Source organism: Manis javanica, chromosome 3, assembly GCF_040802235.1.
Source record: "Manis javanica isolate MJ-LG chromosome 3, MJ_LKY, whole genome shotgun sequence".
In the NCBI taxonomy this organism is placed as follows: domain Eukaryota; kingdom Metazoa; phylum Chordata; class Mammalia; order Pholidota; family Manidae; genus Manis; species Manis javanica.
The window spans coordinates 210630890-210684211 of record NC_133158.1 but is presented as its reverse complement, the minus strand read 5'-3'; the positions used below and the strand labels follow the sequence as shown (position 1 = coordinate 210684211).

Below are 53322 nucleotides of genomic sequence, written 5' to 3'. Positions count from 1 at the left end.
ACAATAAACATTTATTTCTCAATTTTCCATACAGTGGGCAGAAAGAAATTTTAAAAACATAAATCTAGTCTTTTAATTTCCTTGATGAAAACCTTCCAACAAACTCCCATCACCCTTTGGATGAAATTTAGAATCCACATGGCCTGGCTCTTGCCTCCCACTCCAGCTTCATTGGGTGCCTCCATTCCCCTCTCCCACTGTGTTCTAGCCTGCTGGCATTGCTCGTCATCAGAAGCATCAAACATCAAGCTCCATCATGCCTCAGAGGGTCTATATGTGTGTTGAGAAATACCTTCAATGCCCTGGCATGCAGTTTGCAACACTGTTTTGGACTTTATTTCCTGCTTGCATGGACTTTCAAGATCAGCTGGTGGTGAGAGATTAAGGCCTTCTCATGATTTTCCTGGGCACGTTCACAACTCTGCTTGGCATGTGGCCTTCTAGATTCCCAGGAATATGTCAGAACTTTTTGAAGAATGCTCTCACCATCTCATTCCCCAGTTTTTCCTTTTCTATGTATTGGTTCAGCTTCTTGTTTACCCCAACTGTTAGCGCTGCCTCCAGCAGCTGTGATATTAAACAATTGCCACTAATTGTTTTCAACAAATGCCCCAGGGGAAATGCTATTCACCCTGAGCAAACTCTGAGTAAGATGAAATAAAGACAAGCCCTGCAAGTGGCTGTTTTCAGGAAACTGCCAGTCAAGTCAAATAGTGATAATTCCCTGAAAATGAGGCTTTTAGGGGAGCTGAAACATATTTTACCCCTTCAGTGGTTGCTAGCCTGCTGATTCATGGCTACTGTCCACGTGAGGTTGTTGGTTTTCAAGGCTACCATGGAGCTGAGAATAGGGGATGGAATAGGGAATGTTAAAATGCCACAATGTTCACACTTTTTACTGAGATTCAGCTGCTTTTTAAAAAAAATGTTCCTTGTGTTGTTGCAAATTTTTAATATCCAGAGTTAAAACAAAATAGATTTTGACAGTATTGGCATTGTTCTCATTGCTTTTATGGAAAAATAGATTTTTGTGGGTCTCTCTGTATCATTCTGGAAGTTGAACCCTCCAAACATTTTTTTTTTTTTTTTTTTTTTTTTGAGAGGGCATCTCTCATATTTATTGATCAAATGGTTGTTAACAACAATAAAATTCAGTATAGGGGGGTCAATGCTCAATGTACAATCATTAATCCATCTCAAGCCTAATTCTCGTCAGTCTCCAATCTTCTGAAGCATAACGAACAAGTTCTTACATGGTGAACGAATTCTTACAGAGTGAATAAATTCTTACATGGTGAACAGTACAAGGGCAGTCATCACAGAAACTTTCGGTTTTGATCATGCAATATGACCTATAAACCATCAGGTCAAATATGAATATTCATTTGATTTTTGTACTTGATTTATATGTTGATCCCACATTTCTCCTATTATTATTATTATTTTTATTTTTAATAAAATGCTGAAGTGGTAGGTAGATGCAAGATAAAGGTAGAAAACATAGTTTAGTGCTGTAAGAAGGCAAATGTAGATGATCAGATGATCAGGTGTGTGCCTATGGACTAAGTATTAATCCAGGCTAGACAAGGGCAGCAAGACATCCACGGATGCAGAAGATTTCTCTCAAAGCAGGGGGGGTGAGGTTCTGAGCCTCACCTCTGTTGATCCCCAAATTCTCACCTGATGGCCCCCCTGCGACTGTGCCTGTCTTAGGTTGTTCCTCCCTTGAGGAATCTTACCCGTCTCTGGCTAACCAGTCATCTTCCGGGGCCATACAGGGAAATGTAAAGTTGGTAAGTGAGAGAGAAGCCATATTGTTTGCAAAGGTTAGCTTTTTACTTCTTTGCAGATTTATGCCCTGTGGCTTCTATGCCCAGCACTTGTCTCGAGGTATCTTTACCACCTGGAGGAATTATGATACTCGGTAAATTCGATATGAGGCACGAATTCTATTTAAAGTTTGTAATTAGGAAGGAAGAAGAAAAGCTATAGATGTAGCATATGAAGGAAACTTGGGAGGATTGATTATTTCTTTGACATATCTTCTTGTATAGTACCTTAAGTATGTATAGGTTTTAAACTACTAACTAATTTGCACACACATATTGACATAATAGGAATACGGTGACATAAACAAAGCAAATCTATAATTACCAGCCATCTCCAGTGAAGCCAAGAAAACCATTTAGGCACCCTAGGCATTTGTGAAAATTTATCTATGATATGATGGATATTTTCCAACTGTACTTGAACCATCAGACAAATTAAAGCAGCCCATTTCTGGGATCTGTTCACATCCCATATGTTCTTTTAACCATAGATAGTCTATAGTCATGAGATTTTGGGGTGCTACAACTTGCACCCCTCCCAACTCCTGGTTGAGTTCCAACAGTACAGATCCAGTCAAATTCGTTGTCTCACTGTATGCACATGCCAGCCTAGACATCTCCCTCCTCCTTCTTATGGCAAGTCCAGGAGACGGTGGGCTGGATGCAGCCACAACCGCAGCATTGTCCGGATCCCTGTGGAGGCTTTTTGATGATCATCCCCCGGCACGAGTCCTCCAGAGAGTGCTGATGCCGGAAGCTCCTCCTCATATCGTATCTTAGTTCATTTTCTGGGTATCCAAGCTAGGCCTTGATCTTCTGCGTAGAAACAAACAGACCCTTTGCCCACACTTTGACATGCCCTCTATACCACTGTGCAGAACTCATTGGAGGTCAGCACACAGTAACTGCTTTTTTTTTTTTTTTTTAATTAAGAGAAAGGAATATTATCAGAAAAGAGTACCTCCATAGCTGATCATCTGACACCCTTTAAGTGATCAACATTAAGGATATTTAAAGCATGCGTTGATCTTTGATTTACCAATAGTTTTATCCTGTTAAGGAGTAATCCCCCTTTTCTTTCTTTCTTTCTTTTTTTTTTTTTTTAAATTTTTAATCTACACTTACCTGAAGAATACTATGTTTACTATGCTCTCCCCTATATCAGGTCCCCCCTAACAACCACATTACGGTTACTGTCCATCAGCTTAGCAAAATGTTGTAGAGTCACTACTTGTCCTCTCTGTGTTGTGCAGCCCACCCTCCCCTTTCTCCCTCCCCCCCATGCATGCTAATCTTAATACCCCCCTTCTTCTTCCCCCCCCTTATCCCTCCCTGCCCACCCATCCTCCCCAGTTCCTTTCCCTTTGGTACCTGTTAGTCCATTTTTGGGTTCTGTAATTCTGCTGCTGTTTTGTTCCTTCAGTTTTTCCTTTGTTCCTATACTCCTCAGATGAGTGAAATCATTTGGTATTTCTCTTTCTCCGCTTGGCTTATTTCACTGAGCATAATACTCTCCAGCTCCATCCATGTTGCTGCAAATGGTTGGATTTTTCCACTTCTTATGGCTGAGTAGTATTCCATTGTGTATATGTACCACATCTTCTTTATCCATTCATCTACAGATGGACATTTAGGTTGCTTCCAAATCTTGGCTATTGTAAATAGTGCTGCGATAAACATAGGAGTGCATCTGTCTTTCTCAAACTTGATTGCTGCGTTCTTAGGGTAAATTCCTAGGAGTGGAATTCCTGGGTCAAATGGTAGGTCTGTTTTGAGCATTTTGATGCACCTCCATACTGCTTTCCACAATGGTTGAACTAATTTACATTCCCACCAGCAGTGTAGGAGGGTTCCCCTTTCTCCACAGCCTCGCCAACATTTGTTGTTGTTTGTCTTTTGGATGGCAGCTATCCTTACTGGTGTGAGGTGATACCTCATTGTAGTTTTAATTTGCATTTCTCTGATAATTAGCGATGTGGAGCATCTTTTCATGTGTCTCTTGGCCATCTGTATTTCTTTTTTGGAGAACTGTCTGTTCAGTTCCTCTGCCCATTTTTTAATTGGGTTATTTGTTTTTTGTTTGTTGAGGCGTGTGAGCTCTTTATATATTCTGGACGTCAAGCCTTTATCAGATCTGTCATTTTCAAATATATTCTCCCATACTGTAGGGTTCCTTTTTGTTCTATTGATGGTGTCTTTCGCTGTACAGAAGCTTTTCAGCTTAATGTAGTCCCACTTGCTCATTTTTGCTGTTGTTTTCCTTGCCCGGGGAGATATGTTCAAGAAGAGATCACTCATGTTTATGTCTAAGAGGTTTTTGCCTATGTTTTTTTCCAAGAGTTTAATGGTTTCGTGACTTACATTCAGGTCTTTGATCCATTTTGAGTTTACCTTTGTATATGGGGTTAGACAATGGTCCAGTTTCATTCTCCTACATGTAGCTGTCCAGTTTTGCCAGCACCATCTGTTGAAGAGACTGTCATTTTGCCATTGTATGTCCATGGCTCCTTTATCAAATATTAATTGACCATATATGTTTGGGTTAATTTCTGGGGTCTCTAATCTGTTCCACTGGTCTGTGGCTCTGTTCTTGTGCCAGTACCAAATTGTCTTGATTACTATGGCTTTGTAGTAGAGCTTGAAGTTGGGGAGTGAGATCCCCCCTACTTTATTCTTCTTTTTCAGGATTGCTTTGGCTATTCGGGGTCTTTGGTGTTTCCATATGAATTTTTGAATTATTTGTTCCAATTCATTGAAGAATGTTGCTGGTAATTTGAGAGGGATTGCATCAAATTTGTATATTGCTTTCGGCAGGATGGCCATTTTGACGATATTAATTCTTCCTAGCCATGAGCATGGGATGAGTTTCCATTTATTAGTGTCCCCTTTAATTTCTCTTAAGAGTGACTTGTAGTTTTCAGAGTATAAGTCTTTCACTTCCTTGGTTAGGTTTATTCCTAGGTATTTTATTCTTTTTGATGCAATGGTGAATGGAATTGTTTTCCTGATTTCTCTTTCTATTGATTCGTTGTTAGTGTATAGGAAAGCTACAGATTTCTGTGTGTTGATTTTGTATCCTGCAACTTTGCTGTATTCCGATATCAGTTCTAGTAGTTTTGGAGTGGAGTCTTTAGGGTTTTTTATGTACAGTATCATATCATCTGCAAATAGTGACAGTTTAACTTCTTCTTTACCAATCTGGATTCCTTGTATTTCTTTGTTTTGTCTGATTGCCGTGGCTAGGACCTCCAGTACTATGTTAAATAACAGTGGGGAGAGTGGGCATCCCTGTCTGGTTCCCGATCTCAGTGGAAATGCTTTCAGCTTCTCGCTGTTCAGTATAATGCTGGCTGTGGGTTTATCATATATGGCCTTTATTATGTTGAGGTACTTGCCCTCTATTCCCATTTTGCTGAGAGTTTTTATCATGAATGGATGTTGAATTTTGTCAAATGCTTTTTCAGCATCTATGGAGATGATCATGTGGTTTTTGTCTTTCTTTTTGTTGATGTGGTGGATGATGTTGATGGATTTTCGAATGTTGTACCATCCTTGCATCCCTGGGATGAACCCCACTTGGTCATGGTGTATGATCCTTTTGATATACTGTTGAATTCTGTTTGCTAATATTTTATTGAGTATTTTTGCATCTACGTTCATCAGGGATATTGGTCTGTAATTTTCTTTTTTGGTGGGGTCTTTGCCTGGTTTTGGTATTAGGGTGATGTTGGCTTCATAGAATGAGTTTGGGAGTATTCCCTCTTCTTCTATTTTGTGGAACACTTTAAGGAGAATGGGTATTATGTCTTCTCTGTGTGTCTGATAAAATTCTGAGGTAAATCCGTCCGGCCCCGGAGTTTTGTTCTTGGGTAGTTTTTTGATTACTGTTTCAATTTCTTTGCTTGTAATTGGTTTGTTTAACTTTTGTGTTTCTTCCTTGGTCAGTCTTGGGAGGTTGTATTTTTCTAGGAAGTTGTCCATTTCTTCTAGGTTTTCCAGCTTGTTGGCATATAGGTTTTCATAGTAGTCTTTAATAATTCTTTGTATTTCTGTGGAGTCTGTCGTGATTTTTCCATTCTCATTTCTGATTATGTTGATTTGTGTTGACTCTCTTTTTCTCTTAATAAGTTGGGCTAGAGGCTTATCTATTTTGTTTATTTTCTCAAAGAACCAGCTCTTGGTTTCGTTGATTTTTGCTATTGTTTTATTCTTCTCAATTTTGTTTATTTCTTCTCTGATCTTTATTATGTCCCTCCTTCTGCTGACTTTAGGCCTCATTTGTTCTTCTTTTTCCAGTTTTAATAATTGTGATGTTAGACTATTCATTTGGGATTGTTCTTCCTTCTTCAAGTGTGCCTGGATTGCTATATACTTTCCTCTTAAGACTGCTTTCGCTGCATCCCACAGAAGTTGGGGCTTAGTGTTGTTGTTGTCATTTGTTTCTATATATTCCTTGATCTCTATTTTGATTTGTTCATTGATCCATTGATTATTTAGTAGCATGTTGTTAAGCCTCCATGTGTTTGTGAGCCTTTTTGTTTTCTTTGTAGAATTTATTTCTACTTTCATACCTTTGTGGTCTGAAAAATTGGTTGGTAGAATTTCAATATTGTGGAATTTACTGAGGCTCTTTTTGTGAGCTAGTATGTGGTCTATTCTGGAGAATGTTCCATGTGCACTTGAGAAGAATGTATATCCTGTTGCTTTTGGATGTAAAGTTCTATAGATGTCTATTAGGTCCATCTGTTCTAGTGTGTTGTTCAGTGCCTGTGTGTCTTTACTTATTTTCTGCCCGGTGGATCTATCCTTTGGGGTGAGTGGTGTGTTGAAGTCTCCTACAATGAATGCATTGCAGTCTATTTCCCTCTTTAGTTCTGTTAGTATTTGCTTCACATATGCTGGTGCTCCTGTATTGGGTGCATATATATTTAGAATGGTTATATCCTCTTGTTGGACTAAGCCCTTTATCATTATGTAGTGGCCTTCTTTATCTCTTGTTACTTTCTTTGTTTTGAAGTCTATTTTGTCTGATATTAGTACTGCAACCCCTGCTTTCTTCTCACTGTTGTTTGCCTGAAATATGTTTTTCCATCCCTTGACTTTTAGTCTATGCTTATCTTTGGGTTTAAGGTGAGTTTCTTGTAAGCAGCATATAGATGGGTCTTGCTTTTTTATCCATTCTATTACTCTATGTCTTTTGATTGGTGCATTAAGTCCATTTACATTTAGGGTGACTATTGAAAGATATGTACTTATTGCCATTGCAGGCTTTAGATTCGTGGTTACCAAAGGTTCAAGGTTAGCTTCTTTAGTATCTTACTGCCTAACTTAGCTCGCTTATTGAGCTGTTATATACACTGTCTGGAGAGTCTTTTCTTCTCTCCCTTCTTATTCCTCCTCCTCCCTTCTTCATATGTTGTGTGTTTTGTTCTGTGCTCTTTTTAGGGGTGCTCCCATCTAGAGCAGTCCCTGTAGGATGCCCTGTAGAGGTGGTTTGTGGGAAGCAAATTCCCTCAGCTTTTGCTTGTCTGGGAATTGTTTGATCCCACCATCATATTTAAATGATAGTCGTGCTGGATACAGTATCCTTGGTTCAAGGCCCTTCTGTTTCATTGCATTAAGTATATCATGCCATTCTCTTCTGGCCTGTAGGGTTTCTGTCAAGAAGTCTGATGTTAGCCTGATTGGTTTTCCTTTATAGGTGACCTTTTTCTCTCTAGATGCCTTTAAAACTCTTTCCTTGTCCTTGATCCTTGCCATTTTAATTACTATGTGTCTTGTTGTTGTCCTCCTTGGATCCTTTCTGTTGGGGGTTCTGTGTATTTCCGTGGTCTGTTCGATTATTTCCTCCCCCAGTTTGGGGAAGTTTTCAGCAATTATTTCTTCAAAGACACTTTCTATCCCTTTTCCTCTTTCTTCCTCTTCTGGTATCCCTATAATACGAATGTTTTTCCTTTTGTATTGGTCACATATTTCTCTTAGTGTTGTTTCATTCCTGGAGATCCTTTTATCTCTCTCTATGTCAGCTTCTATACGTTCCTGTTCTCTGGCTTCTATTCCTTCAATGGCCTCTTGCATCTTATCCATTCTGCTTATAAATCCTTCCAGGGATTGTTTCACTTCTGTGATCTCTTTCCTGACATCTGTGATCTCCTTCCGGACTTCATCCCACTGCTCTTGCATTTTTCTCTGCATCTCATCCCACTGCTCTTGCATTTTTCTCTGCATCTCATCCCAGTGCTCTTGCATTTTTTTCTGCATCTCTGTCAGCATGTTCATGATTTTTATTTTGAATTCTTTTTCAGGAGGACTAGTTAGGTCTGTCTCCTTCTCAGGTGTTGTCTCTGTGATCTTTGTCTGCCTGTAGTTTTGCCTTTTCATGGTGATAGAGATAGTCTGCAGAGCTGGTACAAGTGACTGCTGGAAGAGCTTCCCTTCTTGTTGGTTTGTAGCCTTTTCCTGGGAGAATAGCGACCTCTAGTGGCTTGTGCTGGGCAGCTGTGCGCAGACAGGGCTTCTGCTTCCTGCCCAGTTGCTTTGGGGTTTATCTCCACTGTTGCTGTGGGCTTGGCCTGGCTGGGGCTGTTCCTCCAAAATGGTGGAGCCCCGTTAGAGGGGGAGCAGCCAGGAGACTATTTATCTCCGTAAGGGGCCTCTGTGCTCCCTGCTGCCCAGGGGGTTAGAGTGCCCAGAGATCCCCAGATTCCCTGCTTCTGGTCTAAGTGACCTGTCCTGCCCCTTTAAGATTTCCAAAAAGCACTCTCCAAACCAAAACAACAACAGCAACAATGAGAGAGGGAACAGAAAGGAAAAAAAAAAGAAAAAACACGCGATTTTTTTTTTTTTCCTCAGGTGCCCGTCCCAGGCACCCGCGCACTGGTCCTGCTGCCCTGTCTCCCTAGCACCAGGGTCCCTGTCCTTTCAAGGCTTCCAAAAAGCACCCACCCACCGGTCCCGCAGGGAAGGAACGCTCAATATTCTTGGTCCTCAGGCACTGGTCCCACGCACCCGCTCACCAGTCCCGCCGCCCTGCCTCCCTAGCACCGGGGTCCCTGTCCCTTCAAGGCTTCCAAAAAGCACTTGGCAAAAAGAGAGAAAAAAAAGGGGAAAAACGCGCGATTTCTTCCGTCCTCAGGTGCTGGTCTCAGGCACCCACCCACCGGTCCCACAGGGAAAAATGCGGGATATTCTTTGTCCTCAGGTGCCGGTCCCAGGCACCCGCTTACCAGTCCCGCCGCCCTGCCTCCCTAGCACCGGGGTCCCTGTCCCTTTTAGGCTTCCAAAAAGCACTCGCAGAAAAGAGAAAAAAAAAAGGGGAAAAACGCGCGATTTCCTCTGTCCTCAAGTGCCGGTCTCAGGCACCCGCCCACCGGTCCCGCAGGGAAAAACGGGGGATATTCTTTGTCCTCAGGCGCCGGTCCCAGCCACCCGCTCACCAGTCCCGCCACCGTGCCTCCCTAGCACTGGGGTCCCCGTCCCTTCAAGGCTTCCAAAAAGCGCTTGCCAAAAAGAGAAAAAAAAAAAAAGGGGAAAAACGCGCGACCTCCTCCGTCCTCAGGCACCGGTCTCAGGCACCCGCCCCCAGGTCTCGCAGGGAGAAACGCGGGATATTCTTTGTCCTCCGGCGCCGTTCCCAGGCACCTCCTCACCGGTCCCGCCACCCTACCTCCCCAGCAACGGGGGCCCGTCCCTCTAAGGCTTCCAAAAAGCGCTCGCCAAAAAAAAAAACTGCTCCGGTTTCTCTCCACCCGCCGGGAGCCGGGGGGAGGGGCGTTCGGGTCCCGCCGGGCTGGGGCTTGTATCTTACCCCCTTCACAAGGCGCTGGGTTCTTGCAGGTGTGGATGTGGTCTGGATGTTGTCCTGTGTCCTGTGGTCTCTATTTTAGGAAGATTTTTCTTTGTTATATTTTCATAGCTCTATGTGTTTTTGGGAGGAGATTTCCACTGCTCTACTCACGCCGCCATCTTGGCTCCCCTAACCCCTCCAAACATTTTTGTAAACATTTTTGAAACCATAAAACTCTTTATGCAACATCTGTTAATATCCTATGTCTATTCATAGTAATATCACATAATATTTGTTGATTAGATGTGAGAAACCAGGCAGATATACACTATCTTATTTGATCTCTAAAACAACCATTATTAGCAGATCTATCTATCATCTATCTATCTATCTATCTATCTATCTATCTATCTATCTATCTATCTACCTACCTATCTATACACACACACACACACACACTTATCCCAATCATAGCATTGTGAAACCATTACCACAATTTTATAATATTTCTAGCCCCCCCCAAATGAAAATCCCTATCTTTTAGGAGTCACCTATCATTTTTCCTTTCCCTCAGCCCTTGGCAACCACTATTTACCTTCTGCCTCTATAAATTTGCCTATTCTAGACATTTCATATAAATGGGATCATACAATATGTGGTCTCTTGTGACTGGCTTATAACGTTTTCAAGGTTTATCCATGTTATGGCATGTATGAGTACTTTATTTTTTGAGTTGCTGTATAATATTCCATTGTATGGATATACCACTTTTAGTTCTCAATTCATCAGTTGATGGATGTGTGTTTCCACCTTTTGGCTATTATGACTAATGCTGCTATGTATATTTGTGTAAAAGTTTTCATGTGGACATATGTCATCATTTCTCTTGGGTGTACATACATGAGTAGAAATTTTGGGTCATTTGGTAACTCTATGGTTAAACTTTTGAGGAATTGCCAAACTGTTTTCCAAGGCAGCCGTCCTATTTTACATATCTACCAGCAGTGTATGAGGTTTCCAGTTTCTCCAAATACTCCTGCCCATATGTAGCTGGGACTGATGAAAAATTCTGGTAGCCTGCCCTTCCCAGGAAGATACAATATCCTGTAAAGTGAAAGCTGGGAGAAGGGGGAGCTCTGTGTTCTTGGCTTCACCTGCCTGGAGTAGAGTTTCTGTCACATTGAGCTGGAAATAGGGACGGAGGTAATGAGTCATAGTTCAAATGCCACAGACTGTCACTGTTCTTAACAAGTCTTACTAGATTTTCTTGAATAAATATTTCTTTATTTGCTATGCCATTGGACAATTTCCAGAGTATTTAAATAGGAGGATTTTAAAAATAATTTTCACTAGTTGTGTTTGTTTTGCTGGAGACTGTGGAGCTCCTCATGCTGTCATTACTTAAGTGAAAATCTAAATGTTTGCTGTTTAAGACCACTAAGATTGTGGCAATTTATTATGCAGCACGGGAAACTATTACATAGGAAAGTAGAGTTCTACATAATTTACTTTGAAAACACTGATGTGGGCTAATCAAGCACTGGAATAAATTGAGAATCAGGGTACATTGAAAGTGATAATATTTAATGGTTAACAGAAAATATATTGACTGTACCTATTTCAACAGTGAAATATTTTTGTATGTGATTTCAAAAGGAAGAGCATATTTATCTCCTTTGATAAATTATGCCTGCCAAAAAGCCATCAGCACCTTGTGCCAGGATATATTATTTATGGGCAAATACATTTTAGAAGGTTAAGTAAGCCAGTGGATACCACACTTTTGAGTTTCACTGACCAGTTAATTTCCAAGAAATATTGAGTCTGTTTTAAGGTTGCCTACTTGTAATACTGGCCGTAAAAGGACATCACTGCAAAAACATTTGTGTAAAACCATCACCATTTCAGAAATGAGGGGACATTTAAGAATCAAGAAAGAAAGGTCATAATCTCAGGATTATGAAGGATGATCTAAATTGAATGCACTTAGCCTTCTAAAATGTCATTTAATTCCCTTACTTTACTCTTTTTATGGTAGACCCAGGGAAACTTGGTTACAGACTGATTGGAAAAGTGGCATTTTGGAACCATCAAAATTCGTAACCTAAACTAAATAAAAATAGCAAACTTTATGGGTTCCCTTGTTTTGCTGAGGCACCCTCCCCTTACTTTTACATTTTGGGTGAAGACAAGATCTAATTCATGTCAATATATAAAAATCAAAATACTGAAGTGAATTTTCACTCCAAACTATTTAATAAACAGTTCTTTAAATACATAGCTATAATAGTATAGTAACACTTTGATACTCAAGCAATTGTCAGAGAAACTTGGAGTAGAAGAAGTGAAAAACACCAGTACGTGCATTGACAGTTAGCAGTAAATGGAGATTAAGCATTGAAATGATAATGTATTGAATGGGGAATGAGATGTCAGATTGACACCATTTTCAGGAATACAGCCCTTTTGTAAAACTGAGGAAAATTTATGTTCACTATTAACACAACTTAGGGTTAAGTCATAGAATTCTTTACCGTTCGCATATTCTATCTCTGAGAAAGTCTCCTGCACTTAGGAGCAGTACAGCTGCTCTGGGCTTCATCCGACTTAGGCTAATATCTCTATAATTTTTTATACAGCTAATAAAGTCTCTGGAGCCTTTTTACTGTGGTTAAAATGCTAGCAAACGCTTTGCCAGAGCCACTTAGCAAAGAACTGGCATTGTAGGTTTCCAGTAACTGAGTGGCCACAAGCAGTCACAGCAAAGATGAGAATCAAATACTGTGGAACATATGTCGCATTTGAAAAAAGGAGTCGGCATTCATTCCTCACATTGTGGATTCTGTGGTCGACGTGTCCCCCGCCCAGTGTTTGCTGGAGGTGAATGGAACGTATCACTGGTGCCTCCTTTTCCATTTTTAATTCCATGTTGCTTCTCCAGAGAATTGTAAGTTATTTTTCTCTTCCTTTTTTTCCTTTTCACAAAAATCAGGTAATTTACTCATTCCATAATTTATTTGGAAGATGCGGAATAACTGGGACAAAACAAAATATCTTTCAAAACAGATAACATAAGCATCTTTTTTCTCTTCCCTAGGATATAAAATGTTTGGAAATAAATAATGAGCCTGGCCAAAGGTCTCCTATCTGGACTTAGGGTGGGGAGTAAAGCTCAGATTCCACCAACGGATGGAGGTCGGGGTTGGTGACATTCCGTGCCTCACAGACAGATCAGAATGGTCCTTTCCAAAAGTCTTTGTGTCTCAGAAGGCCTAATGCCTTACAAGCCAGCATATTCAGGGCTTGCTCAGCTTTAAGGGTTTCTCGTGCAGCTTATCGCTGATCAGTAACATCACCTGGCAATCAGAGCTCCAAACCAAGTTTTATGATCCGTCAGTCACTAGCAAGATTAATAACCCAGAAAGGACTCAAACTCACAGAATCAGAAGGTCCAGATCAACCAGACATGTGTTGAAACTAGGGGTCCTCAGGGGAGCAAAATACAGGATCTAAAAAAACCTAAACAATGAGGCCATTACCAGGGAATATGCTAGGCAAAGTCAGGGACTGAGGACAGTGAAAACATTTAGGCTAAACTCATCCCAGCATGTCCCGGACTGACCTGTCTTGTCACAGCAAGCCTGAGAGTAGGTTTCTTCTACACATACTTACTAAGGAGTAATGAAGCCTACACTTGGACCAGGAATACAAAGACGCAGGAGAGACTTTCAGAGCACAAAATGGAATATTGGACACATGTACCTTCTTTCATTCCCTTCTAAAACCTAGTATAACAAGAATAAAGCTATTTTGTCTTTCACATGGAATAACCTACAAGAATGGGCTCACAAGAGGGGAGACAAAAGCATCATTTTGAAACCAGAAATCTGATGGATGAATGTGAATCACTTATCAGACTTGAAAAGGATGGACGTGCAGCAAGAAGTGGAGAAGGCTACAGAATTCCCAAAAAGCGTAGGATTCAGTGTCAGTAGTGTGTTTTGGAATTGGGAAGAAAGGTATGGCTAAAACTAAAGGATTGGTTTTGAAGGTCTATTTAGGAAGCAGTGAGATATAGAAACAGTGACCAAACCGAAAGCAATGATCATTCCTAGCACTCAGATGGTGGTATTGAAAATATCATTTCCCCCTTTCTAAAAAGTAAAACATAAGAGCTTTTTGATGAAATGGTGGATACCGAGTCTGGGGCCAGAAATGTACAAAATGAGTCTGAAACATCTTGTCATATCAATTAAAAATGAAGGTATCAAAACCTATTAAGGTCAATTTGAAGAGGCTCCCACAGGCCAAAGATGTTACAGTATGTGTGCCAGTAAGGGCAATAGTTGCAATGAATTACTATCCACCAAATTTGCTCAAATCCATGTATTTATAATGGCATTTTTAAAAAACCATAAATGGTTACCTTACAAGGATGATCAGCCACTGATTCGTTATTTTGTAAACTGATAAATAAATGGAAATGAAGAAGCATTTATATAAATGGGTAACAGAAGTAGCTAGAAGGATCTGCTATATGAAAAAGAATTGATAGAAATTAAAATATCACCATTCTGTAAGTTCCAATAAATTAATGCATCTGCAGACTGAACGTCAACAACTACTAGCACATGACGAAAAGAGAGACAACCAGACATGTGCCTCCTGGTGAAACAACATTCCACAACTTAGGGTTTAAAACACATGAAGCAAAAAATGACAGAACTAAAAGAAGAAAGGGACAAATCTATAATCATAATTCAAGATTTTAGCATCCTTCTCTAAATAACTGATAGCTTAACTAGAAAATCAGTGAAGATACAGAAGAAACTGTATTCATGTACAATATATAGCTCTATATACAAAACAACTCTATCAACTAACTTGATCTAACTGATATTTATAGGGTAATCCACCCCAAACTGCAGAATATACTGTTTATACATGCACATGTAAATTTCTCTAATATAGGCCAAGAGTTGAGACATAAAAATAAGACTCATAAGTTTCAAAAATAAATCTTACAGAGTATGTTCTCTGGCCAAATAAAACTAAATTAGAAATCAATAATGCTAAAACATTTTTAAAACCTTCAAAGGTTTGGAAGTTAAAATCATGCTTCTAAATAACCATGCATTATAAATCATTAGGATATTAGCAAACATTTTGAGCTAAAATATAATGAAAATGCCATATGTCAAAATCTATGTGATGCAGCTCAAGCAATGCTTAGAGGGAATGTATAGCTTTAAATAGTTATATTATAAAAGGAAAAAATGTCTAAACTTAATTATTTAAATCTCCACCTTAAGATGCTGGGGAAAAAATAAAATAAAAATTAAATTAAATCCAAAGAAACTAGAAGGAAGGAAATAAAGAAGAAAAGAGTGACAATTAGTGAGACAGAAGATAGGCAAACAACAGAAAAAATGAAAAAAGTCAAAAATTTATTCTTTGAAAAAACTAATAAAATTGATTATCTTTTAGCAAGACTTAACCAAAGAAAGAGAGAAGAAGAGAGAAAAGGGAAAAACACAAAATCAAGAATGAAAGGGGGACATCATTACAGATCCTACAGATAATAAAATGATGATAAGGGAATATTACGAACAACTTTATGTCAGTAAATTTGAGGACTTAAATGAAATAGACAAATTCCTTACAAGATACACTTATCAAATCTAATTAAATATTTAAGAAAAAATAGTATTAATGTTAAATTCTTTTGGAAAATAGAGGAGGGATGACTTCCCCAATATTTCACAAAGTCAGGGTAACCTGGATATCAAAACCTAACAGGGAAGTTAGGAGAAAAGAAAGCTACAGGACAATATTCTTCATGAATGTAAATAGAAAAATCTTTAATAAAACACTGGCAAATTAAATTCAGAAATACATGTGTATGATTACATGGATTCTAAAAAACTCCAAAAACTCCTACCAGAACTAATAAATAAATTAAGTAAATGGCAATATATAAGCTTCTATTGTTTATACCAGCAACAAAAAATGGAAAGTGGGAAACAAGATAATTTACAAAAGCATCAAAAAAGGTAAAATATTCAGGAATACATTTAACAAAAGACATGCAAAACCTCTACAGAAAAAACCATAAAGCCTTGCTAAGAAGACCTAAAAAAAATGGAGAGATATGCTTCATTCATGAATGTGGAGACTTAGTATTACAAGATCAAGTTGATTTGCAGATTCAACGCAATCCCAATCAAAATACCAAAAGACTTCTTCTGTTTAAATTGATAATGACAATTCTGAAATTTATATGGAAAATCGAAGAACTTAGTGTAGTCAAAATGATACTGAAAAAAAAAAACAAGGTATAAGATTTCCAGTGCCTGATTTAATTGAAGACTTGCTATTATATTATAATAATCAAGAAAATATGATTTTGGCATAAGGACAAATAGATCAATGGAACATATTAGAAATTTCAGAAATATACCCCATATTTATACTATCAATTGATTTTTAACAAAGTCACTCAATAATTCAGTGGGGAAGTCTTTTCAATAAACAGTACTAGAGAAAATGGATACGTATGCAGTAAAAATGAATCTTAACCCCTCAAGCCATAACACAAAAATTCAGATGACCATAACTTAAATTAAAAGCAGAAACTATAAAACTTCTAGAAGAAATTTAGAAGAATGTCTTAGCCATCTTGGGTTAGGTTAGAAAGGATAAAAAAACAATATTGTTAAATTGGATTTAAAAATTAAAAATCTCTTCATCCAAAGAGGTCAAGAAAATCAAAAGGCAAGTCAAAGACCAGTTCAAAAATATGTGATACATTGAGCCAATGAAGGATTTGAGTTCAGCACAGATAAACAACTTGTACAAACTGAAATAATAAAAGACAAATAACCCAACAGAAAAATGGTCTATATAAACACTTATAAAAGAAGTAACATGAATCATCAATACGTACAATTACTACGTCATCTACACTGTGTTCTTTCTCTTCGAAAACAGTAATAGTATTATACACAGCAGCAATAATAGTGTAACTCCATATAGGTTCCTGGACCAATTCCAATGTGTGTAAGTATGTGGGAGGGGGTCTTCCCACATTAACACCAAGCAATTCTTGAACACCAGCAGGGTGCTGGAGAACTCAACCCAATTCTGATGCTGTCTGCCTGGAGACTGCACCAGATTCCCAGGTTAAGGGCTCTGTCCTTTAAGACTGCCCTCCACTCCCCATTCTGGATGCCAGGCAGTTCCCTGTGCTTCTGACCTACTGGCTACAGATTGGAGGTTCCCATGACCTCCCTCTTAGGTTCGATTAATTTGCTAGAACTGCTCACAGAACTCAGGACGACACTTACATTTACCAGTTTAATAAAGGATACAAGTTACCAGCCAGATGAGGAGACACACGGGCAAGGTCCCAAATAAAGGAGCTCCTATCCCCGCGGAGCTTGGGGCCTGGTGCGGGGGCACACGGAGGCGTCGGGCTCCTCAAGCATAAAAACTCGTTCCGGCAGAGAAGCAGGATCCCAGAGAGCTAGAAGCTCTTCTCAGGGGTTTTAGCGAGGGCTTCATTGCATAGTCATGATTGATTAAATGATTGGCCACGCGCTGTTTCACCTCCAGCCCCTGCCCTTGGGTGGGGTCCTAAAGTCTCTATTAACATAACTAAACACCCATTTCACCTTTAAGACTGAAGTGTTTTCAGAAACTGTGAATGAAGACCAAATATACCTGGGAAATATGTATTTGATTATATGAATAACCAAATATGTATTTCTTATGACTCATTATATCACAACATCTGAAACCATATATATCAACTATACTTCAATAAAAAAAAATAGGTACATGAAAGGATGCTCAACATCGTTAGTCATCAAGGAAATAAAAATTAACCCGGAATAAGATTCCACTTCGCACTGCAAATTAAGTCAGATGTTGTTAATGGAAGTGTAAAATGGCACAATTTTGGGAAAACAGGTTGGTGGTATAGGTCTGGGAGAAGCGCATTCCTGGCCCTACGGCCCTAAGGCTATGCATCTTTGCTTTAAAATGTACTTACTATTTCAAACAGTATTGCTTCTCCCTCACTTACCAACTTTACATTTCCCTGTATGGCACGGGAAGATGACTGGTTAGCCACAGACGGGTAAGATTCCTCAAGGGAGGAACAACCTAAGACAGGCACAGTCGCAGGGGGGCCATCGGTGAGAAATTGCGGATCAACAGAGGTGAGGCTTAGAACCTCACCCCCCCTGTTTTGAGAGAAATCTTCTGCATCCATGGATGTTTTGTTGCCCTTGTCTAGCTTGGATTAACACATAGTCTACAGGCACACACCTGATCATCTACATTTGCTTTCTTAGAGCACTGAACTGTTTTCTACCTTTATCTTGCATCTACCAACCACTTCAGCATTTTATTAAAAAATAAAAAAAATAATAATAATAAAAAATAATAATAATAAGGGAGAAATGTGGGATTCACATATAAATCAAATATAGAATCAAACGAATATTCATATTTGACCTGATTGTTTATAGTTCATAATGCTTGATCAAAACCGAAAGTTTCTGTGATGAATGCCCTTGTACTGTTCACCATGTAAGAATTTATTCACTATGTAAGATTGGTTCACCATGTAAGACCTTGTTTGTTATGCTTCAGAAGATCGGAGACTGATGAGAATTAGGCTTGGGGTGGATTCATGATTTTGCATTGAGTCCCCTATACAGAATTTTATTGTTGTCAACAACCATTTGATCAATAAATATGAGAGATGCCCTCTCAAAAAAAATAGATAAAATAAATAAAATGAAATAAAATAAAATGTACTTACTACTCTAAGGCTATGCATCCTGTCTCCTGCCTGTCCTCATTCTGTGCTCTACCTGGAGAGCCCCACTGACCACCTTCTGCCCAGGGGCAGGATGGCCCTGCAAATTTCCATCCTTCAAGACCCACATGGTCAGTGAAATGTCCCCCACACCTCAGGCTCTCTCAGGCTCTCCGAATCTACTTACTACACTGTACTGCTTTGATTTTTTAGCTAGTCTGTATGCTCCCTGAAGGCAGGGTGGTTTACATTTCATTGTTTTAATTTCTATCACCTGGTGCAGGATCATTTATGAATAAATGAATGAATAAGATGGAGGGAATTAATGAGTTCAGCCCCTTCTGGAGTTTTCATGAGCAATTTTTAAAGTGCAACCCTTCCTCCCACACATGAAGAGCCTCATCAAAGTCCACCTAGTCCCAGATGACAATTTAAATAAATAAATGAACAGCTCCTGCTCACTGTGGCAGTCACTTCTGATAGGCTATACACCTAGATTAGGAATGCTCTCTGATTCAGGACTGCTGAATTTGTGCTGAGACTATTCACAGGTATGTGAAGGGACATAGGTATTGGGGCCCTGGGAGGGCCTTCCCTTCTGATAGCCACCTCGCTCTTCACAGCGCCTGAGGTGCAATTATTTTTAAAACTCTGGGTATCCAATATAGATAGGTCACGGGGAAGGCAGTACAGCACGGAGAAGACAAGCAATGACTCTATAGCATCTTACTACACTGATGGACAGTGACTGTAACCATGTGGGGGAGGACTTGATAATATGAGTGAATGATGAAACCACAATGCTGTTCAGGTGAAACCTTCATAAGATCGTATATCATGATACTTTAATTAAAAAAAACTGGGTGTATCATGTTGCTGGAAAAGTGATCTCTGGTTCAAGGTGGTCTGGTGGTAAAACCCTCTGGGCTTGTTTTTTGTTTTTGAATGTGGCAAAAAAGTTAGATTATCATCTATCTATCTATCTATCACCTATATATATATTTTTGGTATCATTAATATAAAATTATGTAAGCAACATTGTGGTTACTAAATTTCTGGGCTTGTTTTTATGACTCTGCCTCACAGGCTTTAATGTGAGATATACGTGTGCACATCCTGACCAGCTTCTCCACTGAGCTTCTTTGCTGAAGAAAGGGTCTGAACCTATGAATTTCATGTCCTGAGAACACTGGTTTATTTCTCTTCATATGACCTGTTCGGTAGCTGCTGCCTTTGAAGCAGGGTCTTTACCAGCAGCAGGCAGTGAACTTCCATTCCCTCTGAGCTCCCTGCACATCCGAGGTGGGTTGTCGGACTGTAAACCAAAGGTTCTGTTGTATTACTCACTGTGTTGATTCACCCTAAGCTGAGAATCAAGGAACCGTTTTCTGGCTGATTTAGAAAGCAAATAACATCATGGAGCAAAAGCAATGTCAGGGTGCCGAAGTTGGGGCCAGATGTGAGACCGGCCCAGAAGTCTTACACAATCACAGAGGATGGAAGGCTCCTCTTTGTTAGGCATTGAGGACGTGTCTTCCCTGAGGGAGGTTTAGAATTCCCTGTCTCATCTTCCCAGTTTGCTGGACCACAGCGGAGGAAGGAACTCATCAATTACAGGCCACTCCGACCCCAGCACATGTTCCAAAGCACTTCTTGTTTTTTCAAGCCCCATATTCCCAGAACCAGGAAAATTTCACTTCTCATGGGGAGGTAGAAAAAGTCAGGGAGCTGCAAGTGGAAATCTTTAGCCATCGAGGATGAGTAAAGGCTGGTGGAGTCCAGCCTTCCTAACAGGCAGCTGCATGGCAGGCTTCCAGCTCCCGCTTTGCTCCGAGGTTGCAGCTGTAGCCCTTCCCGAGACCCCAGCGTTAGGAAGCTGCCCTGGCAAGCAGATCACCTCTGTTCACCTGCATTCCCACTCCCGTTCTCTCTTTTCTATTCAAACATTTCCATCTCATGATCACATCCTCTGAGCTGACACACCCTTTTACTGTCCTTAGCAGAAGTGGGCACAGTATGAAGCCAAAAACAATTAAACTGTAATAGGATGTTATATTCACCCAGTGTTTCGCCCAGTTCCCTACTTCACACAGGTGCACCCACGAAGCAGGTGACAAAAATCAGGCGAAAGGTGGTTTCTTTGTGAGATCAGGTGGAAAGGGCAAACAGGATGGAAACACCGTCTAAGAGGCAGCAGCAGGCTTTGGACGACATTGGGATCCTCATGGAACGAAGAATGTGAGTGAGGTGACCGGAGGATAACCTGTCCTTTGCTTCGTCCAGCTTCTGCCGACAGTCCTTGGATTTGTGGCCACAAGGCCACGTCTTCAAGGCCAGCATCTTCAAATCTCTGCTGCATCTTCACGTTGCCTTCTTTGTGCATCTGTGTCAAATCTCCTCTGCCTCCTTTCATTAGGACACATGTGATTGCCTGAAGGGCTCACTGGATAATCCAGGATGAGCTCCCCATTTAAGCATCCTTTAATTTCATCCCATCTCTAAAGACTATTTCCAAATGAGCTAACGTTTACGCATTCCAGAGATTACAGCCTGATATCTTCGGAGGCCGTTATTCAGCCTGTTGTAATGTCTTGCCCATTTTCTGTCTGGATTGTTTGTTTTCTCTGTTAAATTTTGAGACTTCTTTATATAATAGTCTAGATACAAATCCTTTGCAGATATGTGGCTCACAAATATTTCCTCCCATTCTGTAGCTTGTCTTTTCACCCTCTTCACAGGGTCTTTGGCAGAGCAAATCTTTTCCATTGTGATGAGGTTCAATTTATCTGTTTCTCTTCTTTTAGAGCCTACTTTTCATGTCAGGTCTGTGCACTCTTACCTAGCCCTTGGTTCTGAAGATTTTTCCCAAGTGATGCCAGTCTGTTTCTAAAAGTGTTAGGGTTTTATGTTTTACATTTTCGCTAAAAGTGTCATAGTTTTATATTTAATGTTTTATGTATGAGTCCATGCTGTCTGTGCTGTTTGCCATGGTGAACTTTATCACAAGGTTATGAAGATGGCTAGGTTCTGTGGTAGTAGACTGTTTTACCGTTTGCATATTTTCTCTCCCTCATCCCTATATGAGGATTATACATCTGTGCCCATTGCCAGGCAGGAGACTGACACCCGGAATGTCAGGTTCAAGGATACCCACTGCAGCTGTGATGCCAGGGTCAAGAGACCACCACTGCCACTGCAGAGGTCTTTCCATGCCCATGGAGGGAGTGACTGGACACCGGAACACAGCTGTTGGGACACCAACAGCTTGCCAGGGAAACACAGCTGCAGGGGCAAGAAAGGGGGTTCCATCCCATCCCTGCCTTCCAGATCGCACGGAGTGCATCTGATTGGCAGCACCAGACCCACACCCAGAGCCCATTTGCTGTGTCTACTGAACAGGCTTCTAACCGCTCCAGGCTCACCTTCCATCGTACACTTTCTTCTCCTTCCCTTCCTTTGTTTGAAGTCTCCTTTATTGTAAAATATAACAAAAGTACAGAAAGCACTCAAACCAAAGTGTCCAGCTCAATGACTGATCGAAGCAACCCTCATGCACATCGGCCAGTGCGGAGCCAGAATGTCAGCGCCCAGACCCCTCTCTTTCTCCCGCCAGCACTTCCTCCTAAGTGACAGTAAACCTGACCTTTATGGTCATCACTTGGTGGTTTATAAAAATTTTTTTTGCCAGTTTAACATGTATCCCTAAATACTATGGTTTAATTTTGCCTATTTTTGAGCTTTATATAAAGGGACTTATGCAGTATTATATTTTTGCTTCTTTGCTCAGCCTTGTGAGGTTAAACACCCCAGCTGGCCCACACAGGGACGTTGCTGCATACTACACCACTGCATGAGTTACAGCGCCATTTACTTAGGCTTCCTGCTGCTGACAGGCATGGAATGGTTTCCCAGTTTCGCTGTTCCAGGTAATGCTGCTATGAACAATTACATATATGTCTTTTGACATGCATAAATGCGTTTCAGTTGGGTATACATGCAGGTGACGTTAATTTTTTTTTAGGTGAGGTTTAGGTAAAGATGGTGAAAATTCTTCTTTTTCTTTTTTTTTCTTTCTTTTGTCTATGGATGTCCAATTGCTCCAGCATCTTTTGTTGAAAAGGCATGAGAGGTTTTTTGTTTTGTTCTGTTTTGATGTTCCAGCCAGAGTGAGCCTCCTAGACTAAAACTCGGGCCATTCCATCCTCCCATTTAAATAGTTCATTGGCTTCTTACTGCATTAAGAGGACATCTACCTCTCCAGCCTCATCCTGGGCCACTTACACCTGCCTCCCACTACATCCCAGCCACCCTACCTTCTTCTTAGTCCCCCAAACAATCCAACGCCTTGTGACTGTCTTTCCCTTTGCCTGGAAGGCTCACCTCCTGGATCCCCAGGAGACTGGCTCCTCCTCACCACTGAAGTCTCAGTTTAAAATCACCTTCTCAGATAAAGCTGCTCTGACCACCCACAAGAGCAGAACCCTGCACACCACTGCCCATCCTGCTGTATCACAGCAGCTTGCATATGCCTTCCACAGCCTTGGGCACCATCTGGAACTGCCTTAATTACTTATTTATTGTGTACCTTCCGCAGTAGGTGGTAAGGTGTAGGAAAAAGGGGCCAAGTTGTTGATGTTGTCCACCATCCGTTCCCCAGTATGCAGCCCCCTGCCTGGCATACAGTAGTTGCATCAAAAACATCAGTCAGATGTTGTCATCAGATTAGAGTTTGTAATGATATGTCCAATTTTGTCCCAGTATAAGGGGGAATGTCCTAGAAACTAGAGCTGTGTGAAAGGGCATGGGCTGTTTGGCATATCCGAAGTCCTTGCCCCGGGATGAGATGACACAAAAGGTGTTTCCATATCTTGGGAAGGCTGAAAGCAATGTTGCTGGTTCCTCTCAACTCTGAAATGGTGGCGCTGGAAGGAAGTGGGGAGGAGAAGCGGGGATTCCCTTACAGACAAGTTCAGAGTTCAGTCAGGTCCGCTGAAGACGGGAGCTGTGGGGTCCAGTTTGGAGAGTCATATGTTTTTATTAATCAAAAGAGAAGGTCTATATTATGCTTCCACACAAAAAAATTAGAATGAGAATACAGGGAAGGTGCAATGAAATCATTATGCTTAGAGTATGTTGGCCAAAAATGGGAGGACCCTGGAGGTGGATGGGTATATGTGTAGGTGTGTATGTGTGTGTGTATGTATACTATGGAGAAGATCTCGAGCACATTTGTCAATAAGGAAGTCTCAGCTCTGCATTGGTTTAAATTCCAGTCCTCCCATCTATTATCTCTGTGACTTTGGGCAAATTGCTTCTATCTGTGTGCTATGTTTTCCTCATTTGAAAAACTGGGAAAAAATTGGGTTTACAGTCATAATAACCTACATGACAGAGTCTTTTTTGTATTCTGTTGTGTGTGTGTGTTCTTTTTTTAGGGCAATTCCCCATCTCTCCCCACTTCCCCCAACCCCAGATATTATAAACTGCTCCTGAGCAGGTCATTCTGTGACTTTATCATCTGTGTGTCTTGTACCAACTACTGTAGTATATCCCATGCAGTGGACATTCAATGCACACCTGGCATATAGCAGCTGCTCTATACATATTTGTTGAATAAATGAACAAGTGTTGAACTGCATGTGGTAATTATAGAAGTTGGCACAATTTCTAAAAACCTATTTTTCTTCTCAGCCCAAAATGATTGTCGCTGTAGGCGAATGCACGTTTTAGTATTTCAAGGTCAAATAAATCTGCAATAAAAATTTATCTAACAATCACTACACATTCAGAGCACAGGGTGATTGGGGAAGAATTTCAGCCTCAAATACAGGCATATACATTCTTTGGAACCAGTTGGTCCTCTGAAGGGCTGACAGTGGTTATAAAAGTCGGTTTGTCCTTTCCTGCGCTTATCTTTCTTTTATTTGTCTTCACAGCCTTCCTGTTTGGGAGTAAAATGGAACCGGTAATTAAACGGCAAAGACCCAAAAGAACGGGAACGGCGAATCTGGCTTGTTGTGACCCTCGCGCCACCCCGTAGTGTGCGGCCGACGCAACGGCGGCGCGCGCTTTTGAAAACGGAAGGGATTCAAAACGCAAAGACCGCGCGAGGTGCTGTATTGCCCGGTGGGACGCCGAGGCAGCTGCGGAGCCCTGTCGGGGGCGCTCGGAACCGGTTTCCAGGCCTGGACCTCCCGTCCTCCCGCCCTGCGGCTCCGGTAAGGAGAGCGGGTCGCGGGCGCTGGCCGCGCGTGGGCCTGGGGCGGGCCGAGGCCGCAGCGTCCGCTCGGGGACCCCGGGGGCCTGGAGGGAAAGTCGCAGCGTCGGGACCGTTAAACTGGCAACGACCGTAGGGATCATCTTTGCAACCCAAACCTGCGTGCGCGTCTCAATCAAGGGGTAGGGTGGGGATTTCGAGAGAGAAAGCGCCCCTTTTTTCGAAGCTAAACCTGAACTTCTTATTGCAGCCGCGTAGTAGACAGCGACAGCTTTGGGAGCCGCCGGCCTCGCAAGCTGACATTGTTTTACCGGTGGTTTTGCAGATGATCACGGTGAGGCCGGGTCTCTGGCCTGAGGCGAAACCTAGTCTTGAGGGATGTGTTCGTTATGCAGCAGATCCCAGCACTGGGTACCTGGTGGAAACAGTTCATGACCTCCGCCGAGTGCGCCCCCCTCTCGGCTCTAGGGGAGGCCAGCACTGGTGAAGGGCTGCTGGCGGGAATGGAGGCGGGAGGGGTTGACGAAGAGTAGGAACCACAGTTCCCTCCGTAGACCCTCAACTCCTGTTGCTTCCAAGTTTCAAGTGACCTTAGTGAGCAGGTGAAAGGATTTTAACCAACCAGCCCTCTGTAACCAGCCTGATCCCGGATCAGGGGATCAATGGTCTGTAGCTCTACCTCCCGGAATCCTACCCATAGTGTATGTGAGGTGTAAAGGACCTTAGACAGAGTCTGATCAGAACTTTCCCTTTTCTTTTTCATTCTACTTCTCCCCTCTATTTTGCCTTTCTTCGCAATGATCTCCTTTTTTCCCCTGTTCTTTTTTTCAATTTTTCTGCTGCCTCTCTACACTTCAGCTTTGCCAGTAGTGTCTGTGTATTTGTTCAGCTATAGGGTGGCCTAGGATCCAGAAGTTATTGACATATCTGGTGATTAGCTTACTGAGCCCTGTTAACTTTTTAATACTGTGTCCTAAACAGTACTCGATTTTTTAAAACTATCCTAAATAGTCCACAGACTATGAAATTCTGCCCGCAGTTATTACTGTCATTTCTAATGTATCTTCATCTAAAATAATTACAATTTTATGCTGTTGTTTTCACAAGAATCTTGTGATTTAGATTAGTATGGTTATTTAGCAATTAATTTATAGGGAATGTGTATATAATATATAGAGAGTCTGAGATGGTTTGGGCTAGTGGCTAGAAGCCATCTATCAGACTAAGGGCCTAAACTGTGTTTAGCCATGAAAAAAGTTGCCCCGGACAGCTGCGAAATGGATAGGATATGGTATATGCAGATGCGAGTAGCTTGGAGTGGAAGGTGGTCCTAGAGTGTCCTAGAATGCAATGACATTTTAAAAGATTTGTATTTAAACTAGGTGTTTTTAATTGGAGGAAGATTTTTTTTTTAAACACATTCCTTTTGAATATCAAATCCTCTTTATGCTGAGAGGGGAAAAAGGGGAATGAAACTTACAAGGCAGTAAGATTTCCAGGACGCGATATTTACCGGGCCTCTTTTATATCCTCCTTTTCTGGCTCCTCCTCCAGCTGCTTTTTTTCTTCATTCAGAGTTGTCTTTTTTCTATCTGCACTTACTTCCTACGTGATCTTATCTAGTCTCTTGGCTCTCATACCATATATATGCTGATATGCCACAGATTTATAGCTTTAGCTTGGATCCAGACTTAAATCCAACTGCCTATCTCACATTTCTACTTGGATATCAAATAAGGCATTCACAATTGAGTTCCTGGTCTCAGTCAGGCCACCTCTATTGTATCTTTGACTTTTATCTCATTCCTAACAAAAATACAAACATTAGGAAGTCCTATTGGTTCCAGATTCAAAATATATCCAGAACCCAACCATTTCTCACCACCTCTGCTGCTGCCATCCGGATCCAAGCTACCGTTCTCTCTCCTGGATTATTGCGGGGGCTCCCTTATTGGTCTGATTGCCTCCACCCTTGTTGGTCTTTCAGTTAACAAACCCAAGCCTGAGTGATCCTGTTGAAACGTAAGATGGAGTGTATCACTCCTCCGTGCAGAACCCTCCAATAGCTTCCCATTTCTCAGTAAAAGTTAAAATCCTTACTGTTACTAGAGCTCTTTGAATAAGTCATTGTCCTTACGGCTGAAGCACTCTCTCCCCAACTCTGATTTCATTTCCATCTCCCTCATGCTAGCTCTGTGGACTTTGCTTATCCTTGGACGTTTCTGCCTCAAGGTCTTTGTACAGTTGACCCTTAAGCAACATGGGTTTGAACTGCGTGGGTCTACTTTTTTTTTTTCTTTCTCCCTTCTTTTTCATCCTCCTCCACTCTTTCTATGTTAGGTGTCATATGCTGTTCTCTTTGTATACCCCTTGACTGACTTTGTGGGTAGCTGATTTAATTTTGTATTTGGTTAGCAGTTGATTGGTCTACTTCTTTTACTGTGGTTTTATTTTCTCTGGTGACGGTCTTAGGAGAACTTCCATCTAGAGCATTCCCTTTAAAATACACTGTAGGGATGGTTTGTGGGATATAAATTCCCTTAACTTTTGCTTATCTGGAAATTGTTTAATTCTTCCTTCAAATTTAAATGATAATCTTTCTGAGTAGAGTATTCTTGGTTGGAGGCCCTTCTATTTCATTGCATTGAATACATCATGCTACGCCCTTCTGGCCTGTAAGGTTTCTGCTGAGAAGTCTGATGATAGTCTGATGGGTTTTCCTTTGTGGTGATCTTTTCTCTCTCTCTGGCTGCTTTTAATACTCTGTCCTTGTCCTGGATCTTTTCCATTTTAATCATTGTATGTCTTGGTTTTTTCTTCCTTGGGTCCCTTGTGTTGGGAGATCGGTGCACTTCCATAGCCGGAGAGACTATTTCCTTCCCCAGATTGGGGAAGTTTTCAGCAATTATTTCTTCAAAGACACTTTCTATTCCTTTTTCTCTCTTCTTCTTCTTCTGGTACCTCTATAATGCAAATATTACTCCATTTGGATTGGTCATACAGTTCTCTTAACATTCTTTCATTCCTAGAGCTCGTTTTTCTCTCTGTGCCTCAGCTTCTTTGTAGTCCTGTTCTCTAATTTCTATTACATTTACCGTCTCCTCTACCTCATCTAATCTGCTTTTAAATCCTCCATTGTATGTTTCATTTCAGCTACTGTATTATTTAAGGGATCTATCTCCCTCCTGAATTTGTCCCTTAGCTCTTGAATATTTTTCTGTAGCTCCATTAGCATGCTTATGACTTCTATTTTGAATTCTTTTTCAGGAAGATTGGTGATTTTAGTTTCACTGAGCTCTTTCTGGTGTTTGAGGGATTTTGGATTGAACAAGGTTCTTCTGCCTTTTCATAATCCTATTGGATAATGAGAAATATTAGGTTTGTGTAGGCTGCACCCTCTAGTGCCCAGAAGCTCTGCTCTTTGGAGCTGCCCAGCACCTAGAGCAATGGTAATGGTTGCAGGGGAGCAGTGCCAGTGCCTACTCTAAAGAGAGAGCTCTTCTGCTTCCCGGCCGCAGTGCCTGCCTCCACTGTCAGGGCCAGTGAGCCGCTCACACAGGGAGCAGCCTCTGTGTTAAGCCCGTAAGCTGCTGTAGGCAGGGCTGCCCTCCTGCTGGCATGGAGCAATGGTGGGGGTCACAGACGAGCCACGCTGATGCCTGCCAGGAGGACAGAGCTCTTTCCTGCTTCCTGGCAGCAGTGCCTGCCTCCACTGTCAGGGCCCGTGAGCCACGTGTGCTGGGAGCAGCCTCTGCATTAAGCCTGTGTAGTTGCCTAGGCGGGGCTGCCCTCCGACTGGTCTGGAGCGATGGCGGAGGCAGAAGATTTGCACACAGGTGCTGGCCAGGAGGAAGGAGCTGCAATCTGCTTATCACGGTGGGGGGCCTTGGGGCTGTGTAGCAAGCCAAGGGGATGGAGCGCCTGAAGCTCTTGAAAGTTCCCAACCTGCTGGGCTGAGTGTGCCAGTAGATTTTGTCCACCTGTTCCTTCTCCTGAGCAGCAAGCTCTGCAATCCTTGCCCCTTTAGCAGCCCTCTCACTGCTGGGAAGTCTTTCAAAGGGCCTGCCTTTTTTTGTTCCAGAGCAGCCGGTTATGGGAACCTGTTCTCCACAAGAGGCTGGAATCTCAGCCTCTGACTTTGCTTTTCAACCCCTCTGATCTGCAGAGCACCATGCAATGTGGGTCTGTGCTCCCAGAGTAGATTTCTAGGGCTGGGTATTTAGCAGTCAAGGGCTTCTGCTCCCTCCCTGCTGTGGTTCTCTTCCTCCTGGTGGTGAGCTGTGCTGGGAGGGAGTGCTCGGGTCCTGTTGGGTCATGGCTTTGTTACTTTACCCTTTTCCATGAGATGTTCTCTTTTTCCAGACGTAGACTGGCTGCTGCAATCTTATTTCTGGTCACTCTTTTAGGAATAGTTGTATTTGTTGTATTTTACTATTATATGTGGTTTGGGGATGAGATTTTTGCCTCACTTCTCATGCCACATTTTTTAGAATCCTGCACGGGTCTACTTATACGTGGGTTTTTTTTCAATAAGTATACTGAAAAAAATTTCAGAGATTTGTGACAATTTGAAAAAGCTTGCAGATGAACTGTGTAGCCTAGCAATGTTGAAGAAATTAAGAGAAAGGTATGTCATGAATGCATAAAATGTATGTAGGTAATAGTCTGTTTTATTATTTAGCACATAAAATCAACAATATAGGCTTTTAGTAGTTAAGTTTGGGGGGAGCCACAAGTTATATCTGGATTTTTGACTCCACAGGGCGTTGAGTGTCCCTAAACCCAGATTTGTTCAAGAGTCAACTGTATTTATTACTTACCCTGTCTGGCAGACTCCCCTAGATGTTTGTGTGGGCTAGCTCCTGCAACACCTTTAAATTACACCTTATCAAAGAGACCTCCCATGACCACCCTAATTCAGATTCCAAGCTCCTTCTCAACACTTTGTCTCCCTTCATTGGTTTATATTTGCCCTGAATATATGTCATTATCTGATATATTTATCTTATTGTTTGTTTGGGTCTCATGCGATGTGTCTCCAGTGCTTAGAATAGAGCCTAGTACATGGTACATGCTCACTAAGTATATGGGAACTAATGGAGTGAAGCTTCTCATTGGGTAGAGAGAAGCCTTGTAAACTCATTGAGATGCTCCTTTACGACTTCCTGTGAGGGAAGATGAATGAAGATGGGAGAAGGGGTCTCAGAATCAGTAGAAATATCTCCTCCAACCCACTCTGTTAAAATAGTTTATCCTTCCCCAAATATCTGAAACTTGTTCCAGAAAAACTTACTCCTTCATTTTAGCTAAAAATGCCACTTGATAAAATTAATTTATTTTTGGCAAGTGCTCAAAAGGGGATCTTCAGTGTTGTAAATTCCAGGAAATATGAAGACAGTGGTGGTTGTAGCTACATTTAAAGAAAATTAACAGCTTCTCAATAACAGACAAGTAAAGGTGGGCATTTGAGATGCTTTTTTCTTGGTACAGCATTTTTAAAGATGCTGTTTACTAAGGGCCCTATAAAAAATTCAAATAAATGTTCTCTCTGCCTCCCAATTTTTATAGACAAACCAAACAATCTTATAGACATGTAGGAACAGTTTGCTTTATAACAATCTAATATAAAAGTCAACTTTTTCAAAAAAGAAAAAGTAATTGTTTTTACAAAAACAATTCTTTAAGAAGCATGTTACAGAGGAAATAAAAAGCTTGGATTAAATTGCTTGTTTATGCAGTATATACATTTAATTTTCATAGACAATTTAAACATAGCAAGCTTATTGAGATGTAATTCATGTCATAAAATTAACTCTTTGAACGTGTATAGTTCAGTGGTTTTGGAATAGTCAGAATTGAATATTTTGAACCACATCCTGATTTTAGAACATTTTCATTAATCCCAAATGAAATCCCATGTCCACCAGCAGTCACTTCACATTCTCCCTTCCCCCTAGCCCCTTGCAATACTAACCTATTTTTTGTCAATGGATTTGCCTATTCTGGACATTTCATGTAAATGGAATCATAAAAGTAGCTTCTTGTGTATGGCTTCTTTCACTTAGCATAATGTTTTCAAGATCCATTCATGTTGTCATACGTGTCTATACTTCATTCCTTTTTATAACTGAATAATATCCTATTTTATAGAATATGTTATTGAATAATATTCTGTGTGTGTATTGTATACCATATTTTGTTTATCATCATCTGATTGATATTTCTGTTTACTCTTTTTTGGCTGTTAAGAATCATGCTGCTTGCATAGACAAATTCTTTAAAGGACATAAAATACCGATTAATAACTAGCCCTGGGAAGTATGAGCAGGAGACTTAATTTTTTTTGTACTGGTAACATTTTTTCAAAACCAAATGCATGTAGTATTTTTTAATTAAAACAAACAAACAAAAACAATCCAGTCATTAATAATATGGCCTTGGATAAGTAATTGTACCTCTCTGGGTTTCAGTTTTCTCCTCATAATAAGATTAGAATGGTAAAATAAATGATAAATTGGAATAATAAAATATTTGTTACAGTCTTTTTCAGTTCTCAAATTTTATGTTTATATGATAAAATAAGTGATAGCATTATAGGAATTTTTTCTTTATGAATAAAAATTATATCCCTTATAATTGCAGTGTAACTTTCCATTTATTTTCATCATAGGACCTAATGGAAGGACCTAGACCTTCCATTATTATGGCAGAAGAAGTCGGTAATTTCAAGACACCAACTAAATTATCTGAAAAAAAGAAACCTGGTAAGATAGATGCAAAACCTTTTAAAATTGCTTTCGAAATGTCTTAGTACTATTGTAGTTTGATCCTTTATGTTTCATACACAGTTTTAGCTTAAGTCCTCTTTAGAATGTTGATCTTAATAAGATTTATTTTATAGGCCAGGGCTTGGTCATTAGTGGGCTAGTTTTAGTCTAACAAATTTGGAGATTCTCCCTTGTGAAGAATCAATTTAACATGCACGTTGAGGAACTACTTTAACTTTCCCCCCTCATACTTCATTGCTCTTATGAGGGAAAGATGTTTTCCAAGGCAGTTCAATGGACGATGAATAATCTTTTCAACAAATGAAAGCAATTGGATATCCATATGCAAATTGACCCTCAGCTCACATCATATACAAAAATGGCTAAAATTGTAAAAGTTCTTAAAGATAACAAGCTAAACTTAATTATTCTATTAGCTTTTTTTATAGGTTGCTTACTGTTTTGTACATAGTTGGTAATGTTGTAGATGAATAAAGACAATTTTACTTTTTTTTCCCAGTCTGTATTATTTTATTTCCGTTTTCTTTACTTATGGCACTTGATCCAGTATATTTTTGAATAGTAGAGGGGTGACTGGACGTACCTGCCTTGTTTGCAGTGAAGTGTCTTGTTAGATGCAGTTTTTTCACAGATGTCCTTTATCAGTTTGAGGAATTTTCCTTTTACTCCTGGTTAGTATCATGAGTGGGTGCTGAACTTTGTCAAGTGCTTTTTCAGAATTTATTGAGTTAAAGTTCTCTTTTTTCACTTGGTTAATGTGGTAAATTACATTAACTTTCAAGTGCTAAACAAATTTTCATTCCCTAAGTAAATCCAGTTTGGTTATGATGTGTTTTACATATTGCTTGGTTCAAATGGCTAATATTTTCTGTGGTCATGAGTGATATTGGACTTTCTGGTTGTCTTTTTTTGGAATGTCTGTCTAGTTTTGGTACTAGGATATTCTGTATTCATAAAGATGTTCAGTGTTTTTTTCTCTTCAAGAGTATATGTAGAATTGATAATATTTCTTCCATAACTGGTTGAATTCCGCAGTAAAGCCATGTGGGCTGGGCCTGGAGTTTTCTTAGTAGGCATATGTTAACTGGGCTATTCAAGTTACATATTTCTTATTGTGTAAGCTTTGTTAGTGTTTTTAAAGGACTTTATCCCTTCTCCATGTTAAATTCATTGGCATAAAGTTATTCATGATATACTGTTATTACCCTTCTAATGTCAGTAGGATCTGTGGTGATAGCTCCTTCATTTCTGATACTGATATTTTGTATTTTCTTTCTTCCGTGATCAGACTAATCTGAGGTTTGTCTATTTCATTGAATGTTTCATACTCTTGAAAAATAATATTTTCTGCTGTTTTTGGGTGCAATGTTCCATAAATGTCAGTTAGGTCAAATAGGTTGACTTGTTTTATTCAGGTTGTCCATAGCCATATTAATTTTCTTTTTACTTATTCTATTACTGAGAGAGAAGTGACTCCCAACTATAATTCTCGGTTTGTCTATTTTTTTCTTTCAGTTGTTGCTTTATGTATTTTGAAGCTTGTTATGAGATATAGACACATTTAAGATGGCTATTCTTTTTGATGAATTTACCCCTTCACTCTTATGAAATATCCTTTGTCAGTGTTGTACTCACTGTTCAAAGTCTTATGTGATATTAACAGAACAACTCCAGTTTTATTTTTCTTAGTGTTTGAATAGTATATGTTTTCTAGCCTTTTACTTTTAACCCGTTTGTGTTTTTATTTAAAGTGAGTTTATTATAGACAGCATGTAGTTTTATCTTGTTTTGTTTTTACCCCTTTGGACAACTTCTACCTTTAATTGGACTGTTTGGCCATTAGCCACATGTGGCAATTTAAATTTAGGTTCCTATGAATTAAAATGAAATAAAATTACAAATTTAGTTCCTCAGTTGTACAAGCCACATTTCAAGTGCTCAGTAACCACGTATGGCTGGTGCTTACTGTGCTGGACCGCACAGACATAGAACATTTCCATCATGACGGAAAGTTCTGTTGGACAACACCGTTCAGACCATTTACACTTAACGTAGTTCTCAGTGGTTGGATTAAATCCATTTTGCTCTTGGCCTGTAGCTCACTGATGATTATTTTTTCTACTCTTTATGTGCTTTATTTCTGGTAGTTTTTGTTGCTTTGTCTTAAAATCTAGCTTTTCTTCTGCTCTGTGATCATGTTTTTCTTATGCATTGTATTTTACATTTCTTAAAGTCCATTAGGATCTTTTTTACATCTTTTTCTTTCCTTGTTATATTCACATTTCCTTTGTATTATTGAGTATATTTTAAAAATTTATGTCTTAAGGTTCTTGTCTGCTAATCTATATCACTGTCACTTTATGCTTTGTTTCTATTGGTTTATTTTTCTGCTGTTCTAGGTCATCTTTTTTGCTTCTTTTATGTCTGGTAACTTTTTATTGGCTGCTGGACATTTTACATTGTTGAGTGCTGGATTTTGTTACTGTTTTGGAGGGTGTGTGATCTTGTTATGTCACGGTTAAGTCACCTGACCATTAATTGAAGTTTGCTTTTAAGCTTTGTTCTAAGCTTTTTCCTTGGACTAAAATTTAACTGTACTACTCAGCTGTGACCCTGACCCTTTATAGAGAGAACTTTACTGAATACCTTGTATGTTACAGGGGTACTACACTCTGGCTGATTGTAGGGGAACTATTCCTAGACCTGTGTTATCTTTACACAGGTAATTGTTTAGCCTACTGCTTGTGTTTGGTGCTTTCTCTGACTTTGGAGAGTTCTATGTACTTAAGAATTTAGCCGAACCCTCAAAGGGAGATCTCCAGGCTCCCGGGGCTTTCTTGCTTTGTGGCTCCCTCTGTGCTCCAGATTCCTAGCTACTTATGTCTCCTTGATCTGTGATTTCTGTTTCCTCAATTTGACATGACCTCTGGGCTGTGCTTCTCTGAAACAGCCGTTGAGCATTAAGTAACAGCAATGACAGAGCTCATATCATTTGTCAGAGTTCACGACCCTGCTCTGCCTATTGTCAGGTATCTGGAAACCATTATATGTCGTCAAGTTTTCTAGTTGCTTATGGTGAGGTGGCACTTCTGGAAGCAGTTAATTTTTTTCATGAGCAATGTTGGACTTTTCTATCTCTTTTAATGACTGTATGATGCTCTATAATATAGATATACTGTGATTATGACTGTAATGATGTTTACTTAGGTTTTTTTGTTTGTTTTTGCAGCCACAAAAGCAAATCCCAGTATTCAAACGTGTGCATGCATGTCCATGTGTGATGTCTTTGGGCACCTGCTATAGCACAGTCATTGGCACACTTTTTGTAAATGGCAGATAGTAAATAATTTAGGCTTTATGGGCCACAAAGGGACTTTGTTGCACATTCTTCTCTATTTTTTTAATCATTTTAAAATGTAAAAAACATTCTTAGCTTGTGGGCCAGGTGAAAACAGGCCGTTTGCTGATCCCTGCTTCAGTGATATTGTAAGACAGAGCTCTAAAAGTAGACTTGCTCTAAGGGTACCCTTTTAAGATCAGGGTAGCTAGTTTCACATTGCTCTCCAAAGACTGTGCCATTAATACTCTTAACAACGGAGTGTTGTGTAGCTTGCATTTGTGGAGGTTTTTTTCAAATACTGATTTTATTTTTTGTTTTTCTGACATTTAGCATTATGTTCAAATCCATGTATAAATATTCCTGCCTCTCCATTCATGCAGAAGCTTGGCTTTGGTACTGGGGTCAGTGTCTACCTTATGAAAAGGTGAGTATAAGATTTCAGATTAACCTTTTTCCATGGAACATAGTTTTCCTGTACTTGGAGACAACAATGAATATGAAAATTCAGATATTCAGATTCGGGGTATGTTCCTGATCCAGCCTGACTGACCACTGTATTCCATCTTGCCAGAGCTCTGTCTCGTATGCTTTTCTTGTAGCTTTCTCCTGGTGGATTATTGGAGGAGTAATTCACCTTACAGCTTTTCCTTGATTTGTGTGGGAAAGGAACAGGACACAGGAAAGGGGCTTCTGTGTACTAAGCAGGATTCCCAATAAAACCTCAAAGAGGCTACCAGTGTTGAGGGATTTGACTGCTAATCTCATCTATCTGGAGAGTTCTGAAGATAATCTCTTCTAAAGAAGTTAAAGGTTTTATTTATATCATTTTTGTTCAGTGAGAAGGGTAAATATAGGATTTTAAAGGAAAACTGTGTTAAAAGAAAAATGAAATACTAGAATTGGTGCTAATAGCTAATATAGACGCCAAACACATTTGTTTAAAAAGTTGTTTTACTCATTACTCTGAATTTAGCTTCATGGTTTCTAAGAGGCAGACAACTAAGTCATTATGTATTCCTTAATGCACTCTTCAGGAAGTCCAGCCCAGCGTAGTGTTAGCTTCATCTAGGTTTATATTGTCTCCAAATAGAAATGCTTTCTTTGATAAAAACTGCTGAATTGAGAATAGCATAGCAAGTGTATAGAACTAGGTGTTCATGAGCATTTTTGCAGTTTAAACACCCCCTTTGTGTGTTTTTGTGCTTTTTGTTTTGTGGACATTTGTTTTATATGGTCTAAAAATTCTTGTCTAAGTTACTTTGAAAGAAAAAATTCTCATGTGTTCATGGCTAGTTTCACTTTTTTTTCCCTTGTAAAAAACATGTTTTTAAATATAAAGTGTGTCATTGGCAAAGTCATAGAGAATGTGACTTAATTAGAAAGCTTCATGTGGCTGATACTGAAAACAGCAGGTCCTGCCTGACCCTACCCCTCCGCATAGTGTGGCCCTGGCAGTCGGCATTTCCCTTGACTGGTACTCTGGAGAGTTCCTGTTTTCTCCAGTGAATTGGATCCTGTTTTTCTGTATCTTATGTTGTATTGTTTCTTGTTTTACATCTTGTTTTGTTTGAGGACATCTGGTAGCTCCCCATGAAAAGACGCACAGGAGATACATTTTTAAGAATTTGCATTTCTGAACATGTTTTCATTTTACCCTCATCCTTGAATGGCCCTTTTTATTTTCTAGGTTGGTATTCTCGTTTGGAAATAATTTTCCTCCTGAATTTGAGGACATTGTTCCATTGTCCATTAACTTGCAGTGTTGCTTGTGAGAATTCTGAAGTCTTTCTTTTTGTGTAATCTGTTTTATGTTTTCTGTCCCTCTCACTGTCCTGGAACCATGTATGATCTTCTGTTTGTCACCAGTATTCTTCACTTTCACAATGACAGGCATGGGTGTGGGCCTCTTGGAATCTGAAAATTCCTGTTATTAAATTTGGGGGAATTAATTTTTTTACATTGTTTTATTGATAGTTTTCACCCCTGTTTTTCTGTCCTTTATCTGGAACTCCTATTATTTGGATGTTGAACTTACTGGGCAGATCTCTAATCCACCTTTTTTGTTAAATTTTCTGGGAGATATCACAACTTCATCTTCTGATACTTCTGTCGAGTTTTTTATTTTTGTCTATATTGTTTTTATTAATTATATGAAAATTTTCCTTTGGAAATGATGTTCTAATTTACCTGAAGAAAACAAGATCCCTGATTCAAAAAGACATATGCACCCCTATGTTTATCACAGCACTATTTACAATAGCCAAGATATGGAAGCAACCTAAGTGTCCATCAGTAGATGAATGGATAAAGATGTGTGTATGTAGAATGTACATATACACAATGGAATGTTATTCAGCCATAAGAAGAAAACAAAGCCTACCATTTGCAACAACATGGGTGGAGCTAGAGGGTATTATGCTCAGTGAAGTAAGCCAGGTGGAGAAAGACAAATACCAAATGATTTCCCTCATCTGTGGAGTATAACTAAAGGAATGAAATAGCAGCAGACTCACAGACTCCAAGAAGGGACTTGCGGTTACCCAAGGGAAGGGGTAGGGAGGGAGAAGGGGTTAAAGGGCAGTATGATTAGCACACATAATGTAGGTGGATCACAGGGAAGGCAGTACGGCATGGTGAAGACAAGTAGTGACTCTGTAGCATCTTACTACGTGGATGGGCAGTGACTGCAATGGGATGGAGGGGGGCTTGATATTGTGGGTGAATGTTGGAACCGCAGTACTGCTCATGTGACCTTCATAAGATTGTATATCAATGACACCTTAATAAAGAATAAAAATAATGAAAAATGACATCCTAAGTCTTTGGGGGTGGTAGAAATATTCTATATTTTGATCTGGATGTTGATTACATAGGTATACATGCACATCTGAAAACCCGCTGAGCATTTAGTATGCATGTGGTCATGAATCACTCTGCTCCTGTATGGCTCACAGGTTCTCAGTTACGCCAGTAAACCTGAGGCTAAAGGCCTCTGCTGTAGCGCCTTCCAAAGCCAGTCTCCTGTATTCAGAACCTGGGGGACGGGATGGGCCGCTGCCTACTGATACAGAATCCGGGAAGGTAACTAGGAATCCACCTGCTTTCTAAATAACTTTCAAGAAGTTCTTCGGAACTGTTAAGTCAGTTACTTTCATCTGCTTTCCAAGCTTCCAGAGTTTGTTACTATCTCCTCTTCATTATTTTCATCCTTCTTGCTGGGTGTATATCTTAAAATATCCATTTGCTTTTATTCTAAGGGGCTTGGGTGGGATCAAAATTATATGTGTATATATGTTTTAAGGGATCAAAATTATATGTATATATTTGTTGGTGAAGAATCGTCTGTTATTCTTATGCTCATGAGGTAATACAAGGCTACCATTTTAATCCAGAGGTCTCTATTTCTTAATGTTAAATCAAGTTTGCATTCCTAGTTCAGTGTAGTACTGATATATTATTATTTTTTTAATAAACTGGATTCATTTGCTATTTGTTTAGAATATTTGATCTGTATATAAGTGAAATTGGCTTGTGATTTTTTTCTGTTGTTCCTGTTTGATTTTTTTTATAAAGATTAAACTAGACTCATTGATCCTTTCTCTATTTCCTGAAACAGTTTGTGCAAGATTGAATGATAGGTTCCTTCAAAGTTTAATAAACACCTGTAAAATTATCTAGGCTTTGTATTTCTTTTGGGAAGATTTTAAACTCTTGATTACAATTCTTCTTTCACCAGTTTTCTTAGACTTGTCTAAGATTTGTCCATTTTGCCTTTTAGATTTATTGGCATAAAAGTGTTAGATTTGCTTATACTTCTTATTTCTCCTGAACCTGTAGGTATGTCCCATTTTTTTTTTGCAGTATTATTTGTGCTTCCTCTTACTATTTTTCTTGTGCAATCTCATCAGAAATTTGCCTATTTTATTACTCTTTTCAGCAAACCAACTTTTAGCTTGGAGAAGTATTTTCAGATTTCAAAAATATGTTCTTGTCATTTTGTAGATTAGGATATGCTATGGAAAAGGTGAAGATGGACTTGTTCACTGTATTATAAACATTCAAGAACTATGGAGTACCCCCTTGAACCTTGAAAAATATATTTTTCATAATAAAATGGTATGGAAGTGGTTATCCCCAAATATTGTTGTGTAAAACTGAAGGAGATTTAAGAATAGTGTATATACACTTATGGATGATGGATGTATATGAGTTGAGAAATCTAATAACTCTTTGAATACATGTCTTTTGATTTCAAGAAAAGGTCCTGCAACTATAGAGTCATGCTGAGGTAGTACAAAACTTAATGGCTTCTTGGTTCAGTGTGTTGTTTTGTGTTCTTCTGGGTAAACTTTTTATCTTTAACTGTTGAGACTCTTTCATTGGCTCTTGTGCTTGTGTGCTGTGTACACTTCACCCGTCAGGCTTCTCTCCTCATGCATAACTGCCTGTGGTGCCAGGGAAACCGTTCCCTGACTGTGTCACCTGTTTATTTAGAACTCAAAACATTCACACCTCAGATATTCTTAAAAATAGCTGAATCTTTCCTCAAAATACACACTTTAGTTCTCATTTGTGTGTTTATTGTCTCGTTAAAGGCATGTCTTTCAATATATGGTAAAAGGTGTAAGAAGTACTGGTTAGTGCAGAGGAGAGGGGTTTGTTGGTAAAGAACAGTCTGTTATTATTTGCACGATTACATATGGGCATCTTCTTTAAGTTTCTTAGACATTAGTGTTTATTAACATTCCATAACTCATCTCTGGTACATATAGCTAAATGTTTGATAAATAGTTGGTGGTCTGACATGGTCAAATGGAAAAATTAGAAAATAATATGGTAATTTTAAAGTTTAAAATTTATAACATTCTGTATTTTTCCTTCTAGTTCTCTTTTTAACCCTTCCTTTCCAGCAATGGATAGCAGACATCTCTTGTGATCAGTAGATATATCGGTATATCTCCCAATTAAAAAGGACATGTAGTAGAGGTGTTGATCGTCTAAAATATTTTAAATATTCTTTTAAAAAGCAACAAATTACTATCAAGTCCTTTTCAAAATTTGGAAGTTCTTGTTAGTCTTTTGAAATGTATTATGGTTATTATCTTTCTATACATGTTTTGGTTAATTATTTTTTAAGATCTCCAAGAGGTTTGTCTCATTCTCCTTGGGCTGTGAAGAAGATTAATCTGAGATGTGATGATCATTATCAAAGTATATATCAAAAGCGACTAACCAGTGAAGCTAAGATTTTGAAAGACCTTCATCATCCGAACATCGTAGGTAGGTTTAAACTATTTGGTAACAATGTCTAGTGTAATATTGTGATTATCCAGTAACAGCTCATATAATCTCTTAACTGGTTTCACTAATAAAAATGAAGATGGTGTTGTAATTTGGCAGGAATCAAATTAATGTGAACATTCTAAATTAAAAATTAGTATATAATATTTTTAGGTGCCTAAGTATACGTTTAAAATTTCATGGGTTTAGATATAGTCACTATGGTGTTCTTCATTATAGATTAAAATTTCATGGGACTATAGTTCATTATGGTGCTGAATTCACTATGGAGAATTCAGAAATATAAAATGATCTTCATTTATGTAATTTCCTGCGGGAGTCCAGCTCCTGCCCGAAGGTGCAGGACGGAGTCGGCGTATGGAGAGACAGGACACGGAGTCAGATGGAGGTGGTCTCTCGACAAAGTGCCGATGACAGCTTTATTTATACCATTTTGCACAAGGATATGATTATTTTTTATTATTCTGATGATTAATTAGTATAGGCAGTAGGTTAATAAGTGTAGGCAAGCTTTTTTTTTTTCTTTTCCTTTCTAATCTATTCATGGTTGGTTAAGCGTTAGACAGGTGATTGTTTTTCTGTTCCTTGACTGAAACTTTTCCTATCAACATGGACTCTATTGTGTTTTACGTTTCTATGCAACGCAGTTTCTGAGTAGGAGCATGCACTATGTAGCAGCGACTATGGAGTCGATTAGCTCAGGGTGAAATACAGGTCACCTAGTGCCACAGTTAGCTAGGATTCTTTCCCACAAAAATATTCTTAGAGGCTTTAATAAATTTATAATCAATCTAAAATCATAAACTCATATCTTCATTTTATACCCCTTTATAGGGCATAGTAGGCAGCGAACTAAATTTCCCCTTCTTATCTACATCTCTCTTTCTCCTGTGTGGATACCAAAATCTCCCTGACATGTGCTACACAGCTCTCCGTGACTCCGCTACTGCAGGGACTAAACAAGTTCTTACATGGTGAACAACGCAAGAGCATTCATACCATAGAAACTGCTTCTGTTTTAACTACAAACCTTAAACTGTAAACAGTCACGTCAAATATAATGTATGATTATTCATTTGATTTTTATACTTTATATGTGAATCTAATAAAATGTTAATGTAGTAAGTAAATGCAAGATATAGATAGAAAGCATGATTTAGAACTGTAAGAAGGCAGGTGTAGATGATCAGGTTTGTGCCTACAGACCAGGTCTTAATCCAAGCTGAACAAGGGCATCAAAACATCCACAGGTGCAGAAGATTTCTCTCAAAACTGCGGGGGTGAGGTTCTAAGCCTCACCTCTGTTGGCCCCCTTTTTCTCACCTGATGGCCCCCCTGCGACTGTGCCTGTCTTAGGTTGTTCCTCCCTTAACCAGCCATCTTCCGGGGCCATACAGGGAGATGTAAAGCTGGTAAGTGAGAGAGAAGTAATATTCTTTGAAAAGGTTAGTTTTTCACTTCTTTGCAGATTTATGCTCCATGGCTTCTATGCCCAGCACTTGTTTTGAGGTATCTTTACTTCCTGGAAAATTATGGTACTTGGTAATTTCACCTATGAGGCACAAATTCTAGTAAAGGGCCATAATTAGGTAAGAAGAAAAATGAACTATGCAAGTAGTAGAGGGAAGAAAACATGAGATGATTAAGTGTCAACAGGGTTATTCTATTCAATATTTTCTCATGACTCTATTTCTATAAAACTTTCCATCACTAGTTTCACTAGCATTGTAAACAAGGGGGGCATTCTCAGTGGAAATGGGGTGGTCAATGTTTGACTAACAGCAGGTTTCGGTACTTTAGGCTAAGATCGCCATTTGGCCCCTGCGTGTTCTATTCTTCAGGAGCACCGTCCTGAAAAGCTCCTGGGAAGTTTATGTTCTCATCTTTTCCGTGCTGCTTAGCAAAGGTTAGCTTAGTCTTTGGCAACAATGCAGGTAAAAACAAAGCCAATAGTATAATGGAAAATAACAAAATCAAGGTGGGTAATAGAGGGAGCCAGCTGCAAAGGCCCCTGATTTGTGGGGTTCTTCCTCCAGCCTGAGCTTTGCTACACAGCTTGAGTAGCATGGCTCCCGGCAATTTCCTTATTTTCATTTTTAATATAAGTAGGGCTGGGAAAACCATTATATTTAGGAGGGCTTAGAGTATTGAAAATTATTTTAATTTGGGATACTATTGGCAAACACTGAAGACATTTTAAATTAAGTCTAATGAATTAGTTACAAATAAGAGCTGTTTCATCGTACGTTTGTCAGGGTTAGTCCAGATCCATTTTCAGTCACATTACTATAACTTAAATACTGTTGTTCTTCCCTGTTCCTTATGTCGTGTTTTCTTTAAGGCTATCGTGCTTTCACTGAAGCCACTGATGGTAGTCTGTGCCTTGCTATGGAATATGGAGGTGAAAAGTCTCTAAATGACTTAATAGAAGAACAATATAAAAAGAGCCAAGATCCTTTTCCAGCAGCCATCATTTTTAAAGTTGCTTTGAATATGGCAAGAGGGTTAAAGGTAAATATGCCATTTTATTGTAAATGACTTTTGTGGAATCTGAAAAAACTAAATACTTCATAGTATACCTAATTCTAGGGTGGAATCTTTTTTTTCCCCAGAAGGAGTTGCCTTTTGTGTTAAAGTCTTTATAGAATTTGTCATGTTGTAGAATGCACTGTTTCCTTATTTTGATTAGCAAAGTGTGGTTTGAGGCCTTCACATAGCCTGAAATAACTCAAGTAGATAGTTTTGCATATAGAGATCATTTGTTAGATTTACTTAAAAGGATTAATAAAATTTAACACCAAAATTCAGTGAGTATTTTTGGGGGTGCAGCCTAACTGTTGATGTAAGCAAGGTGCTCACAGATTGTTTTGTGGGATGTTAAGTTTTGGACATGATGAATGATCATCTATAGGTCAAATGAAAAAAGTTCCCTTGATGTTATGCAAGTGAATTGTTGTGCCTTTGGACAGACACAATGTAAGAAATAAAAAGAATTCTGTACCCTAAATAGCCTAAACTGAAATAAGATGACTCCGGAAAACTTGGATGACTGAAAAGTGAATCACATAATGATACTGCAAGTATTATCAAAGCTGCAAGTTTAGAGTTCAAATAAAATGTATTCATGAGATGTGAAACTAGAGAAAAGTAGTATTTCTAAATACATATTTTAGTATGTGTATAGATAAACCTGATTTTAAATGGAGATGATAAACTAAATTAATAATTTGAATTATTTCATAAATAATGGTTTAAATGTATCTGTATAATGGAATTCAGAAATTTATTATGAATATATTTGAGCATATTCAATTTATTACTGGTAACATTTATATTAAGCACAGTTGAAGTGTTCTAAGGTATATACCAAGAATTGTCTCTGCAGTATTTTCATAACATTTTTGACTAGGGATGAGTACCACTATACTTGTCAATTCTAAGAAAGGGTTAATGTGTAAAACAAAATGTAAATTGTGCCTTAGTTTACATTTCTACTTCTCCTTCTGCCTGTGAATTTCATGTAGCCCTGTCATCTGTCATTCTGCAGTATCTCAACAGTTTGTCAGGGAAGTATGCCTCATTGTGAAGATTCTGAAATTATTCCTAAAAATTACTAGTTTCAAGTAAAATTGTCAACCATTTTGACATCTGCAAGATATAAAAGTGTATGAGATGGGTTTAGAAATAAAAAGGTTAGTTTATCTTTAAATAGACATCAATTTCCAAAGCATCTTTCAGGTTGCTAGTCAGTGTGGCAGACTGAGATAACATGGGATGTTCTGTTTTCTAGCTGCAAGTAATTTGAAGTGATGGACAGATACAAACCTGTAGTTTAGGAAGGGAATTCAAGTGGTTATTTTTGTTTGAAGGTTGTCATTTTTTAATTTATATTTTTGCTCAGATATGTTAAATTTTCCGCTATTTTAGTATCTGCACCAAGAAAAGAAACTGCTTCATGGAGACATAAAATCTTCCAATGTTGTAATTAAAGGTGACTTTGAAACAATTAAAATCTGTGATGTAGGAGTCTCTCTACCATTGGATGAAAATATGACTGGTAAGTAGTAGTCTAATTTAAAACATTTTATGTTTATACAATTTTTAAGTTTCTAATTTTTATATATTTAAATAGGTAATTCACATTCCTCAGAAATCAAAAACTATTTATGAAAAGTGTACAATAAAAATCCCTCCTTTCTCTTGTCAAATAAGCAATAGAAATTATTGGTTTCTTATCAGTAAATATTTTCACTGAATTGAACATTGGAAACTATTTCTAACCTGGTTTGGGATTTTTAAGTGGTAAAAGATCTGGGAATAGAAAATAAAATTTTAATAAGGCTTATTTAATTTTTTAAAAAATGTTGATATATAATATGTTGGTTTTAGGTAAAATTTTAATAAGATTTATAAAGAATTAATTTAACATCATCACACCTGGCAAGATTTGGGAAACTGATAGAAGAAACTGGAGCGGAAGTAGGAAAGAGTAGAGTTAATGAAGGCCAGTTTTCTGCCTTTTGACCCTTGGCCCCCCCAACTCATTCTTCTCTTTTAAATACCATTGATTCTCTTCTCAGAGAATTTAAGATATGTCTGTGGCAAGAACTAAGTGTCAGCCTCAAAGAGAAAGTCTCTATTTTCACCATATTATTTAATAAATAATATTTAATTTGCCTCTTTATATGAATATAAGGGAAGGTTAATGAATGTGGTTTAGAGCTTATATACACCTTAATTCCTGCTGACATAAAAGTCTACAAATCAAATTGAAGGAAAAAGCCAAGTTGAATAAAGTGACTGTCACTAAGAAAGACAGAACTGTCATGAACCTGTAGGCTAAACAACTGCAGTAAAGTTGAAACTTAAGGAAATAAATGGAGAAATTATGTTTTATACCATAATTTTTAAAATCTTCGATGGATCAAATAGACAAAACTAAGATGTAGAAGATCTGAGCAAATAATACGGCCAATCTCTATGCATTAGAAGATTTATTAAGATTGACCACATATTAGGTTATAAAAGAAAACTTCAGATTACAAAAAAAAGAAATAGTTGAATGGTTGATATTCATTATTCTCAGTGCTGTAAATCCAGAAATTAGTAGCACAATTGGAAACAAAAATCCCCAAATTGTTTAGAAATCTAACATACTTGTAAATAATTCTTGGCTAAAAGAAGAAAACAGATTTCAGTTAAACAATATTCAGAAAATAATGAGACTATAATAAACCAAAACCTATTTGATAAGGTGAAAACTACTCATAGGAAAGCATTTTCATTATTTAATGTTTATGAAATTAAGTTGAGTATTCAAGGAAAGGAAAGGAAGCCCTTAAAAAAAGCAGAAAGCAACAGCAAATGAATCAGAAAATCCATGAATTCTACACTATCCCAACTTGACGTATTTTTTTTTTAGAACGTGTCAAAGTGAATGCAGTTCTTATGAACCCACATGTTTAAATATAGACAGGAAAATTCTATGAAGGAATAATGAGTAGGAATTTTCCTGACCAAATGCTAAGAAGTATTATAAAGCTATAGTAATTAAAGCAGGAATACTTGATGACTCATGAATATTTTGACTCATGTCAAAATAGGTAGAAAAATAGTCAAGAAATAGTTCCCAAATATATAGAATTTGTTATATGATAAAGGTGACATTTTCATATTAGAAAGATATAGTTGAATGAATAAATGATGATGTCTAGACATTTTTTAAAAAAGAGCTGTTTTCTATTCTCTTACTCCTTGTAGACTGAAAGTTGAAAAAAAAAAAGTAGTAGAAAGAATTGTATTTGAATATTTCCTTAATGTTGGGCTTAAGAAGGACACCAGAGTTAGAAACCATTTCAGTAAAAGCCATGACTACTAAAAAATTCTTTGAAAAGTCTCTATATGCCAGTATGAGCAGCAGTATAGGTTAACATGAACTCTCAAACACTAAGTAGAAGTTGAAATTGGCATATCATTCAGGTAAGGTAAGTTTTGCTGTGGTAACATAGACCCTCAAAATTCTCAGTAGCTCAAAGCACCACGGCTGACACAAGCTACACGTCCCTTAGGGCTGTGTTCCGTGCCATTCCCACTTTAGACCTGCAGTGCTGGGACATCCACCGTGGAGTACTGCCACCATTGCATGGAAGGTGAAAAAGCTCTGGAGGGATGCTGTCCACTACAGTAGCCATTAGCTACATACAGCTATTTAAATTAATGAATATTTAAAAGTTTTAAATCATTTCCTCAGCCATCTGAGCCACATTTCAGATGCTCAGTAGCTACATGAGATTAGTGGCTACCGTATTAGACCATGCAGATGTAGAACATTTTTATCACAGAGAGTTCTATTAGATAGTGGCTGCTCTACAAAGACTTACACTAACAATTAAATGCCCCAGCTCAGAAATGACACAGGTCAGTTCTCCCACAGCCGACTGACCAGAGCTAATCATATGGTTCCATGCAGCCAATGACAGGCCAGAATGTGCAGCCGTGTGTGTGTGTCCAGGTGACAAGCACGTACTTGCTGGATAGCCCTGGTAACGTCCACAGTGGTATGGCCTCTTCAGAGGGCAGTTTGGAATCAAATATTCTTTTAAAAAACAAAACGCATAAAATGTTTGTGTGCATCAATCCTGTAATTCCATTCTGAAGAACACATTCCAAAGAAATAATTGGGCAGTGCAGGCATTTTTTTACAATAGCCTGGTAATATTAATATGCTCATTTCTACAAAACCTCACATTCTGCAAAAGTCAAAACATAGACCTAGGTTTATAGAAGAGAGAGATTTGGGACAGAAGAATCAAACCTATGCAACTTTAAAAACAAAGTAATGATGAAAAAGTGACAATTCTAATAAAAGTACTACCATGTTACATGTTCACTGGCACCCAGCATCAGTCATCCTGTGTGGCCGTAAACCCTGGGGTTGTGCTGCTGTGAGGTCTTTATGAGGGCATTTATTTTCAGTAGATAGCTTTTCATTAACTTAAAAGTTTGATCTGGCTTTCTCAACAAAAAGTACCCTTGTAAGCGTGGGAGACCTGTCTTGGCATTTCCTTTACCTGCACTTAGCTTCACCAGATAGTTTAATGGTTCTGTCGGCAGAGCGGTTCTAAAACTACTAAATCAGCTGTGCAGGGCATCTGCGGGCTAAGGATGTTTGTGAGGAAGTTTATTCCTGATCACTTCAGAAATAAGAATGTACTGGAAAAAGATCACATAATTCATCTTTTTTTGCTAATTTGTGTTGCAGAAATACATGTAGTAGAACAGATTATGCAAAATCATATGAGAATGTCCATCAATAAGGGATGATTTAATTTGTACCACTACACAATAGAATACCATATAGTCATTAAAATTATATAGCTATATTTGTAGGCATGAAAATATATCCAAATATATTAAGCGAGATGAATGCATTATAAAATAGCACTTAAAATATGTATTTACATATACATTGAGAAAAGTTTGAAAAAATACATCTACAATCTTTAAAAATTATTTTTAACTTTTGTGTTTTAATAGGTAATATATTCACATGTTTAATAATTATAATATACATAGGGTGTTCTGTGAAAAATCCAAATCTTAACAGTGGTTATCTCTAGATTGAGTAGTTTATTTAGCATGTTTTTAATCAGTATAGTTAGGCTCTGTGCCGGGCACTGTGAATACAGAGAAAGATGGGACAGACACAGACCTTACCTTTTAGGGCTCATATCTAGGATGGAAAGCAGCTCTTGAATAGCTGACACTAAAGTACAATGACAGTTATAACAAGGGAATGTGTAGACATGACAGTGCCACCTGACCAGCCGAGATGTTGAGGAAGGCCTACCTAAATAAACAGTGCTTCAGCTGAAGACCCTGTGTCATCACTTTTCAATCTGACAGTGTCCCTGAGAACTGAATGATGTAATGTCTGCTTACTCTTTGAAAATAGTAAAGGGCAATAAAATAGTTTGTTTTGACAAAAAGGAATGGCTGAACTGTTAATCTATGATCTTATCAAACTAGTCAGAACAATCCATCTTCACGAGGAAGCCAACCTGATTGGTGACATGTGGGAGAACCACTTGCATTATGTTTAAATTCTAATCAGACCTGGAGAAATGTACGCAGACATACAGGATATGCACTTGTGGTTGGCTGGAGTCTCCAGTCGGAGCTGATACATTAGGCCCAAAGTTCTAGAAAGCTACTCTTTAGTCTGGCAGACCCCTATAGGAATCCGACCCACTTAAAATGGGGTATGAATCCTTGCTCAGCACCTGAGTCACTGCCCATGTGGACCTGTCTGTAGACTCGTACTCGTGCATTCCATTAAGTGCCCCTCAAATGTAAGGTGGTGGGAGGGAGAGCCTTCAAGGAGCGCATACTGGCCTGGCCCGCCTTCCGAGCCTTACCACCCTAAAGCTGATTAAGTGGAAAGGCTGTCACAGAGACGTCTTCCATGCGTGCCGCTGGCTACTGCCCTAGTCTGGCATCCTCAGATGAGCCTGTGCACCCCCCAAAGGGTGAACAGGCACGTGCCTGCTTGTTCCTCCGTCTTCACCCCCCTGCCTCCACCCTTCTCATTTCTCCTTCTTGGTCCTCTTTTGTTCTTCCAACACTAGTTTCCTTAGTTGCCTTTTCTTGTAAATTTCTTGAGCCCCCTCAAGGCAGCACTTTCCTTTGATTCCAAAGAGAAGCTCTTGTTGAACAGCCTTCCTGTTGTTTTTCTATTGTTTGAAAGTGAATTAAATTCAGTTTGCTTTCACTTTAACCCAGTTTATGAAGAAAGGGAGATTATAGCAATCAAATACTGAAAAATTCTCATTTTTAATAGAATATACCCTAACACTCCCTAGTGCATGTTTTGTAAGAGCTTGAGTTTTGTCCTATTCATAGCAGAACTACAGGTTTTAAATTTGAAAAGGAAAATTTATAAAATGATTGAAGAAATGATAGAGTACCTTTCTTCACCACCATGGAATTAACTTAGAAACCAGGAACAAGATAACTAGGAGACCCCCCAGGTACTTGGGAATTCAACAATGCAAGTTCAAATAACCTGTGCATCAAAGAAAATGACAAGGGAAGTTACATATGTATTTAACATTTCAAAATGTATGACATACGGCTGAAGCAGAGCTTGGAGGGAAATTTGTAGCTGTGTGCATGATTATATTAGAAAAGAGTCTAAATCAATAACCTATGTTACATTTTAAGCTAGAAACAAGTACAAAGCAGATCCAAAATAAGTCGAAGATATGAGCGGAAATCAGTGAAATAAATAACACTAGAAAATATTAATAAAACCAAAAGCTTGTTCTTCAAAAGCTAATGAAATTGACAAATCCTTAGCTTGGTTGATCACGAACAGAAGACAAATCGCTGACATCAGGAGTGAAAAAGAGGTTATCACTAGATCCTGCACACATTTAAAGATTAATAAACTATCATAAACAGCTCTGTTTACAAATTTGATGACTTAGATGGACAATTTTTTTGAGAAATACAATTTACCAAAATTGATACAGAAAGAATTAGGAGACCCAGATAGCCCTCCACCTATTAAAGAAACATTTTCCCAAAGAAAACCCGAGACCCAGATATTTTCAGTTTTCAATCAAACATCTAAGGAAAAAATGATACTAATTTTAAACAGAATTTTCAGAAAATATTGAGTAGGGACCACTGCCTAATTTGTTTTGATGCCAGCATAACTGATATCAAAACCTGACAAATACATCATGGAAAAAGAAAACAGACCAGTGTCCCTCACAAAGATACAAAAATCCTTAGCAAAATATTAGCAAATTGAATCTAACAGTATATAAGGATAGTACATCTGATCAAATAGGGTTTATTCCAGGAAAGTTACAGTTGACACTTAACAACAGGTTTGAACCGTGCAGCTCCACTCATATACAGATCTTTTTCAGTAAATATATTGGAAGATTTTTTTGGAGATTTGTAACTTGAAAAACATGTTTATTACTTTATTGTAAGAATACAGTATATAATAATTATACAAAATAGGTGTGTTAACCAAACTGTTTATGTTATTGGAAAGGCTTCCAGTCAACAAAAGCTATTAGTAGTTAACGTTTTTGGGGAGTCAGAAATTACACGTGGATTTTCAACTTCACAGGGATTGACATTCCTGACCCATGCTTTAAGGGTTAACTCTATGTTAATGCTCAAAGTCAACAAAATTCATATTAACAAATTTGGAAACTACATAGTCATCTCAGGTACAGAAAAAGCATTTGGCAAAATCCAGCTTCCATTCATGATAAAAACTCTTGCTAACTAGACGTAGAAGGGAACTTTGGCCTCAGAAGGTGTGTATATACAGAAGAATCTACAGGCAACATCATACTTAAGAGAATAAGGCCAGCAAGGGGACAAAGACATCAGGGTTGGAAAGGAAATTAAATTGGTCGTTTTTACAGTTGATACGATTGTTTAGGTAGAATAGCCAAAGAATCTAGAGAACACCTTTCAGCTATTGTGTTTCTATGTAATAGAAATAAATAGCTAGAAAGTGAAAAATTTTAAAATTCCATTTACAAGTACGAAAAGCATGAAATACTTAAGAATAAATATAACAAAAAAAGTCTCATCTCTATAATAAACACTATAAAACATCACTGAGAAATAAGATGTAAGTAAATGGAAAGATCATGATTGTGGATTGGCAGATTTGATACTGTTAAAATGTAATTCTTCCCAAATTGATCTGTAGAGATTCAGTCCAATCCCAGTCATTCTGGCTGGCTTTCTTGCTGAAATTGACAAGCTGACTCTAAAAGTTAAATGGAAATGAGTGGACCCATGTCACTTTTGGGCAGAAGCTCTAAGAACCAGTGATTCAGCCTTTTCCCTGACTTAGCGATTATACAAGCAGAGAAATAAGTGTACTTCTCTCAGCCTAATGACAGTGTAGTTTGAAAATGAAGAACTGAAGCACAGAGATTTAAGTGAGCTGCTCAAGGTCACACAGTTTGCAGGTTCAGACACCGTGATTTGGCTCCAAAGTCTGTACTGTTAATACCCACAATCCATTTACATTCCTACCACTTTCTAAGAGAATTGCTGTTTCTCTACACCATGCCAGCTGACCAACTTTTTTAATATTTAAAAATCTGATAGGGAAAAAGTAATTCTTATTAATGAGGTCGAGTGTATTTTCATGGTCACGGCTACATTTAACAACCTTTAAACTACTTGTTGAATCATTTGCCCGTTTTTCTGTTGCTTGCCTTTCTTAGTGATCTCCAGTGCTTGCTCTTATGATCAGTTTGTCTGGATTTCTCTTGTTTCAGTGACTGAGCCTGAGGCCTGCTACATTGGCACGGAGCCTTGGAAACCCAAGGAAGCTTTGGAAGAGAATGGTATTATTACTGACAAGGCAGACATATTTGCCTTCGGCCTTACTCTGTGGGAAATGATGACTTTATCTATTCCACACATTAATCTTCTAGATGGTGATGGTGAAGGTATAACTATAAATTTTTAACATAAATTCTAATCTCTTAAATTTGAACTAAAGATTATTTTACAAAATTGTATTTTATCTTTCTATTAAGTTAAAATTTAAAAGAACATGTTGATTTAGTGGCATGAGATATCGATTTAGTTAATACGGAAGGTTGATTTGGTGCCCTTTCAGTTTAATCTCATACAGATGAGATGCAGGTTGAGACTAGGGGGATAAACTGAGAAAATCCAGAGAAGCAAAGTTACTTTTACCAAATCCCTTGCCCGAGAAAAAGATTGGAAAGCTAACAAGGAGCAAAAAGTTACCTTTCCAACTGTGTTGCCTGAGGAAAGATCGGAAAGCTGTCAAGGAAGAGGTTAAAGGTTGAAAGCCCATAAATCCAGTGTTACTAATCTACACTGTGGCAGGACAATTGAAGAGATTGTCCGCGGTGTGATGAAAAGCATACTGGACTATGAAATGTTTCAGGAGGGTGAGTTTAAGCAGTGGCTAAGCTTCTGCACGACTTAAAGTGATTTTCTTTAATGGTTTCAATCTCCAACTCCCTCACGAACAGATGAAACTTTTGATGAAAGTGACTTTGATGATGAAGCATATTATGCAGCTTTGGGAACTAGGCCACCTATTAATATGGAAGACCTGGATGAAACGTACCAGAAAGTGATCGAGCTCTTCTCTGTGTGCACAAATGAAGCTCCTAAAGATCGTCCTTCTGCTGCACAGATTGTGGAAACTTTGGAAACAGATGTCCAGTAATAACCTCATGTTCATGACCACCTGAGCTTCAAGTATGGCTCATGTATATAACTGCTGTTTACTGTAATACATCTGTATAGTTACTATGATCTGTAATTATTCAACATTTTGGTAGTGGCCTATTTTAGGACCATAGCAGCTGTTAACATTTGAACAACTTTTTGATATAAAGGTATTTCATGTATGCTTACGATAGGCATTTGAGATGATAGTGGGTTTTCTATAAAGTTTAAGAAATGAGCTACTCAGTATTTGAACTTGTTCATACAGATTTGACACTAGCAATAAAATGCTATAGTGTTTATCTAATGTTAATTTGGATTAAGTGACTTACTTTTATTAATGATCTTTCTCAGGTATTTTCTATTTTAATGGATCTGCTGAAATCTTTGTGCAGTACAGAATGAGTCTACATTCGCTTCACTTTTGCTGGCCTTCCTTGGCATGCGCTTGTTGTCACTGCCAGCTGAGAGACTGTGGCTCAAGAGGTTAGCTCCACATATTTTCAGCCAAGGCATGTCTTGTTCTCTTGGATCTCCCTAGACCTTTGGTTTTTGCTTGAATTTATCTAATGTATTTTCTGTACTGATCCTTTTTATTTACTAATCTATCTTAAGTATTTCAAAGTTCTGGTGTAAAAATGATAAAGCTCTTATAATATCGAATAAAGGACACTTTAGTTACCAGAAAGCATATTATCTTATTTTACACTCCTCTGATTCAAATGTCAGCAGACTTACCGAGTGAGTGGGATAGGTTTGTTTCCTCTTGCCTTTATTTTGTTGATCTGTTAAATGAGGTGCTTTGTGTCAGTAGTGTCCATGTGTGAGCCACAGCCCCCCCTGAGGACTTTCACTTCCTGAATTGTGCTTGTGAAGCTCAGTGGTCTACCCAGACTTCACTGCAGAATTTAAAAATAACTGTCACCTGGGAGATCTTAGAAAGATTAGGAACTATGGCACTCTGAACTTTAAACAA

General features: G+C 38.7%; 1 protein-coding gene across 5 annotated transcripts; it reads left to right on the top strand.

Moving 5' to 3' along the window:
* Positions 1-24482: 24482 nt before the first annotated feature.
* Positions 24483-53034, top strand: PBK (PDZ binding kinase). Of its 5 annotated transcripts, XM_073232731.1 has the most exons (9): positions 24848-24993; positions 31330-31423; positions 35118-35211; positions 39925-40067; positions 42430-42599; positions 44016-44145; positions 51413-51586; positions 52145-52376; positions 52701-53034. In XM_073232731.1, exons 1-8 carry the CDS (start codon positions 24985-24987, stop codon positions 52342-52344), a joined length of 1014 nt encoding a protein of 337 aa, XP_073088832.1. In that variant the 5' UTR covers positions 24848-24984; the 3' UTR covers positions 52345-52376; positions 52701-53034. The 5 variants fall into 5 exon arrangements, with proteins under 5 accessions (XP_036880627.2, XP_073088833.1, XP_073088832.1 ...); XM_037024732.2 differs by lacking the exon at positions 24848-24993 and adding an exon at positions 24483-24660 and having other exon boundaries at positions 52145-53034; XM_073232732.1 differs by lacking the exon at positions 24848-24993 and adding an exon at positions 24803-24841 and having other exon boundaries at positions 52145-53034.
* The last annotated feature ends 288 nt before the right edge of the window (positions 53035-53322 follow it).

What these genes read in the sequence shown, in the direction of transcription:
- PBK (XM_073232731.1), top strand. An exon ending in TCATCATCCGAACATCGTAG is followed by an intron (nt 40,068 to 42,429) that starts GTAGGTTTAAAC and finishes GTTTTCTTTAAG; the next exon opens with GCTATCGTGCTTTCACTGAA. An exon ending in TCTAGATGGTGATGGTGAAG is followed by an intron (nt 51,587 to 52,144) that starts GTATAACTATAA and finishes CCTCACGAACAG; the next exon opens with ATGAAACTTTTGATGAAAGT.